The 72,089-nt window shown below is 27.8% G+C and overlaps 1 protein-coding gene and 3 long non-coding RNA genes across 6 annotated transcripts in view; 1 reads left to right on the plus strand and 3 right to left on the minus strand.

Annotated features, from left to right (window-relative positions):
• The window catches only part of LOC136090398 (uncharacterized), a 4,573-nt gene extending 2,921 nt beyond the window's left edge, over positions 1–1,652 (minus strand). Inside the window, exon 1 of the long non-coding RNA XR_010643400.1 lies at positions 1–1,652. This exon is cut by the window's left edge and continues 2,244 nt beyond it. This is a non-coding gene — a long non-coding RNA (uncharacterized LOC136090398).
• A 10,557-nt stretch (positions 1,653–12,209) lies between these two features.
• Positions 12,210–16,259, plus strand: LOC105849107 (cysteinyl leukotriene receptor 1). Of its 3 annotated transcripts, XM_065817018.1 has the most exons (3): positions 12,258–12,390; positions 13,093–13,332; positions 14,752–16,259. In XM_065817018.1, the coding sequence occupies exon 3, from the start codon at positions 14,775–14,777 to the stop codon at positions 16,092–16,094; it is 1,320 nt and encodes a 439-aa protein (XP_065673090.1). In that variant the 5' UTR covers positions 12,258–12,390; positions 13,093–13,332; positions 14,752–14,774; the 3' UTR covers positions 16,095–16,259. The 3 variants fall into 3 exon arrangements, with proteins under 3 accessions (XP_065673091.1, XP_065673090.1, XP_065673089.1); XM_065817019.1 differs by lacking the exon at positions 13,093–13,332 and having other exon boundaries at positions 12,210–12,390; XM_065817017.1 differs by lacking the exons at positions 12,258–12,390; positions 13,093–13,332 and adding an exon at positions 13,624–13,710.
• A 1,535-nt stretch (positions 16,260–17,794) lies between these two features.
• LOC136090399 (uncharacterized) lies at positions 17,795–20,175 on the minus strand. The gene is made up of 3 exons (XR_010643401.1): positions 20,024–20,175; positions 19,265–19,903; positions 17,795–19,178 (listed from the first exon to the last, which is right to left on the minus strand). It is a non-coding gene; the product is annotated as an uncharacterized LOC136090399 (long non-coding RNA).
• Positions 20,176–27,806: 7,631 nt separating this feature from the next.
• On the minus strand, positions 27,807–32,956 carry LOC136089380 (uncharacterized). The gene is made up of 3 exons (XR_010643000.1): positions 32,552–32,956; positions 29,462–29,651; positions 27,807–29,353 (listed from the first exon to the last, which is right to left on the minus strand). It is a non-coding gene; the product is annotated as an uncharacterized LOC136089380 (long non-coding RNA).
• Between the last annotated feature and the right edge of the window lie 39,133 nt (positions 32,957–72,089).

Consider the following 72,089-nt stretch of genomic DNA (forward strand, 5'->3'; position numbering starts at 1 on the left):
TGTAGTATATAAAACTTCACCAACTTTAACTTTTCTCATAGCATTAAGGTGTTCGAATAGAATATTTGACTGAAGCGAACTTTCTTTATTTTTTAAAAATCTAACTGCTTCAAATAAAGCTGATTTTGTTTTTATTAACTTTAATTTGTTTACAGCTAAAGATGAAATATTAAAAGTTGTGCCATTATGGTTAGCTACAAATGAATAATCATTGAAAATTACTAAAATAAATAATGGAATTCGTACATTTTTGATTGTATGTGTAAACTTTTTTTATTAAGCTGGAAAACAATAACACCGTTATTATCACTTAACAAAGATTGAATATTGTCAAATATAAGTTCATCCTCTTTTAGAAAATCATTTAACTCATCTGGTAAAATGCTTCGAAAACCGCTTGAAGTTACAGTTTTTCTAACTTTACTTGCTGGTGTGGCTAAACAACTAGGCGAATATTTTTAAAAACACAGATGGTAGGTTTAAAGGTCGTTGCTTCCCATATTTGCTTTCAAAAGGTGCTTCATTTGGCCAATGCAGTTGACATACTGCTGTATAGTCTGTAACAATAAAACCAGTTCTTAGGATAGCTTCACTACATCTTTTTCTCTCATCTAGATTCTTCGGGAATTTATAAATTGATATTTTTGTTGTAGTTGAGTATTGATATTTTTGTTGTAGTTGTATAAATTGATATTTTTGTTGTAGTTGTAATTGATATTGTAGTTGTAGTTGTATAAATTGATATTTTTGTTGCAGTTGAGATAGTTCGACTTGCAAAGAGATACACAGCATTTTAAAGGCATTTTTAAGGCATTTAAATTATTAAAAAAACTTATCGTTAGTTTGACAATATTATTACCTTACAATGTTAACGCCTTGAACCTTACAACGTTACAGTCTTGATGTTGCGCTATCTAATTTATAAACCAATCAAATTTTAAAGATTTATTAAAAAAGCGCAAACACAAACTTTCGCCTAATGTTAAAAGATGAAAATGTAAACAGAGTATTAGGACAGTTTAACAACTTTGTTGCACGATGTCAAGGCCTGTTATTATAGAAGGCCGCGTTCACACATAATATAATACTCTGAAACTAATAAACAAACATCTAAATTTCTATAAGTAAATTTATTCTTTGATCATTGCCTTCATATCCTATCTTATTTTCATATCATAATCTATTATGGTATTATTTATATAACATATCACAACAATATTATTAAATTTGTGATGTTCAAATATCATATAAACATTCTCAAACATGTTTATATGATATTTGAATATAGTTCTTAAGTATATTATCTGCAAACAATTGACTTATGCAAGTTCAAATATTGTCAAAAACCAAGCATGCATGCTTGGTTTTTGCATTTCTTTGTGAGACACTGCAGTGAGACCAGCATTTCTTTGTGAGACACTGCAGTGAGACCAGCATTTCTTTTTGAGACACTGCAGTGTCTCACAAAGAAATGCTGGTTTGAAAGCCAAATTTTCTTTACTAAAAAAAAAAATTAAAATAGGGGGAAGATAGGGAGGTTTCTGTAACTTTTTTTTAGGCTCCAAAACTTTTTACTTTATATATAAGAAGGTTCATAAAACTTAAGGGACTTACTAAGTACATTAGGAACAAAAACAGGATATTTACAGAAACTTTTCAATTTTTAATCTGGAGTACCACAGTGTAATTGGGAATAAAGTCTCTGGGTCCGGTATTTAAAGTAATATGATCTAAAGTAATATATAAATTAAATAAAATGCTTTAAAATGCATGCAGTTATACATATAATTCCTGATAGTTAACTATATGTATAACAAGTTATACATAAAATTTATTATATAAACTTATTTTTTAAGGTTATGCTTGAACAAATTAGTACCAATTAATTCAAATTCAAGATTTAGTTCAAGTTCAAGTTATTTGTTCATTGTTTTTTCACTATTTTATATTTATTTGTTCAAATTTGTTAACTAGTACTAATTCTTACTACAGTAAGAATATTTATCATTGTTAAACGTGATTTTATTAGTAACTTAATTTTACTATCAACATATTTTGACAACACCCTTTACATTTTAAATGATGACAGCTTTACATTTCTATTGATGTTAAATTTATTACGTTTCAATAACTCAGATTGAATTTTAACTAAATTATTGTAAGCTTTGTAAGGGTTTGTTGTATATCAAATGGTGTTGTAAATAAAGTAAAAATAATATATATATATATATATATATATATATATATATATATATATATATATATATATATATATATATATATATATATATATATATATATATATTATTTATGCTATGGGATCATCCATAAATGATGCCAGTAGATAGAGGGGCAGTGTGAGTTTAACAATAATTGACAATGGGGAGGGGATGTTGAGACCAAAATAATGTCAATTAAAAAATTGGATTAAAAAAAAAGTAAAATATTTTATTTAAAAAAAAAGTAAAACAATTTATGCTAGGTATGAGCAGGTTTTAGAGGTATTTACACCAACAATGTGGTCTAAAAACTTCTTGCTTTTGTTGCTTGAAACTGTAGAGGATCATAGGAAAAACAATTTAAATTCAGAAATTAGCTTGCTTATCTGAAAGAACAATTTATGTTTGTTTTCTTTACATTTAGTACTGTTGAGAATAAATGTATAATTGAACCAGAAAAAAATTGATGGCATATGCATTTTTTATATTATATTAACAATTCAGATATACCATCATAATATGATAACAAAAACTGACATCATTTTCAATGGGAGATGGCAAAAAATTGACTGAGTTTGATTAAGGGTGAAGGTGTTCAATAAACCGGGTCATCATTATGCATAGATGACCCTATGATTTAGGTAAAATAAGTAATCAATTTGCCATATTTCTCTTTAGAAAGTGTAAGAAAAAAGCATTGTTATGCTGAGAACCTACCTATTGAGCAAGCTTTGACTATCTATTTTATAAATTTGAGAGACAGAAGTGGATATGCGAATCGCAAAAGAACTAATAACAATGCTCTAAATTGATTTTAACTTTGTAGACTAACATTAATATAGTATTTAGTAATAATAAATGAAGTTTACAAGATTTTATAATTTGTATTTATTTCCATTAATTATCAGTTGTCAGTCTCTATTTTATAAAATGAATTAAAAAACTATTTATCTATAGTATAATAATAATACATAAATACTAGTTTCCTAATGCTATTATCATCACAATGTTAATGGTATTCGTTTTAAAGTGAAATTTTGTATCAATTTTATTGTTTTAATGTTATATATATATATATATATATATATATATATATATATATATATATATATATATATATATATATATATATATATATATATATATATATATATATATATATTATTTTTACTTTATTTACAACACCATTTGATATACAACAAACCTCTACAAAGCTTACAATAATTCAGTTAAGATTCATCTGAGTTATTGAAACGTAATAAATTTAACATCAATAGAAAAGTAAAGCTGTCATCATTTAAAATATAAAGGGTGTTGTCAAAATATGTTGAAAATAAAATTAAGTTACTAACAAAATCACATTCAACAATGATAAACATTCTTACTGTAGTAAAAAACAGTACTAACTGATAAATTTGAACAAATAAATATAAAATTAACAAAAACAATGAATAAATAAGAACTTTAACTTGAACTTAACCTAAATCTTGAATTTGAATTAATTGGTACTAATTTGTTCAAGCATAACCTTAAAAAAATAAGTTTTTATAACAAATTACATGTATAACTAGTTATACATATAGTTAACTATCAGGAGTTATATGTATAACTATATGCATTTTAAAGCATATTATTTTATTTAAACATTACTTTAGATCATATTAGTTTAAAAACTGGACCCAGAGGCTTTATTCACAACAACACTGTGGTAGTCCAGATTAAAAATTGAAAAGTTTCTGTAAATATCCTGCTTTTGCTCCTCAATGTAGTTCGTAAGTCCCTTAAGTCTTAAGGACCTTATTATATCTAAAGTTAAAAGTTTTGAAGCATAAAAAAAGTTACAGAAACCCATCTCCATCCTATTTTTTTCTTTTTTAAATAAAGAAAATTGGGAATTCTTTGACTTTCAAACCTGCATTTCTTTGTGGGACACTGCAGTGTCCCATGCATGCAAGATTGGTTTTTGACAACATTTCAATTTGTATCAGTTAATTGTTTGCAAATAATTTACTCAAGATCTATATTCAAACAACTATTATATTATCCTAATAATACGTCTATTTGCACAAATCTTAATCTTATTTCTATAAAGAAAGATAAACATTATTCGTGGTACTTACATACTTGCTTGCCATTCTCTATATTAATATAAAATATTTTCACACAATATAAACGTAACGCAATGCAATGTCGATTTAAAAATTTTTTTTTAGTTTTTTTTTTAGTTTCCAGCTTTTAAATTAATTCCCATGCAAATCCCACAGGAAACCCACGTGGGATTTCACATGTGTGTTTCCTGTGGGAACCACGTGGGATAAATACCGTATGGTTCCCACATGTAACCCATGTGGTATTACTCACATGGGTTTAAGGTGACAAATTTCCATACGGATACCACATGGGAAAATCTGTCCCACGTAAATCCCATCAATCCCACACGGAACCCGCGCGGAACCCATGTGGGACGCAGTTTTATTTTTCACTGGGGTAATGTTTTAGTTGTTCTGCAATTGTGGGACATAAAATATGAAGCTTTTGGCTTGAGCAATGTCAGACCTGTCTCAATATAATAAATTCCACTTGAAGTAAAGCAAACTTTTTGAGAGAATACAGTGATCAACAGTGTCAAATGTCTTAGATAAACTAATATATGCTCCATAAGTAATTATTTTTTGTCAAAAAAATAAGGTATTCATTTGACTAATTCAGTAATTGCATGTTTAGTAAAATAATTTTTATGAAATCCAAATCTCTTTTGGATAAAAAAAATAATTGTTTTTTGTAAAACAATCTTTTAATGACATGCTCGTAACGTGATTATAAATGACACGCTCAAACATTTTTGAAAATACAAAAAGTATCGATGTTGGCCTATAATTTGATATTTCTGAGCAATCATTATTTTTATAAAGTGGGTATTTTTTTGCGAGTTAAAGTACATCAGAAAATATTCCTTGATTTAATAAAAGTTTTATCATTAGAAACAAAAGTTCTTAACAAACGTATTACAAATGAATACCATAATTTGAATAATATAAAATGATACACATTTTTATCATATATTTATTATCGTCACATTATGAGAACTACGTGAAAATTAACACGTACAAGTATAAATATTGATTCACCATATGAAAATAATGCATGCCCTCTTGCGTTACTTTTTTTTTTTACTTTCTTAAGAATTTCTGTGTTCCATTCTTCCATCATCCTGTTTTCCATTCTTCCATTATCCTGTGTTCCATTCTTCCATCATCCTGTGTTCCATTCTTCCATCATCCTGAGCTCAATTAGCTGCTCATTAGTCGAAATTAACATATTAAGAGAAGTTTTTTGTTTAAAAAAAAATTGAAGGTCCAAGAAAAGCAAACATTTTATCAAACTTACGGTAGTCACTTTGAAATTGTTCTTGCCCGAATCAGCTGCTTTAGATTACTACTTTTTTTTTGGACTACTACTTACTTTTTGCATTGGCAAATTACGGCTTGAATCGGGCTTTGCATACACCACTTTCTTTTTGACGAGGAGATTTGACTTCTTTGCCATCACAGATGCCAAGTGTTTGTTTCTATCCTATGAAAATAATATAAAATTCATAGTCAAATAAAATTAAAAATTGATCACGAGTAACCGACAACTTTTTTCAGCAAACGAAACCACTCATGGTTGATCATGACAGGACTAATAGTGAACCTCTTTTGTTTAAAAGCTACCACAGAAAAAGGAGACATCATGTTTGTTATTGAATTATCATAAGATGAATAATGGTAAAAAGTTCAACTAATCGAAGGTTTGCCCCTTGGAGAATTTGGATTTGTTTATGTACTGATTTGTGTCTCCCATCACTTGTTTTGTTCAAACACAAAATCAAACCAGCTACTTTGTTTTCTTGTTTTAAGCCCATCAAACGTGGGACAATCCAACACATTGTTATTGAAGTTTTTTAAAATTCTATAAAAATATTTTAAACATGTTTAGCAAAGACTATAGATATTCCAAAGTGTTGCAAAAATTAATTGTTTAAAATTTAACTACGTATCTAATTTGTCTCAATCATTTGCAAAATGTATTTATCACGTACAGATTTTTATGTGACACAGTTGTCTGTGCATCAGTGAAACCTAATTCAATAGTCTTACTTGACTTAATCTTAGGTGTTTGCATTCAAATACAGCTTTTTTTCTACTTCTGTTTAAGCTTTTCTACTTCTGTTTAAGCTTCTGTTTAAGCTCAAAAAAGCCATCTTGATTGACTTCCTCAAAAAGGCGCTTATCCACAACGTGGTTCTCTTGTAAGGTTAACATTGCGTGAAAACACTTCCTCAAGAAGCTGAATGATATAGGTTCAGTTATGGGGATCTAAGTCAACATGATGTTGAGACAAGCTAACTTCTTGGTATGATAAAATTAAATGCAATATTTATGTTTATTAGACATACAATTACCGGTTTTTTTTAATATTTGAAGATGTAAACGATTGGTCAAATGCGTTACAAAGATACTCGTATAACACCTCGTGGTTTATAAAACCGCTTTTATATTTTTCAAATGTTGCCAGCGTAGCGGTTAAATATACATAAACATTCAAAGTTTTTAATGTAGTTGAATGAACTTTAAAGTAGATATTTGGAATATGTCTAATTGGAGTACGCACATTAAGATATGTGGTGGTGGCAATGTTCTATTTGCATTTACATTTGCTGTAAAAAAAGTGTGAAAAGAAAAATGTGTAGAAATATTATCATGCCAAACTAGCATGCTATAAAACCAAAAACAAGTTAGAGTAAAGCATTTCACAAAGATTTACTAGCATTAACAACGATTTATTAGCAAAGAACTGTACTAGTACTGTATAGGTTTTGCTTACTTAAAACAGTACTACTTTCCTTATATTTGAGAAGATGCCGTAAGAGACGTTTTTGAGCCTTTTTCCTCCAAGACTTTGGGTTTCTTTGGAGAAACACAAAGCCAGAATAATAGATGTTTAAGTTCTAATTGGCTCATTTAGAATAAAAAGCACTGTTTGATATACTGTTGTGAAATGTTTTACCAATTTAGGCCCATTCAACTATCAGTTTGTATATGTTTACTTTTAAGGCAATAACTTATTTAGTTTTTAAAACTATAGACTATTGTCTATACTATTAAACATGTCAATATAGGCTAAACGTAAAATATTAGTATAGTAACTGTTATAGTTATGAAACTCAGTTTTTACTAACCGCCAATCGCCAGGTTTAAAGTGCCAGCTTTGCCAAGTTTATATGTTATTTATTTCTCCAATTAATCTCTCACCCGCTAAAAGACTGGAAACAAGAGTCGGAACAGTGTCTTTGGAGACATGAGTTTGCAGAATGTACTTTGTTGAACACTCATACTATAGTTCACCAGCACGTGTTCTTTAACCTTATTAAGAAAAATTGTTTGCTTTATCTATTTGGTGATCGGAGACTTTTCACTGAATTTGTCTCATAAAGTAATTCAAGGTGTTCCACGATGCTTTGCAGCCTCCAGGCCGGTTCTGAGCTACAAAAAAATGAAAAAAAAGAAAATGATTACATTACATTAAAAACAATTTATTTAAACAACTTCATATACTATTCTAATAAAAACCAACATTATTTTAGGGAAGTGCGTAAATTCCGTCGAACCCGCAGTTATATTATGATTAAACTTATCCTTAGGAGTTTGATGCTACCTAACTCGTTGGCATCGTGTTCACTCTAATTGATATATATATATATATATATATATATATATATATATATATATATATATATATATACATATATATATATATATATATATATATATATATATATATATATATATATATATATATATATATATATATATATATATATATATATATATATACATATATATATACACTACCGTGCAAAAGTCTCCGCTCATGTGTAATATTTGCAAGGAACAGTAAATGCAATACATTTTAGGATGATTTTAAATATATAAAAAGAATAAAATGTTAATATAAAAAGTTGATGAGGCCAAATCATAATTTTGCATACTTTTTCCTTTTCTTTTTGTTTCAAATAATTTTGTTTACCTTTTGTTTTGTTGAGTTCTGCTGCTAAAAACATGGCAGAAATTTTTCTATATGAATAACCTTTTTCACGTAAAATACATATAAAGTTCTTCAGTATTCTTTATTAAATTTAAAACTGCACAAAAGTTTTAACCAAAATATTTTTTGTAAGCTTAGGTTTGACAGTAGCATGATACTTTCCGGCATGGTAAGGATGTTTTCAGTAATTTTAATTGGTTGCTTTTAATAGACTTATGTTTATATTTATACTTGAAAATGGCATTAGTGTGCGCATTTAATGTCTTGAATTTAATAAAGAATTTGAGAAATGGTGAAAGTAAAGAAAGAATATTGTGAAGAACTTCGTGGCAAAATATGTATTTTACGTGAAGAAGGTTATTCATATAGAAAAGTTGCTTCCAGGTTAAAAATATCCGAATCAGGTGTGAGATATGCTCTACAACGATTGCATGATATTGGTTCCAACAGTGACAGATCACGTTCTGGAAGACCAAGAGTTACATCACGGCAAGAAGATACGTTTATTGTTGTGTCCAGCAAAAGAAATAGAAAAATTCCAGCCACAATTTTAACAGCAGAACTCAACAAAACAAGGGTAAAGCCAGTATCAACTGATACTGTAAAAAGAAGACTAAGATCAGTCAACTTAATTGGACGCGTTGCTGCACGTAAACCTTTGTTGAGGGCAGTAAATAAGAAGAAAAGATTGGAATGGGCAAAAATGCATAAAAATTGGGGATTAGAAGATTGGAAGAAAGTTCTATGGACAGACGAGAGTAGGTTCGAACTTTTTGGTACCCGACGTCGCGTGCATGTTAGGCGTTTACCTAATGAAAGAGTGCTTCCTCAATGTATACAAAGTACTGTAAAACATGGAGGTGGTAATATTATGCTTTGGGGATGTTTTGGCAATGGGTTAACTGGAGATTTAGTTAAAATCACATCTACCATGGATAAACACATGTACCATAATATTTTGGTTAAGCACGCGATTCCATCTGGTATTCGTATAATTGGGAAAGGATTCATCATGCAGCAGGACAACGATCCAAAACATGCATCTGGATTATGCAAAAATTATTTGAAACTAAAAGAAAGGGGAAAATTTTGCAAAATTATGACTTGGCCTCCTCAATCACCAGATCTATCACCCATCGAAAAGTTGTGGGATGAACAGGATCGGAAGATCAGAGAAGCAGGTGAAACATCTTTTATTAATCAGCAAATGCTATGGGAACGTTTGCAAAAAGCTTGGAATGAGATAACAGCGGAAACCATGAATAAATTATTAGCCCGAATGCCAAGATTATGTGCGGCTGTTATACGCTCCAAGGGGTTTTATATTGATGAAAATAAAATTTAACATTTACAACTTTGTATATTAACATTTTATTGATTTTATATATTTAAAATCATCCTAAAATGTATTGTATTTACTGTCTAATTCATTGTTTAATAAACAATTAAAAATAAACGCAATTTTCTTGCAAACTTTTGTTACTTTATTGAAATATTACAAATGAGCGGAGACTTTTGCACGGTAGTGTATATATATATATATATATATATATATATATATATATATATATATATATATATATATATATATATATATATATAATTTTTACTTTAAATAACTATATATTTGTAACTTTTTGTGTTTGACCCTACCTTCTGTTTATTAGTTTGTTTATATACCTCTTAGTTTTTAGAGAAACCAAAAAAAAAAAAAAAAATTTTAAAACGCAAAATAGAAATTAATTTCGGGAAAAAAACTTTAAAATTTTTTAACTTTTTATTTCATTAACTTAATTTTTTTTTAACTAACGTGTCATTCTTAAAGTTATATAATGTAAAAATATTCAAAACTTTAAATGGCGCAACTTACACCGCCGCAACTAGCCCCGGTTTTCTTAGTATAAATGTCAAAAACGTATAATATGTGTGAAATAATTTTAGGATATTTAAAAAATTATATTGCTAAATACAATTAGAAAGAGCCAAAATTAGTGAAACAATTGCGCATAATAAATAATCCAGATCACAACGATAAGACGAACTCTCAATGAAACTGCTAGTTGTTGCAGAAATAACGAGGTTATTAGTTTCATTTCTTTTTAATTTTTGGTATTTTTATGTTTAAAGAAAAATTATTTGATATTGGAAATAATAAAACTAAAATTAAATTATGATGCCATAAAGAAGCATTTGAAAAAAAATTTACCTGAATAAGTTATTGACATCAGAAGAACGAAATATAAATTTATTGATTTTAATCGAACGAGGAATAAGCGTACTAACCTAAATAAATAATAATAATACCGATATTGAAAACACTTATAATCTAAAAACTCATGATCGAACACTGTCATTAATAAAGTCGATTTTAGTTGATAAAAGGTTTTAAACAAATAAAAAAATCAATAAGAAAAATAATAACAAATAGGAAACTAGAAACTTGTTTACCACAAATATTTAATTGACACAATATAACCTAACTATCATCATTAAAAAAACCCTGATAAATAGCCTAATGTAAATATATTAATGCGGAATTAATGAAAAGCAATTCAAACTTATGAAAAAAAACTGTCATAATCAGTATATTTAGAGCTAAGATTGTATAAAGAATGAAAAACAAATTACTCTTTGTTAAATTTAGTAAGGTAACGGGTAAACAGTAACACGCTATTTACCTTACTAAAATTAATCTTAGTAAGGTACACAACGTTACCTTACTAAAATTAATTTTCATTACTACTGAATTAGACTATAAACATTCTAGAAAAATTTACACTTTTTATAAATTTGCTGTTCTAAAAAGCAAATGAATTATAGGTAATTATATATTTTACAGGTATTTTTACTCAGATGTCGTTGATTCGATTAAAATGGCTTTTTTAATAACTTTTTCTAGTATGTTTAGTTTGAACCATCGGAGCTTTTAATATGCACTGTGTTAATATTTGATGCCATAGTTGTGTCATGTAGAAATCTTTGATGCTATTGTTGCGTCATGTATAAACCTTATAAACGTATTCTTTTTGAAGCAAAACATTAAGTCTAAATTGCTTATTAAGTTAAAAATTAAACTTATAAATTTATAATGAGTAAAATTGGTAATGAAAACTTTATACGTTTTTTTTTACCTTTTTTTTACATTATTTGTAAAGTACTAATATAATAAAAGGTGAAATTTTATCAGGAAACATCATTACTACTCCAGTTTTCATTGAAGTTTACAACAGTATCTCAAGCTTTTCCATTAATAAAGATTTAAGTTTTCTGCAGCATGGTACCGCTTAAGAAAGTAGCGGGCTCAGGGACACTCAGATTTTACTTTACACATATAACTTTACTACAATCTTTAATCAAAACTATTTTTAAGTTTAATTTGTACAACTAGAATCTCAATCCGGTTTCTCATTGAGAATTTCTTTGGTGCGTACAATTATACCTCATAATGTTGGAAGGACTCCAAAAATTTATTTCTTATAGATTTATAATATATGGTTTTGCTTTTTAAATAAAATTTGAATTAAAAATTAAATGTGTGGGAATTTGGAAAACATATATTTTAATGTAAGTTGATCTAATGTTTAGTTCATAGTTTTCTTTTTTGTTGAAAACATTTTTTTTAATGTATCTATGGCAACCAAAAATCTTATAATAACGCATAAATTATATTGGTCGACATTAAATTTTTTAAACATTTATTAATCAAAATTTTTCAACAAAGTTAAATATTTTGGAGTTTGTTACAGGAAACGCTTAATGCATTTGCAAATAGATTTAGCATTTTTTAAAAGTTCACAAAAGCAATATCAGCCAAACTCTATATCTTCTCTAAATGATCATGATAAGAATCTTTATTGATTTTTTTTATTGAATGACGTAATACAATATTACCTTTTTTTTACTAGAGCTAATCCTTTACAGTGATGGTATCGTAAATTTTTTTTTACAAAAATGATGAACCTCATTCAACAGATATGAAGCAGAATTAGAGGAAACAAAATGATCTTGTAATACGGACTATTTCACGTGAAGGTTTTATTTTCAGAAAAAAAGGTTCAAAGTTTCAAAGAAGGTCTGCTCTAAGGTTAGTGGCTTTAACAACTAGCTTTCCGTTATGTTTTTAATTTTTTTAATTTTTTATTTTTAATCAGCAGTATCATTTTTAAAACAACTATAGTTAAAAAAAAATCTTGGCAACAGTGCTTTTCAAAACCCAATTTCTATTACCCGGTTAATAACTTAAATAAATAGACATATATTTCTAAAAAGATGTATAGTTGTAAAGTAATTTTTTTTTATTACCTTCCAAGAACACAAATATTACTTGCTATTATTTTTAGCTAGAAAAACAATAAAATATTAAAAATAACAAATCAATGTGATAATATCTTCATTTTATCAATTTATGAAAAATAAAAAAAGTTGAAAGTAAAAATTCATAAAATTAAAAACTGCATTAAATTTTTTTTAATTTTTGTTACTTAGGTGCCTCAAGAAGACCTAACGGTCTTGTCACAGAGCACCACGGAAGTGCATTTAACCAAGAAGTTTACCTTCCTTAACGTGACGCAAAAAATAGTCCCGAGCTCGTTTCGAACCTGGATCTATTGCTTTTAAGCAAGCACTCTAACCACTGCGCCACGGCCCCACTAAATTAATGAATAAAATTAATGTATGCACCTTCAAATAAAGACCATTACAATAATTATAAATTTTAAGTTTTATCTTTCTATATCAATGACTTTTCATTTTAATAATTATATATTCAAGAAATTAAATTTTTTAGGTATTCTGGTAACAGCTTTGAATATATATTTGTAAGAAGACTTATCGGCTAAAATAGAAAGGAAACCATTTTTGTTAATTTACTGTCATACCGTTGTGGAAACATCTCGGATAGCAATATTATAACACTCAGATATTCAAAGCTGCCATACATCAAGTATAATCTAGATTTTGAAAACGTTTCATAGAAGGTGCGAAAAAAAAGGGGGTAAAAACAAGCATATATATTTTTGCTTTCAAGGTTGGTAACTTTCAAACATATCGCATACTTGAAATTTAAAAATATATTTAGTAGTGCCTAATAAAGACGTTTTAGAAAAAAATTACTGCAATCGGAGCTTGGCAATAATAATAAACCATTATTTTCAGTCCTTCTATCTCAAATGTGTTTTTAATCAAAACAATTTTGTTTTTTTCATAATATTTAAAAAGAGATCTAAATTAATCAAAACATTTAATTAAAAAGATATTTTCTTATTAAAATGTTAAAAGTATTTATAATTGTTATTCCCCATTATTTTTATCTTAATAAATTTTTATTTTAGCAAAGAATAAATAAAAACAACAAAATTGAGAAGTGATGCTCACTTTTGACGTATTTAAAACGTAAAACAAAAAAGTAAGATAAAATCAAGACTTTTTGCATTTTATTTATTTTAAGTACTTGTTTTAGAAATATTAAAAACCAATGTCTTCTTTAAAAAGAACACCTTAGATTCTTTTTCGAATTCTTTTAAAAAGAAATTCAAAATGTTTTTAACTTTGATAATATTTATTAAAAAGATTTAACATAAAAATGATCTACCATATCCAATTTGAAATAAACTGAGTTTTAAATTAGTTGATGGAAGAACAAAATTATCATTTGAAATGTTTGTAGGGTATTTAAGTGAAACTTTGCCATAGTATGTATTAAATATAATAGGAGATTTACTTCTTGCAATCGCAATCCAAGATTCCAATAAATTTTTTCAGATAAAAGATATCAAAATATAATTAAGAGTTTTCATTAATTTTCCGTATTAAGCTTGCAGGTTTTGAGACAGAATGATTAGGGGTTATGTTATTAGTTGTAATGAATAGTTGGAAAATGATTTGTTTTGTTGGAACTGGTTATTCCTAATTCTTAAAGAAAATTATAAAAATTATTTGTATATATTCTATTAAGTAATATTGAACAAGGTCATCTAAAAACATTGAACTTTTGCATTTAATATGTTTCAAAAAGTTAATGTTATTACAACCAGAAAAGTAGGAAACATGGTATAAAATTACCTCCATTTGATTAAAAACTACCTCTATCTAATTGCCAACTATTTTATTTTTAAATGTTTGACAACGAAATGTTCTTACTTCAATTCCCTGAGAGTGTGTTATTACAATGTTTAAAAATATTTAGGATAGTGGCATCTAATGTCTTTGAAAGATAATTACAGCAAAATATTAATAAAAAATGGTTTGTCAATCTTGCTCATAAATGGTTGCGAGACTACAGTCTGTGTCAACCCCAATATAATTTTCGGATTGGTTTACAACTTGGTTCACTTCTTAATAACTAGCGTTTCTTTATTATTTAAGTTGTTAATATGTTATTATTGTACTCAAATGTTTTTGTATTTTATAATTAGCTTTTATTATAATTTACTTTGCTTTTATTTAGCAAATGTAAATCAATGCATAAGAATGATTTGGGATTTGATTTTGAGAAGCAGTTTTTTGTCATTTATTTTTGTCTTTGGATTGATCGGTAACGTGTTTGTTATTTATTTCTTCTCTTTCAAAATGAGAAAAGCACCAAACTTCCGTTGGTTAATAGTGCATCTTGCTATTGCTGACGTAATTTACGGTATAATCACTCCGACCCAGTTTTTATATTTGCTTTATACAAATGGCGAATGGCGTTTGGGAGTTGCAACGTGTAAATTTGTGCTATTTGTAAGTCCATTAACTACAAACGTAAGTGCATGGATACTATGTTATATGGGTTATGAGCGACATAGAGCAATATGTTACCCGTTTTTGCCACGTTTATCAGTGCTCAATATAAATATTGGTGTATTCTTTATATGGCTAACTTGTATGCTTTTAAAATTACTTCATATTTTACGAGGCGATGTTCATATGAAAGAATGCGTCTTTTCTGCTTTAAGCTCAACAGAATATAACGCAAACGCAATCTTAACATTATTAGTTGATAGTTTGATTCCGATGGTTTTATTGATTTACTTCTTGTTACGAGTAAATGTGACGTTGCGGTTGCGTGCAAGATATTTAGACGACCTCAGAAGTAATGTTCCAAGTATTAACATGAATTCAATTTTTCTTGCACAAAGAAAAAATTTTTACAGAGGTGTAAAAAATTCAGAAAACGATCCTCTTGTAAAAATTAATGATCAACAAAGTAACCAATTTAGATTGTCAAGAGCTGTGTCATTTTGTGAAAAAAGACGAAATGCAATTTGCTTTGATCCAAGTTTGCAACGCGCTGCACGTATTGCACAAGCAGGTTATTGCACAGAAAACATAGAAGATTTGAACATATGTAGACCTTTATCAAGTAAGAATCAGTTACGGTGTCAGAATCACAGTATAAATACATTAGTAGCGACAATAAGTCGCAAACGAGCTTCATTAAAGGAACTGTCGAGAATAAGAATTAAAGAAGCAGGTGATCGAGCTATTATAAACGTGTTTTCACTGACAGTCATTGCCTTTTTTTTATCATCGCTTCCGTATAATATTTTTTATTTAGTAGTAATACTTTTGTACTCATCTTTTTTTACGGAAGACGATATTAAAAATCACAGATCTAAATTAATGATTGCAAATAACTGGCTTTCGCTTTTGGTTGTGTTTGGATGTGTAATTAATATTTTTATTTACAGTGGAATGTTTCCCGATTTTCGTCGCCAGATGCATGGATGGCTGCGTAGAAAAAGTAGAAGAACAGTTAGGTTATTTTTTGTTTCATGGAAGAATATTCTTATTGGAGTACGAAGCTAAAAAAATAAACAATTAAAGAGACGTTTTTCATAATATATTATTTTAAATTTTTGCATTTAAAAAAGTTGTAAATAAAAGTCAATAATTAAGTTATATAATTATTAGTAAAGTGCTTAATGTACGTGAAGGGTGTTTGAAAATCGGTTTTAAAAACTATTTTTAAAATTGTGTTTTATGTTTTTCTTAACAGTACCATTTTCAATTATTTGATTTTTAATTGTTTATTACAAATTTATTTTTCGGTTCAACAATAAAACTTTAATACATTTTAAAGCTTTGTTAGAAAAATGTATTTTTAGTTTTTCTAAAACTTTGTAAAATTTAATATCTTTATGTTAAAGTCAAGACTGCACAGTTTGGAAACCGTTTTTAAAAAATGTTTTAAAATCGTTTTTCATATTTTTTTTTTAACAGTACTATTTTCAATTATTTAATTTTTAATTGTTTATTACTAAGTTATTTTTCTGTTAAATAATACATTTTAGTTCATTTTACAGCATTGTTAAATAATAAAACTTTTAGACAGTGTTTTTCTAAAATTTAGTAAGTTTTGATATTTAAGAATATATTAAAACAGCTTCGTTTCAATTTCATAATATTAGGCATAAGTGAAAAATAAAACTTACATCGAATAAAAATTTATTTATGAGATTGTAAGGGCTGTTTTGGTTTTTGTTTATAAACTGCGTATTTGAAAAATCCTGGGTGCCAAAAAACCCTATTGTTTGTTTTCATACTGTATTTATAATAAATTAATCTTATCGGTAGTGTAAATATCAGTTGCTAAATAAAGAATAGCAAAAAAATGCAAAGGCATCACCCTCCCTTTCCTCTAAAATTATTTACGGCAAAGGAGGAAAGTATTTACTATCTTATTAAAAAATACGCGCTCTTATATATATTTGTGAAGTTATTTTTTTCACAGATTATTTATAAATACAATCAAGTGTTTATTAAATTTAATAATGCAATAAATTGCGTCAAAATTATCTCTTTTATTTACTGTGCATAAAACAAACGATATATCAATATAAAAGCTGTTTATTAGGGTGGGTCAAATGCCCCTTATTTTTAAAAACCAAAAGCCACTGTTTTCCATGTGCTGTGGGCGTACTCTAGGATCAATAAAAAACAAAATTTAACCTATTTGCTCAAATTTTAGACCCAGCTCAACGGGCTCGAAAGTTAAATTTTTGCACTAAAAAGTCATATTATGAGTAATATATTATTTAATTTACATATTAGTATACATGTTATTTATATATTAGTAATATATAGTACATATATATTAGTTAAACCCCCTTAATTAATTTTTTTGTTTTGTTTAAGTGAACATGAACATTAGTGTGATCAGTTAAAACAATAATTCAGCAAAATAGAGACAATTAAGACAACTTTAAGTGTTGTTTTGTAAGTTTTTTATGTTAAAACTTTGACCTGGTTTCTCAAAAAAACCCAGGTTTTTACTTAATATAAGACTTAATAACGAGCTATCGACAACAGAAGAAATATACAACTAGGCATAGTTTTTTTACTGTGTTATTCATAGTTATGCACATAACCACTGGTGACAAAAATTTAGCACAATCTTTGATAAGATAAAACTTATTGAATTTTTAGTTATCCAGTATTAATTTTTTATTTATTTTGTTTATAAAGTGTTGCTTATCTTTTACTGAAAGTTTTGTTTACTTAGATTAATTAATAAAAAAGTTATCCAAAAATGAAGTCGACTACATTAATTTAAACAAGTGTACAACTATTGTAATTTGCATCCTAACGCTAAAACGAAGAGCACCGTAGAGTATTTTGTTGCCTCTAATCACCCCGAAAGAACCATTAAACGTTATATGGCAAAGTGGAAGAACAATGAGCCAAAGTTTCGTGAGCCTGGATCAGGCAGAAAACCAAAAATTATGACTGCTGGGAACATCAATCGCCTGAAAGGTCTTTTGAACAACCGATCTGGAACTTCAACAAGAAAAATTGCAAATAAATTCAAGTGTGATCATTCCTACATTGTAAAAACAATAAAAAACAAAACAAACATTTGTTATTTTAAGAAAAAAAAAATCCCTGATTGCACTGAGAAACAGTTAAAGCAGTTGCAACTGAAGTGTGGAAGATTTTGTCGCAAATTCAGAAACCGCGACTTTGTCATTGACGATGAGTCTTATTTAACATTTAAACATACAAATAAAAATTCAAATGTTGGATTTTACTCAGATGACGCAATAAATTCACCAAAAAATGTAAAATATAAGCGCAAACGCAAATTTGAAAAAAAAATTCTTGTGTGGATTACCATATCCCCTCGTGGAATCTCGAAACCATTTATTGTTCCTGCGAGACTGGCAATTAACCAAACAGTGTACAAAAATGATTGCATCATCAAACGATTGAATCCTTTTAATAACAAATATCACAGTGATGGTAATTATGTATTCTGGCTTGACTTGGCCTTTTCACATTATGTTAGAAGTGTGACCAATTACCTCGATGAGAAAAATATCCGTTATGTAACAAAATTTGATAATCCAGCACGTGTCCCAGAATTACAACCAATTGAAGATTTCGTGTCAATCCTTAAAAGCTACGTGTATGAAAACAATTGGGAAGCTGAAAGTGAAGATCAGCTGCAAAAAAAATCCATTCTTGTTTAAAAAAAATTGATAAAAATCTTGTACAAGGCATGTGTGAACATGTATACAAAAATGTTGATGCCGTACGTCGTAATGGCGAGAAATCATTATTGCAGTCCCGAAAATAAAAAACTAATATACTGTTTAATATTCTGTACAATAATTTTTGATCATTAAACTTTTAGTTGTACTATTACAGTCTGCGTTTATTTTGTGCCAAATTTTTGTCACCAGGGGTTATGTGGGTTAAGAAAGCTTTTTTTTAGCATATTTATAAATAAAAATTACAATTTTTAAAAATTTTTTATTTTAAAATCTGGTTTTAAAAATAAATATTTTTAAAACCAGATTTTAGAACTCTCTCTCAGCACAATCATATATTACAGTTAACTTTTCTATGAATTTTTTTAGGACTCGATATCCTGAAAATATATTCCAATCTCTAAAATAAAATATATACAGGCATTTTTAAATATTCGATATGCTAAAAAGTTTAATAAAATTAAGTCAATTAAGAAAAAAACTTACTTTGAGCTAAGTTGCATCCATTCTGTTTCTATTGCAGCTAGATTTAGCTGTTGAATTAGACTCCAACTTGAGGTCCAACCAGTTCCCATAACTCTGGAGTTTTCGTTATGTTAATGTTTGGAAAAGGTGGTTTTCCCAATGTTAATTTTGAAGGTTTAGGGTACAAAAATAATTTTTTGGCAATTTTTTCTCTTGTGGTAATGTCTAGCGTTTCATCGCATATAGCAAGTACAACATTTCGTTCTGTAAGAAACTATAAATGATTTTTTAAACTTTTAATTACCGCAGTTGAAATTGTTTTATTAAATGATCCATACTTGATCATGTCCTTGATTGCACATAAATCTAAGCAAGGTGAAGAGGCTGCCAATGGTGCTTTCATAAACCATCTTGTATGAAATAGCCCAGTAAACTCAGCAACTTGATGAACTGTTGCTATTTATTATGCACTAGTTATATCAAATTGTTGCAAATTAAATGTAAGCAGTTCTATTGTCATCTAGTAGATAGCTTTTGATAAAAATCTTGCATGATGAAAAGCTATAGGTTTACTAAACTTAAAATTTGATAGTTTATCACTGCCTAGCCATACACGAGCAAGGTCTGCCAAATGCTTGTAGTCACCACGTGGAAAATTGTCTGTCAACAAGGAACATTCAAGATAAATTTAGGTTTCAAAAAATTTAAAAAAATGTAATTTAAATTTGTTAATATGATTTTTTTTTTTAATTTAGAAAAAAGAAATATACAAATCTCTACCTTTTCTTCTAAAAATGTTCCTTTTCGCTTGCTCCATTCAAACCTGTTAAGATTGTTCACATTTATGTGCAGCTTTATAGTTTCCAGAAATTTTGAATTTTTTTGAAAAGATAATCAACTGGTCCGTTTGAAACTATCCCAGAAACTGCAAGTGCTGCATGCTAGATAATGACAAATAAGAAAATAAAAAAGCCATTTGAACAGAACTAGAACAAAAGTATTTTATAAATAAACAATAAATAGTATGGTTCTAACCTTAATATAGTGCTCATATATGTGATGTCTGCAAGCAAACCATATTAACGGTCTGCACATCCACTTTTTTAGCATTACACATGCACCTTGCATCCAGCCTTAATTTGATTCATTTATTTTAAGAAAAAAATTAAAAAGTATAATGAAAATTATAAAAACAACAAATTACAAAAGTATCATCTATTATACTATTAGGTGCACAAATTTTTCTCACCTGTTTTTGAAGATGTAGTGTCAAAACATACAGTATGTATTAAATCCCAGAGATTCCAAGATTCCAATACTTCCTTAATAGCTTTGGCTTGTGTTATTTCACGACTATCTGTTATAAAAAGAACCCCAATAAGTTGTTCTTTATCAATACTAGGACTTTAAATCACTAGCGATAAGCGCTCAACATTTCTATTTTTACCATAAAAATACTCTTTTACTAATTTTGTATCAAAATGAACAACAAAGCCCTGAGCTTTGTTGTTCTTTTTTTCCCTGAGCTATTTTAATAAAATCATTATTTATTTTTAAACCATTATCACTAATTGCATCATTTTAATGGACCTTTGCTGACTTAAGAGAAATACCAAAGTCCTTTAGGTTTCCACCAGCTGAGTTAATGAAATTAGCCAAAGTAACTATATGCGCTGAACTCTAAATACCATATCTCTTTGCTGTAACAGGAGTAGACTTTAAGATTTTCCTAGGTAGCATAACTAAAAAGAAATCTGGTTTTCTTTTATAAGATCTTGGTTTTCTTTTCTTTTGATATTCAAAATTTTGTTTATCCTCTTTGTATTGTGATTCTTCACTGCTAACCTGATTTACACCTAAATTGCTTTTATATTCAGAAGCTAATATTTTACTTTTCGAAGTGATCTGTTTTTTGATAGCTTCTTTCTACGATTATCCAAGCACAAGATCTTACTTCTATATAAAGAAAACAATGTTGTAGTGTTATGGTAAGACTCATAGAATACCGTAATAAGATTCTTATATATTTATATATATATATATAAATATATGTATATATATAAATATTTATATATATATATATAAATATATATATATATATATAAATATGTATATATATATATAAATATATATATATATATATATATATATATATATATATATATATATGTATATATATATGTATATATATATATATATATATATATATATATATATATATATATATATATATATATATATATATATATATATATATATATATATATATATATATATATATGTATATATATATATGTATATGTGTATATATTTGTTTTAAGAAATTAAATTCACATAAATATATACTGTATCATTTACCTAATATCTTGGTCAGCTACTATTGGAAATAAAATTTTGTTCCAGATTTTCTTCAGTGACGAAACAACACAAGTGCTTTTAAGAAAATTACATTGCCCAGGGTTATTGCAACCAATTTCATAACTCCTATGGGGAAATTTGCAAGAAACTATATCACTAAGTTTATATTGTAATTTTTTTTGTTCTTGCTCTAATTAGTTTGCCATGTAAATATTGCAGAACTTGCTCTCCAGTAGGCAATTGAGATGATGGTAGTATCTCAACGGTACCATTGATCCAAAAAACTTTGTGTTTCGATCTTGTATCTTTTCCCATTTTATTTTAAATATGAAGTTATATTTGTTTCTACTGTTAATGTAGATATATTATTTTTTCCTCTAAAATAAAACATAAAACAGGAAAATAATAAAAGTTAAAATTATTTTTGATTTTTCTCTGCAAAAAAATCAATTTTTCTACTTTAATAAAGCTTAAAGCATCATAAATGTACGCGATCTTAATAAAATAAACAGACCGGCAAGTTGAAGGTAAAGTATAAACTGGTCAAATTTTTAAGAAACCGGTTCAAAACTCAGGGTGAAAAACGCTTGAGCACAATCTAAAATTTATTTAATTACCATAAGGTTAGGCTCAAAATGATCATATAGACCTACAAATACGAATAAAAAACAGTGCCTCAAAGGTATCTACTTTTAACCGGTTATAATATGTTTTTTGAGATAAAAATTTGATCTTTGAGCCCATTGAGCAGGGTCTAAATATTGTATAAATGAGTTAAATTATATTTTTAATTGATCACAGAGTCACCCACAGAACACGAAAAACAGCGTCTTTCAATTTTCGAAAATAAGGGGTGTTTGACCCACCTACTGTTTATAATATACATATATTTACATCCATATTATTTTTAAAGCATGGAGAATACAGTACATTGAGCATGCAAAGAGTTTACATACATTGAATGATTAATGGGAAGAACATGCAAGGAGTGGCTTTACATTGACTGAGGGTTTTGGTTTTGGTGGTTCAGTGCGCTGTCATTAGTGTCGTTTTGGGAGGTTTAAGACCTCCCCTTAACGTAATTAATTTTGAAAGTTTTACAATCCTAATTTATAGCAAAAAAATAATAATATAGCTAAAAAGATTTCTAATCGCCAAAATAAAATCTTACAGTTTTACAGACGTTTGTACGAAGCGCTATACAAATGGCATAAAGGGTTGTCCCATGGCATACTTTATAACCAACCTATTCATCGTGCGGATGACTTCAAAACTGGAGGCGAGTTTTTTTTACCAAAAAATGCAAAAAAATAAACTGAACTGAACATAAAAATTAACTTTTAAGGAAGTAATAAAAGAAAACAACAAAATACATTAAAAATGCATTAAAAAATAATACTACTTTTTTGTTTTATTCTAATACAGTTATTTACAGAATAGATATTTAAATTTAACAGTTCAATTTAACAAAAAAACAGTTGCTGTTGACCTTTGTTATTTAACGCTAAGTTTTAAAAGTTTTTGTTTTGGTTCTTTTTCAGACCTTGGAGAATATAAACTACAATAGTTCTTAAAGAAAATATTTGAAAGTGTATCACCATGGTTTCTGTTCATATTTATCATTATCAGCAATTCTTAAAACATATTATAGTAATATATTATCCATAGACAAACTAAATCATCAGGTATAGTTAATCCTCCACAATTAATTTCCTTAGTAAAATCTCTAAATTTCTCATAATAAAAATATGAATCATCTGAATCTTTGTCATTTCAACAATATAGCCAGCTGTGTAAATTAGAGTCATTTTGACATCGTTAGATAATATACTTTCTAAATCTGGCATATTATCAAATATCAAATGTTACACATTTTTATGATACACACTTTCTCTAGTATTTGTTAAACAGTGATAAAATATGTACCTCCTGATCCATGTCTCAGTTTTCCAACTGCTTTTCTAAAGGATCAGTTGTAAATGTTCCAAGTAAAACATACTTAAGACTTGTAGACAAGAGGAACTTTGATAACTCCACAAGACCATTACAAGTATGATAGATACATTTAGAAGTATCTTTAGTGAAGCTTTTAAAACGAACTGATTGATAGGAGCACATTTGGTTAGCCATGTTTCCAAATTCTAACAGCTTTTGAAGATTAAAATCATCAGAAGAGAAAATAGCAGCCCAATTAAGATCACGCATATACACATCTGCATAAAGGCTATGAACATTAACAATTCTCCAAAATTCAGTTATTATTGAAAGAAAAGAAATAGTATTATCATCATCTTTTAACTCCGGGTGACATTTTATAGCACAAACAACTCGCAAAATACTTTCGGACAAGTTTAAACTTTTTCCTTTCAATTGGTTTTGGGAACACAGCAACATCTTTAAGTTTAGACATTTTAATCATTTGATTTGGTTCTAATTTAAGCAATGCTACATTGCATAAATTAGAATCAAACGATTCAATTCAAATGAATCAAATCAAATGATTAAAATGTCTAAACTTATGAGACTTATGAGACCATTTGACTTTTTTTCTTTATTAACAAAAAATTTAAGTTCCTGTGACTTTTCAGGGATCCAATTATTGCGAATGTTTTTTAAAAGGTGCACAAAATCATACAGAAGATATATATTATCTTTTGTTCTTCAAGGTACGCCATCTGTCTCAAATTTCTTGAAAAAGGCTTGATTTACCCAGTTACCATCACAAACTATAGAAATAACATGACGACCAGCTGCTTTTATCGCAGATAAAAGAAAAATAGTTTGTTCAAAAAGAAAATTTGACTTAATGTCACGCGCAGAAAGCATTTTTCATAAAAATTTGGGTCCACCAAACAAAGTAATAACCATAAAACTTAAAACAGTATGTGCAAGAACCTTTAGATTATTAACTGCTTTTCCAAAAACTGTTCTACCATGGTACTGCAACATAGTCTTTACATAAAATTCATCTAATAGAAGAATGCAGTTTTTATGTCTAACGTCTGTTAAGTTTGAAAAAATCTTTTGTCGATAAATATTCTCATGAATAGATTTTACTTTTGATGTTAGTTTTGTTAATGTTGCAATGCTAGGAAGTTCAAAGTCTTCTTAAAGACAATGATATGTAGCACGTGACATTGCAAAGTACTCAAAAGCTCTAATCATTGTTTCAACAGGTTACTTTTTATTTGTAACAGGTTTGTCTCTCATTGAAAAAAGTGACAACTCGTACGGTGTTACTAAAGAGTTAAACGTTGTGACAAGGGGATAGAGAGATGTAAAAAATGGTCGAAAATTGCGTGACGCAGTTTATGAATGACCTCTAACTAAGAAGATCCTAGATCATTAAAAAACTAAAGACGCGGCCATAGCTATAATACGCTAATCTGTGGCAAAAAATACTTTTAATCATCAAGTTTGGTTTTGCATTTATCTTTTTTTGATTAATTTAACTTATAGTGCATACAATTGCACAAAATATATAACCCTAGAAAGCGGTTATATCTTTTCGTGATATGTCTGTGAAATGACATATTCGTACCACAATCCGTACAGATATATCATTTCACAAATAAGAGTTTGTATTTATTACATTAGTAATAAATAGTTTTAAAGAAATAACGTAAAAATTTATATATTTGTTCTTATTAGATTATATTCCATAAAAACATATTATATATATATATATATATATATATATATATATATATATATATATATATATATATATATATATATATATATATATATTATATAATTTTAATAAAACTTTTCAAAAAAATTTAAATAAATTTTTTTTCTCCCTTGTTGCTTCAAAGTGACGTCATATACGCAAAGTTTTTGACTTCAACCATTTACGAAAAAGCCGCAACTATCATTTTTAATGATCTAAGAAGAAGATGACGTAATTTTAACAATCAGAAATTGAAGGATCTATTTAAAAAAATGCCTAAGTCACACACAAATAAAAATGGTTCAGAATATATACTTTGATCAGTTATCTCAAGCCCTTGAATTAAAAAGTATTGGGTCTGTTCGAAGCAGATTTTATCAAAGCATGTATTTTATAACTTATTTATTATTTAACATATCGACTGTATAGAGCACAAACGTAGTATGTCCACATTTTTATGAAATCAGTGTTTTACTATATTCTTATTGGTAGTAACATAAGATTGTAGACGACATTTGTAATATGTCCACAAGTGATATCCATCATTAGATACACAAAACACATAATACTTTGCTATATTTTACAAATAGTTTTGAAAATTGAAATCCGTTTTTCTCCATATTTTGGTTTTTGGACATACTACGTTTGTGCTCTATACAGTCGATATAACTAAATAAACTCTTTAAAAATAAGTTAGAGAATAGTGATCAAAATATATTTTCTTAAACTTTTTTTTTGTGATTTAGGCATGTTTTGAAAACCCCTCAGTTATCTAGAAAAGGGCAAGTCTAAAATTGTAGTTTTAAATTAGGCATTTAGGTCAAATATCTAATTTCTTAGCTCCGAATATGTAAAGAATTATTTAAAACCGTTATACGGATTCCTAATTATCCCAGTAGGCATGCGTCGTCCAGAAGACGTCCGTCGGATGTCTTATTGATGTCTGGACGTCCGTGAGAAGTCTGAAGGACGTTTTCCAGATAATGCGTGCCCACTGAGATGTATTACATTATTGGGGTTCAGTAATTGGAAAAGGACTATATTGTAAATCCTCAATATACTCACTTTTAGGTTTTCTCCGGTAGGGGCGACAACATAGAGATACACAAAACTAATGCCCCACTCCTTGCAAGGTTTCTTTAATGTTCCTTACAATAAAAAATTAATTATTTACTGTGGATTAAGTTCTACATTTCGTTTCCAGATTATCTGAAACTAAGTTTTATATTATTTAAAAGTCTACTAAATAACTCATTGCAGCATTGAACTCAGGGTTCATAGCAACAACATATTATGCTGATGGTATTTCCAGCATATTATGCTGATGCTATATTTCCAGCTGCAAACAGTACATCTTTTACTGAAGATGAGCTGCAAGTTTATTAATTAATTCCTGCTTTAGCAGCTACAAATATTGGCTTTTTAGATACTATTTGTCATAGATGTAAACTTTAGTTAAATGAAAGCAATCTTTTTTCCCTTTTCCCAATTTTGATATCAACTTACTTGCTATGAATAACAATTGCTTTTTTTTTTTTTTTTTGCTTAAAGTTTATATTTCACAAACCATAAATTTTGGTATAATTTGGAGGTTTTTTTTGTTTGGTTTTTAATTATTTGTCATTTTATTTACGAGGGCTTATTTAAATATATTACTATTACTATTACTATCATAGCATGGGATGCGATGTCCCAAAAAGGACTTTGATTTGAAAATAACAAAACAATTGCTTCCTCTTAGTTTTTGGTATCCAGTAGATTTAAAAATATAAAAAAGCTTATGGAATATTAATGGGGAAAAAATAAAAACTTTTAGGTTAAAGAACAATAAATTTTTGAACTCGGAGTCCTTAGGTACAATGGCGGCATGGACTCTCGGAGTCCATGCCGCCATTGTACCTAAGGACTTCGAGACTTATTGCAGATCATAAATCAACCAATATATTTAGAGCTTCAGGGCACCAAAGACCATGAAAAAATAAAGATATAAGACAGGAATCCTTTGGGATTCGGCGTCCATAGCATTGCTGTGACCTAGAGTTTAACGTGACTTCTTAGTCACGTTCATTTGGTAGACAATGAATCAACGCGCGTGCAACCTGTAAAAACTAAATATAGTATTGTTTTTTTTATTCAATATTAGAATAAGATTTGTTAGTATTTTTATCAGTTAGAATCAAATATAAAAAATTATTAGCTAAAAAAAAATACGCTATATAAAATTTATTAATTACATGCAAAATAAATTACAAACAAAATAAAAATATATTTCTAAAATTTAACTCCCGCATAAAACCTAAAAAATTAATCAAAGTCAAGTAAAAATGTTTCTAAATAAAACACTTTACAATTTCTAAATTAAATATTTTACACTTTCTAAATAAAGTACAAACTTTCTATATAAATTACTTTATACTTTCTAAATAAAATACAAAACTTTCTAAATAAAATACAAAACTTTTAACTTCATGTAAATTTTTTTGGTTCAATATTAGTACCTAGAACAAAAATTTATATAATAAAACAACATACTTTATTGTAAAATGCACCTTTATTAAAAAATTTTTTAGGGATCATTATTAAAAAATTTCCACAAAACTCAATGTTTTTGCTTGTGACTTTCTTTTATATTTATATTTACTGTAACTAGCAGGGCCGTGGAGTTGGAGTCGGAGTCGTGGAGTCGGAAAAGCGACATTTTTAGCGGAGTCAGAGTTGCTAAACAAAATCGCGACACCGACACTAATAGTAAAACTTCTCGGTATTGCACGTGCATGTAAAAAATATTTAGCCTTCAAAGAATTTTTTATTTATTTAGCATAAACAATTTTTTTTAAATCATCGTGGAATATTTTTTAAAGAATTCAAAGAATTTTTCAAAAATTTTGCGATGGAGTCGGAGCTGGAGTTGGAGTCGGAGTCGCACTCTGAAAATTTCAACAATTGGAGTCGGAGTTGGTACATTTTTTTTTACGACTCAACACTCCTGGTAACTAGTAAAACAAAACGTTGCAAATGTAAAGTGTTAGGCTAAATCATCATTTCAACTTCTGAGACTAATCTCTTTCCAAAAAATCTATATGGTACCAAACAAAATAAATAGTTACTAATAAAACTCTAATTACATTCCTGGTACACATACCATCATCAAAATGATACATACAATTTCTATATGTTATTATTCGATGTAAAGCATCCGCAAAAAATAGGTAGAGATAAATTGATACTACATTAAAAAATAAGTCATTTGTCTAATCCACTATGCATTTTATAAAATAATTGATTAGGTGAGATATGGACATCTGAAACTAATCGATATGGTCATCTAAAACTACTTATAATTTTCAAAGTTGCAACATAGAAGCAGGTTATAAAAATGTTGGTATTATTTGCAGTGCTGTTACACAATTAAGATAAAAATTTAAATGCAATTTTAAGTACATAATATACTAGAGAGTATGTGGCTATACCCTTTACACTTTTGATGGTGGATAAATCTTGGTCTTGAAGATCAACATACCAAACAAGTTATCCTATTTGTTAAACACTAAAGTTTTACTAAATGTTGTTGAGATTATCTGAGTTTTTTTCAACTCAAGATCAAACAAAATTAAATTCTTTGGCTGATTTAATAGCATTCTTAAAACCATGAAATGCCTGACTTCTTGTAAGTGTTAAAGTCTTAGAATCCATATAATCGTTATATGCCGAGGCTGGTTTATATACAAGTGAAAGAAAAAATAAAATCAATATTGTTTGATATCTGGGTAATTGATAATTGACAGTTTTTTAAACTTCCAGAGAGTTTTATATTTCTAGCTTTACTATTAATAACCAATTTCAAAATTTAATTATTTCACACGTTTTTATACTATTAATATTGATGACGAAGCAATTTTTTTGACGTTTATAATAACTAGCTTTAAGGAGTACTTCTTTGTTTATTGTTTATTGTTTATTGTTTACAACGAACAGAATGTATTATTCAATTTCCTTCTTTATTCAGTCTATTAAGTTACATCTGTGACAGTATACATCGGTAAAGATCTAAGTTTATATAACAATTTTGATTTGCCAAACTAAAAAAAAATTTATACAAATGATACTCATCGGATAAACGAGTTGATCAACGTCCATCAAAAGTGAATTACAAATTTTCTAGACTGCATTTAAAAACAATTCCTAACCTTTTTACTAAAGTAAAAGTTTTAAACGAAATAATGTCTTCATCAAAACATAAACAAATCAAGCTTTAGCTTCTTTTGGTATAGCTTTTATTAAGTTTAAAAAATCGTTGTAATTGGTTAAATTGTTTTTCTTCTAAATTCGAAATATCTTTAAAACTGATTCCTTCTTTTTTGTCTTTTCAAAAAGTTCCTAAAATGTAAAATTAATAATGATAGTAGAAACAGTTAAAACATTAATTCGTTGTTTGAATTTAATTTTAATTTTAATTTTTTTTTAATTTATTCACCCTTGAAACTCTTTACTTAAGTTCAAATTATCTTTTCCCTAATACAGTTTTTAAAGGTGTATTTGTGTTTGCATTGCTGGGCAATATAATATTTTAAACGTGAAATAATTTGAATTAAACAAAAACTTTTGTTCTCACGATCTGGAAAAAATGTTAAGTTTTTACGGAATTATCATTGCGAATTTAACACTCAAATACAATGCAAACTTCTGCTGATGTTTTTAAAGCATATGACTATTTATTAGAAAAATGACAATTGCGCAAGTATTTCTAAAAGAGCAACAATTCCAACAAGCAAGAATTTCTACCATTAATTTCACCTTAGTTATTTGCATAAAGAGCATAATGTGCATAATGTTTGGTCTGCTTGTTACATGCTAATGAACTTCCATTTAGAAAATGTTTCTCCGTTCTGGATGGTGGACGTTCAACAGGCCTAGCTACATCAACAGGTAAAATAGAAATTGAGCTAGATTTTGATCCAAAAGAATTAGTTATTGTAAATTTTAAACGTATACCTGGTAAAGTTGAGGATGTAAGTGTTGATGTTAAGAAAGACTTGAGCTCTAATCTGATATGACTTCTCAAAGGTTGCTTAGCTTAGAGTAGGAATACGCTGCTTGGGATCAAATATTGTTCCCACAGACTGCTATGCCAGAAAATCTCCATCACGCAAGGTGGGTAGCAAAGGTTAATCGTATTTTAAGTTTTGACATGTCTAAGGAGAATCGTTCAAAACCATTGCATAGAATTACAAGAATGTAAATATTTATGCGCTATCGTGATTCAACTAAATGCGTCATTCTACCTACCTTGACGGAGCAAAAAAATATCTAGGAAGCAGTGCTATAAATTAGGAAAGGAAGTCTGGAAAATTATTGAACCAATGTTGCAAAATAACTGTTAATTTGTTCAGCCTGAGAAAATCTTTCTTGGAGGAGTTAGAGATGAAAATGTAGCAATTCGTCAGTTTTCGTATGCCGAAATAATTGACGCATGAGCTACATTACAAAGTAGTGAGAAACTTGTCTTTGATAAATCAAGCATCAAGCTTGTTCCGGAAGCTTCGTCATTTATAAAGATGATTGACTGGTCTGTTGCTATTGCAACACCATCACCACTTTTATCAATTGTTTTTTATTATGATCTTGATCATTTTCACTTAAATCTATCGTTTTTATCACGGAAAACTGCAGAAGCGCATTTAACCAGAAATTTCGTTTTCCTTCTACTTCGCAAATTTTGCTACTCTAGCCAGAGCCAGCATTGAGTCTTCTTGGATTTGATCTAGAACTCTAACCACTGCTCCACGGCTGCACTAACATTATGTAATCATTTGATTATATAAATGAATAACAATAAAATAATAATAAAATAATTAAAAAATAATAAAAGTTAGAGATTAAATCAACAATCACAGTAGTGATAAAGTAATTCAGAAGCACTAAAACAGTTGGGTTTCTGTTCAAAAAAGCATTTACTTTCTAAAGCATTACTAATTCTGTTTTTTTTATGTTTTTAAAGAGTTTGAGTTATTAATCACAGACAAGTTATTCCAAATCTGAGGTACAGTATCATACAGAAAGATTTTGATTACAAGAAAATTCTTCGTCGACAATGTATTAGTTTTTTTTACTTTTTATTTTTATGGTTATTAAGGTGCTCTCAGAAGTCCTTACGGTCTTCTAATCACAGAGCACCGTGGAAGAGTGTTAAACTAGGAAGCTAACGCCTCCTTCCTTACCAATATTATTTACTGGGCTAGAGCCGGTATTGAACTTCGGACCTTTTGATTATGAGCCAGCACACTAACCACTGTACCACGACTGCACAATTCTAGTTGGCAACCATCTGGCAATGCTTTGTCTTTGATTTTGTATTTCTAGTGTTTAAAAAAGATATGCAAAAATTTGTTTGATAAACTTTTGTATGCTATAATAGATATCGTATAGGTTATTCTTTGATAGACTGGTAACCAATGAAAAGATTTCAGCTATTTTTTTGATTTCAGACCAAAAAGAGCATTTCTCTTTTTCAAACCATTCAGGATAAGTTATTTTGATTTTGTTGAAGTTTTTTAAGAACTTTTTCCCTTAAAACAACCGTAATAATAGTCAATCCGCAAGTTAAGCATTTTAAAAGCGTTTGTGCTTGCGGCTTCTTTGGACGGATGCGTCAAAGACAATGATTGAAGTTGATGCAGGATTTAACGGTAATGTTTATAAGTCGGCTCATAGAGAGTATTGTTTCAGAGAAGATAGTTTTTTAATCATCTATAAGTTACAAATAAAATATATAAACGAAATACAAATGTAAATACCATGTATGACTGTTTGTAGTACAAACTGTTCAAAAAAAGAACATTTTTGTTATCTACAATGTAGCAATATATATATATATATATATATATATATATATATATATATATATATATATATATATATATATATATATATGTATTTAATATTATTCCAGTATATATTCCAGTAACAATATATATATATATATATATATATATATATATATATATATATATATATATATATATATATATATATATATATATATATATATATATATATATATATATATATATATATAAATATATATATATATATATATATATATATTTAATATTATTCAGTTTTTCTTAAAACGGTACAGTATAGTTTGGTAGAAATAATTATGCAAAACTTTAGTAAAAATAATTATGCAAAACATTTAAAAACTGAAGCTTTCAAAAGTAAGTTATAATTACTTATTGCCTAATAATAATTATTAACACGTGTTATTAAAAACTTACTATTAAATCCCAAAGTTTTTTTATGTCAAGCTTATGACGATTACTTGTATTGATATGGTTTAATACGTCTTGATGTTGTTAGTCTGTTTCGTCTCAGTATTAACCATTTCTTGTCGTGATACAATCTGTGACAATACTGTTTTAAGATCTGCTTGTTGTACTACAAAAGTATGGCTTTGTTATACTAACTTCTTGTCGTGATACAATCTGTTTTAATACTCTTGAATTAAATTCAAATTTGCGAAAACTATCCTCACATTATTGACTTTTGCTTTTTATATGTATGCCGTGTAATATATAAGAATTTTTTTTTTTTTTTTTTTTTTTTTTTTTTTTTACATTATTTCTTTTATAACTTCTTTTTTTAACGTTTTTATTTTTTCAATTATTTTTATTTTATTTTCTATTTTTATAATTTTAATATTCTGCTTACATACATACATATATTTGTAATATCATAATACTTTTAGAAATACATACAAAAATATTTTTTTATGTTTTTCTTGCGTTGAAAGTTTTGTTAAAAGAAATATATAATATAAAAAAATAAACTTACGTAATCAGTGTAAGTCTACATTAAAAAATATAGTAAAAAGTAAAGTAAATTAAAAAGTAAAGTAAAAAGTGCATAGTTTAGGTTAAAAACAGTTTAAAGTAAATATGTGTGTATATTTGTGTTTTTGTAGGGAGGAATGAGGGGAGGGGGGAAGGGTTTGGGGATAAAAAAGGTACATAGTTTAAAAAAAACACTGTGCTTTATATCATACTTAATAAACAGATTTTCGAAATATGAGAAAAGAATTGAGTTTAGAACAGGGATTGTTGACTGATTCAAAAATTTAAAAAAATTACAAACTCATTAATCAAGTTAATTCGATCGGAAATACTTTCACTTGTAAACGCCACATAATCTTTTTGGTAAATATTTGCAAACGTTTCACCATTTTTTAAACGTAAGCATTTGCGAAGAAAATTACTGTCTCAAGGTACTGTTTGTTAAAATATTTATTAAAAGAGTGTTTTCTGTGATTAACAAAAATTAAAAAACAAAAAAATCTTTATTAAAGAAATATGAAATAAAAAATATTTAAAAATAAAAATTTAAAAAAGTTTCTGACTAAACAATGAAACTTAGAGAAGCTTCAAGTGTATTTAATAGTAGTTAATAATTGTTTTATATATAATCCCACCAAAAATGTTTTGCATGTAGGTTTTAACATCTCGATGATTGCGTTTTGAGTTCTTTTAAACAGTAAATTTCTGTATTAAAAACGAATGGCTGCTAGATCACTCCAGAAAAACAAAAACAATTTATCATTAAGCTTTTATTTTTGATTTTTGCATATTATGGCTCATTTACTCAAAATTTACTCATATTTTGGCTCATTTACTCAAAGTTTTTGCGTAGTTCAAAAATTGTGCTGGTTTTTCCATTCAAGAAATCAATTCCATTCAAGAAATCAACAAATCAAAAAAAGAATTAAGAACAATAAAAATTCATGAATGATTACGAGTCTTCAGAAATACCTTTAATCAGATCACTTTCCAATATAGTAATGTACATCTCTTTTAAAAACAGTTATGAACTTAGCTAAATGGATTTTTATATACTGATGATCATTCTTTCGTAAAAACTGTTTTTAATGCTATCATGCCAAACAATGAATCACTTTAAACAAAAGCAAAACTGATAAACTTCCGGAAATAAAACTCTGTTATCTCTACCAGTTTTATCTCCTTAAATGATTAAAACCTACGCAGTACCAGCAACAAAAAAAAATAAACCTTAGAAAAAATGCACGACAATGATTTTTGAAAAAGATAACAGCAAGACCACAGCAAACACATCAATGTTGAAAAAAACGTTGAAATATTTTTAGAAGTCCTAGTTTACAAAAACAAAATAGAAAAAGAAAAGAAAATCTTGAACAGAGTAGAAACAAACAAAGAAAAAACACCAGAGGCGATTCTGCGAGAGAGGGGTTGTCATACCTTCCCTAAAGTAAGCAATTTTCAAGTTATAGTCGGTATTTTGAGGAATATAGTTGGCTAGTTTGGTATTTGACACATTTGAGTCGGGTAAATTTTAGTTTTAGGGATCATTTTTTTCTTCAGAAAGCAGTCGCTACTTTTTACGGTGTTTACCAGTGTTGGTTAGCAATCAGGAGTGAGAAGATTAATAAGGGTTCATCTTATTTTTGTATGAAATCTGTATTACCTGTTGCTATACTTAACAGATCTTTCGAAAAAATCAATTAAAATATCAAGAATATCTTGAAGGTGGAGATACATTATGTTTAAATGAGATTCAATGTAGCAAACCCCTATAAAGTGCATTTTGGTATATCATCTCTAAAACTGGAATATATTGAACATGTTCAATAACGGTTCGAAACACAAATTTATAAAAAAATACTTAAAATACAAATATAAGGCAGAGGTAAATTCACTAAAAACTATATTAGCTCTATGCAAATCTTCTACAACCTTGCAACTAGATCTAAATATGGGAATCTTTTTTTCAATGAAGAAAGCATTTTACGCCATACTCTTCTATTAACACTATCTTTACCTTCAAAATATTTGTCGCTTTTTTTGTTCAAAAAGCTTGTTGCTTTTTTTGTTCAAACAAAAAGTGTAGTTGGTGTAAGATACAGGATTCTAAATGAAAAGAAATCTTTTTATATTTAGTCTATCATTTTAATTACTTGATCAAAGTTCTTATTAAATGACTTTAGTATACGCAAGTTACCTAGTTTTAATATTTAATCCAAACACTTATTTTTTGGAACTTTTTTTCCACTAATACTGTTTTAAAGCTAATTTAAAAAACTTTCAAGCTTTTTCGTTGTTGAAACTTTCGGATTAGCCTATATTAGAAAACAGTACTATTTCGGAAAGCGGATAAGTTAAAACTTTTAATTTTTAATGTTTTTCTATTTTAATAACTTGTTTACTGATTTAAATTTAATGTAATAAATTTTTTTAATTGAAGACATTTTTTTAAAAAAAGAGTTTAAAACAAAATAAATGAGATAAAATTTATCAAAAATTTGAAGATTACAAACTTTATAGATTCTGTGTTCAATAAAAAAATTAGACATTCTGTTTAATAATAAAATAAATTTAAAATTTTTTTTATTATAAATAGTATATAAATGAAAAACTTATATTTAGAGTAGTGTATTAATAATCATTAGCTTAATAAATAAATATAACGCGTTAATAATCAAAAGATTATTTGCTGAGTTTTCCATCAATAAATCAAAAAAAAAAAAACGTTCTTTATAAATCGCAAGGTTTGAATTATCTTGTTTTATCTCCACATTTTTGAGCTTAAAGATAAAACTATTAAAAAAGAACAACCTCTAGGAGACATATGAAAAGGTTTTTATTGCTTATGTTTTCTCTGCAACTTTTATGAGCTTTAGTATAGTAAAAAAAGTTTTATTTTGAGGTACACGACACAACCAATAACTAAATTTTTTCAAAAAGTGGAGATAAAACAAAATAATTCTAACCTAGCAGTATACCATTTATATAGTTTACATGAATAAGGGCTGGCAATATTGCCTTTTGACGACTCGAATTTAACTGAAAGACGAATTTGGACTTTTAAACCGAATTTATCCGAAATCTCAACATAGACTGTTAAACCGCATTCAACTGAAAACAGATTTTGGACTTTAAAACTGCATTCAACTGAAAGTTAAAGTCAGACTTTCAAATCGAATTTAAATGTCTTATCACACATTTTGATTGATAATATATGCCATAATATAATCATTCTAATTAACTTAGCATAAACTAATGTTTATATTATATGTATTATGTTTACAATATTATTAATCAAAAAACTATGCTAAACATTTACCTGTTTTTACATTTAAGATTTCTTGAGAGCAACATACAAGATTTATTAAGTGATAAATAAAGTTTATTAGGCGATAAATAAATAAGATTTCGTACTTAACAAATACTTTTTTGTTTATGATTCTGTAAGAGACCTTTATTTATAATTTATCATATAATTTAAAATTGTTTTTTTCTTTTATTTGATAAAAGTCAGCAACTTTCAAATTTTACTGAGAGTTAAATGAAATTTTGCAATGAAATGTTATGCTAATGAAATGAAATGTTACCGAATTTACCCAAGGAAATCTTGAAAACATATGCGAAATCGTGAACGAATTTTTATTTCAAATTCGGCACCGAAATCAAAGCCAAAGTCAACTTCGCCTTTCAGTAAACAATCAGAGATTTAACAAATATTCTTCGGTCCTTATACATGAATGAAGTTATGATAGTTTAATTACTAACTTAAATTCATAGAAATTATTGCAAAAATATAAATAAACAACTATCGTTTGATGTCTTGACAAAGTGAAAAAAGCTACTATGTATTTGATCTACACGTGCCAAATAAACTCAGACAGTTAAATTTAAAACATAAAGAATAAATCTTCTTTCTTTGTCAAAACTAAATTATATCCAAAATTGGATTCGTTCTTGTTCCGGCATTTTTTCTTGCATTAACACAAATAATACCTTTTAAAAAAAGTACAAACATTTAATAATTACGCAAAGAATGTTGTATTTGCTTAAAAAACGTATTATACAAAAAAAAAAAAACACAAAAAAAAACAAACCGCACGCACAAAGAATAATTATAAATAGAATTTAAAATATATGTTTATATTATACTAACTGTTTATTTAAAGTTACTAAATTTCTAAAAATTTAAATAGTTTATTTAAAGTTACTAAATTTCTGAAGGATCTAAATTTGTTGAAGATCTAAATTAGTCTTTCGAAAGTTGGATTTTGAAAGCTTCAAAACTTAATAATCGAAAGTTTTTTGATATTATAACTAGCTTTTAGTAAAAAAGTAAATAACTTTTTAATTCTATTGAAGCATCATTAAGATAGCATCTTTATTTCCAATAATAGACTTAATTGTAAAGGCAATAAAAATAATAAATAAAAAAACAAATCTTAAAAGCATAAAACACATAATTAAATTGAATTTAAAGCGAAATTATGGAAATAATTAAAACTAACAAAAAAAAAATAAAAAAAAAATAAAGTTATGTTTGTGAGAAAATTACGCTACTAAAAGTTCCATAATAAGCAACCTAGAAATTAGTAAAAATTAAAAAATGGAACTTACTTCCATAAATCGCATCACGCAATATGTGGACGACCACTTAGTACAGAACACGGTAGAAAAACATTTTATTAGAAATTTCACGCCTCCTTATATACCAATTTTGCATCTCTAGCTAGAGCCAGCAGAGGCAATTTTATATTGAAAATGACCTTCTTTAGGGAGTATTCCACCCTTCCAAAGAAGGTGATTTTCAAGATATAGTCGGTTTTTGACGACTTATTAGCATCTTGAAAACATCGACTTATTAACATCTTAATAACGACTTATTAACATCTTGATTATTAACATCTTGAAAACCAACGAAACTTAGGAAAAGTTTGGAAAAAAATGAGTGAACTCAAGAAAATGCTACATTCATATGTAAATACATTCATATTTATATATTCATTTCTTACTCTCTCTCTCTTTATAGTTGGGTAGTAAGGTATTTTACACCATTTAGTTGGAATTTTAGTTTTGGAGACTTTTTATTTTTATTTTATACCAGTTGGTACTTTTTCAGGGTTCACCACCCCCTTATTTTATTCCTAGAATTGCCTCTGAGAGCCAGTATTAAACATCAGACTTCTTGGTTCTGAGCTAGAACTCTAACCACTGCGTTGCGGTTGCTCTAAACAATTATGTAAGCATTTGATTATATAAATGATAACAAGTAAGTAGATGGTTGTTTTATTGAAATTTAAGACAAAAAATATTTAATAGAAGTCAAAATTAACAAAAGTTATTCAAGTTCATTAAACATATATGTTATAAATAACTACGCACACAACTAACAAATATAAAGCGGGAACAAGATGATGCACTCATGTTGCTTATTAAGTTATTACTATCTAATATTTAAAGCTGTTATTCGAAACATCTTAAAAACCAACAAAACGTAGAAAAAGTTTGGAAATAAATGAATTCAAGAAAATCAACAAAAATTATTCAGATTAAGTAGCTATTTACTAAAAAAATGATGTACGCTTCGTTTTTTTTAAAAACTTTTAACTTGTTGATTTCTTGCACTCATAACTTAAATGCAAATAACTTTTTTAATTCTATTTTAATTTTTGAAGATTTTTTGCTATGTTTTACACCGTCAGGTTGCCATAGGGGTTATATTATGCATAGAAAGCGTGATAAAAATAACATTGTTAAACTTAAGTGTTAAAAAATAAGTGCACTTATTAAAGGATTATTCATAAAGCAGTATTTCAAAACAATAAAAAATATCAAGATATGTAATATGAAATACCTTACTTATGCAAGATCAAAGAAATCACGAAAATTGTGGTAAAAAATATGTGTGTAGATAAATAGTGAGCCCCATCATCTGTAAGACACAACTTGTTATAGAAAGGGTTTTTACAATTAGAGTTTTTAAATTAGAAAAATTAGAAAAAAATTGTGTTTTGACTTTGATTTGCATGATGATAATGCAAATAGAAGACCTGTGGCAGAGCTTCTGAATCCAAAAGTATACCATTAAAACAGTCAAACTTCTTTGTCCAGTAATGGTTTTGGGAGTAATCAAAGCACAAGGTCAATGTGGCACGTTTAAAAAAAAAAAAAAAGTCAATGCAGAAAAGTATTTATGCGTGTTGAAAGATGAAGTGAGACTACATATGATAATTACCGAAACCAATTTATTTCAGCAAGATTTAGTATTATGTCACACTGCTAAAATAGTTAAGAAGGGGGTTAATGTTAATAGTATTAAATTATTATCCAATTGGCCCTCAGTTTCACCCAATCCTAATGGTATTGAGAACTACTAAATAATATGAAGAAGAAAGTTGCAGCAGATCAGTCAAAATCAGAAGAACATCTCCAAAAAGTTCTAAAAATTACACTAGAAATTTGTAAAACATCAAAGAGAATACAAGAATTGCTTGATATTACGTGACATCTGACCAAGTAATAAAATATATTATTCGAGTCATTTAAAATGTATTTATGCTATAATTTGGTGTTTTAACTATTATTATATTGAGATTTAACAACTACAAATAATTTTTAACAATTGTTTATCGTTTATTTCACATTTTCATTGCATTTTTTTTATAAGCAATTTACACTGCAAAATTTAAGTTAATTTTTTTGACTTTCTCTTAGTTTTTCAGACACTACTGTATGTTATAAAAGACTATACACACAACCAACAAATATGGAGCGAAGCAAAATTATATTTTAATATTATTATTATTATTTAATATTTAAAGGTGTTATTATTAACATCTTGAAAACCAACGAAACTTAGGAAAAGTTTGGAAAAAAATGAGTGAACTCAAGAAAATGCTACATTCATATGTAAATACATTCATATTTATATATTCATCTCTTACTCTCTCTCTCTTTCTCTTGACTTTCTCTTAGTTTTTCGGACACTACTGTATGTTATAAAAAACTATACACACAACCAACAAATATGGAGCGAAGCAAAATTATATTTTAATATTATTATTATTTAATATTTAAAGGTGTTATTATTAACATCTTGAAAACCAACGAAACTTAGGAAAAGTTTGGAAAAAAATGAGTGAACTCAAGAAAATGCTACATTCATATGTAAATACATTCATATTTATATATTCATCTCTTACTCTCTCTCTCTTTCTCTTGACTTTCTCTTAGTTTTTCGGACACTACTGTATGTTATAAAAAACTATACACACAACCAACAAATATGCAGCGGAGCAAAATTATATTTTAATATTATTACTATTTAATATTCAAAGGTGTTATTATTAACATCTTGAAAACCAACGAAACTTAGGAAAAGTTTGGAAAAAAATGAGTGAACTCAAGAAAATGCTTCATTCATATGTAAATACATTCATACTTATATATTCATCTCTTACTCTCTCTCTCTTTCTCCCTTTATATATATATATATATATATATATATATATATATATATATATATATGTATATATATATGCACACACACACACACATATATATATATATGTATATATATATATATATATATATATATATATTATATATATATATATATATATATATATATATATATATATATATGTATATATATATGCACACACACACACACACATATATATATATGTATATATATATATATATATATATATATATATATATATATATATATATATATACATATATAATTAACATATACATTTATGCATCATTACTAATTGTATTAGAAGATAGTAATTATTAAATGTATAATGAATTCTTGTACAAAAAAAAAATATAGAAAAAACTTGTTCTTGGACTTTATAACTTTTGAAGTTTATATTTTCAGTTGTGCTATTAATATCCAATAATAGATATTTCTAATTTAATTAATACATTAGCATTATATAATACCTTTTATAAAAGTTATAAATTTAAAAGAAAAAAAAGATTAGGCTGTTAAGTAAAATAAATAAATTTATGAGTACAAGTCATATAAAACAATAAGCATTGTTATTATTCATTAGTTTTTTTAAATATATTTTGTATTTTTTTTTCAATAATTTAGAAAGCTTAAATACAAAAGGCAAATTATATTAGTAGGGAGGAGCGGGATATTTAACCCCATAAGGCAATAGGCCCTAAGTACACTAAAAACATGCTAAAATAAACTAAATTGTTTTTTTAATTTTCTTTGAAGTACTTTGGTTAAGTTTTATTGTTTAAAGTCAGATGTAATAGTTTTGTTGTTTAAAGACAGACATAATGGTTTTATTGTTTAAAGACAGATGCTATAGTGCTGTCTTTTTTAGGCTGAGAAGAAACAAAACTCTACTATAATAAGTTTACAAATGACATGTTAAGTTTCTGTTGAACTAATTTTTCTTAATAAAAATGGTTGGTAAACATGGGATTTATGCAAAAAAATTAGAGTTTGACTCGACAGGTAATAAAACTTTAAAAATGAGTGGAGCCTAATGCCCCATTAAAGATATTTTCTGCTGTAAATTTTATTTTTCTATTCTAGAAATTGAAATAAACAGTTCGTAAAAAAAAGAAAGCTTATACTTTACATGAAATATGAAAATGTGTCATTAAATAGGTTAAGATATCCATATGTATTATGCTCCTAATATTCTATTTTAGATGGCGAGACATTACAGAAAAAAGGAAGTGGGTGGTAGGAAAAATTATGCCAAGTCTGAGCTAATGGATAATGCCTCCAACTCTGAAATACTGAGATGATATGGCCAATTACCACATTTCTTCCGATGAGATAAATTTTCCTTCAACGCCTAACACCACGGCTGAGCAATACTGGTAGAGGCGGTCTTTCATCAAGACTGCAACAATTTTGGAAGGGTGAGAGCTTCACCTGTGAAGAATGTCTTGCAAGAATGCAAGAATTAACTTCAAACAAAACAAGTTTTAGAGACCGCGATCGAGGACTAGGCGGGACCTTGGCAAGAAGCAGAACAAGGATCCCCTCGTCACCAGTTTTCTCTAAAGATAACAAAACTCCATGTAATAATTGTTAAAGATCAGGCCAAAAAAACTGAATTTTTTGTGATCTCTGCGAAGCATGGTATCGCATGGCTCTTTGTGGTACTGCTCTCCCCAAGACACGCGGGAGGAGTATTGGTTTTGTATTGATAGTGTGCACTAAGTGCTTTAAGTGTCAATTATTATAAAATTTTTATTTTAAAATGATTTATATTGAATGAACATTTTTTTGCTTATTGTATCTTGATATTATACGGTGCATGTCGAATAAAAGTATTTAAAATTAATTTACGATTTAATAAGAACTCTCCAGTTTTTTGTCTATTGTATGAACCATGTAAATATACGTATGTACCAAAAAATATTAAAAATTATATAAAGATCTCATTAGAACTGTGCAGTAATAAGACCTAAGAGTATTTTTTTAATTTTTTTATAGTAGTTTAGTAACGTAGATTTAATAAAATTTTAATTAGATTAGTTGACTTTAAGAAATCTCATGACAAATGTATTACAGAAGAGTTATACTAATGCTTTGTAAAAAAAAAAATATTTTTATACCGTTTAAGTTATGAAATCTTTTTAGAGTTTTTTCCTTTTTGTTTTATTTCCATGCTAAAAAGATTTGTTTTTCAGATGCTGAACGATATATTCTGCAAAAAACAATGTTTCGCTAAATAAAGGAAATGATGACAATGATGACAAATCTGTGAGTCGAAATAGAACAACATCATAGTTATAACAAATAACATTAAATCTATTTTACATTTTACCTTTATTCAACCCTAATGTGTGTTATAACTGTTATGTACCAGCTTGAACAACTTCTTTATGAATTTTTCTAGAATTTTTGTAAAGGTTGCTACATCAAGTACGACAATTTAAATCAGTTAAAGTGTTATTTTATCAGCTTATTTTTATTAGTGAAAATGAGAAAAGATTGTCGAGTGAAGCAACGTACACAAACCCATCGTAAAAGGAAAGGATTTATTGGAAATCTTAATAAATCTGTTAACATTGATAGCGTTTCTGATAATGTTAGTATTGAGTTGCCAACAATTAATTTAAATGCTGCTAACAGCACTTGTGTTTTGGAACAAAATAATGAAAACTCACTTAATTTGTCAGCTTCGTCTCGAAAAGTTGAAGATACACTTGTTTTGAAACCTTGTATATCTGGTTATCGTATCATTGATGTTGCTGTTTTGGTTTCTATTTTTAGTTCTTTTCTGTGTCCAGAATGTGGTAGTCCCACACTCTCATTAGGCGAGAGATATAATAAACGGCATGGTTTATCTTCCTTGTTATATCTTAAGTGTCAAAAAAAAGATTGCAACTATCTTCATCAGTTCTACACCTCTATCAATGATAATAATAAAAAAGGATTTGATATTAATAAGCGAATAATTTATTGCATGCGACTATTGGGCCATGGGTATGCAGGCATAAAAAAGTTTTGCACTTTTATGAATTTACCTTAGCCTATGACCAAAAACAACTTTCAAAAACTACTGAAAATAATTGCAACAGCTGTTAAAACTGTAGCAGAACAAACAATGATAAATGCTGCAAATAAATTGCCAAAAATATCTTTGGCACCAACTGATATTTGTGTATCTTGCGATGGTACATGACACAAACGAGGATATTCATCGCTGAATGGAGTCTTTTCTGTTATCTCTACTGTTAGTGGCAAAGTGTTAGATGTTGAAGTCATGTCTAGATATTGTAAAGGTTGTAGTATTAATCAAGACCTTCAAAAGTCTAATCCAAATGCTTCTGCACAATGGAGAAATTCCCATGTTTGTAAGTATAATTACCAAGGTTCTGCTGGTGGTATGGAGCCAGAAGGAGCAAAACGTGTTTTTCAGCGTTCTATTGATAATCGCCAGTTAAGATATATTCAATATTTAGGTGATGGAGACAGTAAAAGTTACATGAATGTTAAAAATACATACCCTGATATAGAAGTTGAAAAGCTGGAATGCGTTGGACATTATCAAAAGAGAGTTGGAACACGGCTGCGGAATTTAAAGAAAAGAGAAAAAGGCCTTGGTGGTAAAGGGCGTCTTACAGATGCGATAATCGATCGCTTACAAAATTTTGTTGGAGTTGCAATCAGACAAAATGTAGGTAACCTAAAGGAAATGAAGGCAGGAGTGTTAGCATCGCTATTTCATGTGGCTTCATCGAAAAATAATAGTTTACATTTTCCACACTGCCCTACTGGTTCAGACAGCTGGTGCAAATACAATGCTGATAAAATAAATAAAACAACAACCAGGACCGGGTTTACCAATGGACGTTATTATGAAAGTGAGATATATATTTGAAGAGTTAAGTAAAGACAGTGAGTTACAAAAATGTTTGCACAGCAAAACACAAAATGCTAATGAATCGTTTAATAGAATGATTTGGGATCGTATACCAAAACAAACATTTGTCTTGCTTACCCAATTAGAAATTGGTGTATATGATGCTGTTGCTTACTTTAATATTGGAGCAAAAGCATCATTTGATATTTTTAAAGAACTGAACATGGAACCAGGCTTTCATATGATTGCAGGATGCAAAGTATTAAATAATGAAAGAAAAAGAAATGCTGAATATCGAATAAACCCTGATAATAAGTCAAGACGGCAATTTTTACGTGCCAAAAAGTTGAAAAAAATGACAAAATAATTGAAAAAGATGGTGACTTGTATGTTCCTGATGGATTTTTATAACTTGGATTATTATTTTTTACCTATTTTATGAATAAAATATTACTGTATTTAATGTTTTTACTTTAATCGAGTTTTTCTCAGAATAGCAATTTGTGGACGCCGGCCAATATATTTGGAGAACGGTATGATATTTTTTAATGAAATTTTCATGATGTGTTGTCCATATTATACTCTATGATATGAATGGAATGGATTTTATTTAAATTTAAAAAAAAAAGTTTTGGGTCAATAAAATGATAAAAAATTTGACCTTAAACTTCGGTCGTCCTGTTGTGGTGATGAGAAAAAGTTATGAAAAATCTGTTCCTCTCATATCATAGACCTGCCTTATAACAACACTATGGTTCAGTATGGAAAGGTGGAAATGACTCAATTTCTTTGTATTTTGGCCGGCGTAAAGTCATTTTTTGGTCATTTTAGGGGTATTTTGTGGTTACCATGGCAACAATATGAATTAAAAAAAAAAGTTAGTTTATTATTCTTAATTTAATATAAGCATGTTACCAATAATCATTTTTTGTAAAAATGCTTAGATTTAAAATCAGAGGGGACCCCCTTAAATTTCGAGTAATTTTTAAATCAAGCGTTAAAAGCTAAAAACATTTGTATTCCTTTTCGCAGCTGTAGATTTTTTAAGATAATCAGCAATTTATTGAGATAAATTTTTAAAATAAATAAGTCACTTTTAAATCTAATGTACCATTATGCACAAGCAACGTGAAACTTACAACCGTGTCATTTACGTAACTTTACAACTGTCATATGGAGTTTAAGCTTATTATAGGAAAAATTAACAAAAATGATATAAACAAGCTGTCCGGACGCGTAAAATACGGGCTCTAATCCACACAATCTAAACCACACTATACTTATCCCTTACATAAATATTTTGAAGTAATATGCATTAGTTGTATACATGAGACAATATATATATATATATATATATATATATATATATATATATATATATATATATATATATATATATATATATATATATATATATATATATATATATATATATATATGCATTTAGACAATATAAATAAATTATACATAATACCTTTAAAAGTTTTGAAAAAGAATACTAATATATCCATATTAATAACCACCATTTATCAGCGGTTTGGATATTAGTTCCTTTTTAAATAATATTCAAAATACCTGCTTGAAATGTGTTGAATTATTAAAGTTGGTATAAAAAGTTTAACAAGCATGTTGACATGAACTTAAAAACATGTGGAATAATAAAATTACCCTTATAATACGGGTCATGGCAGACTTAGCTAATTACCTAAGCACATTAACAACACAACTCTAAGTTGAAACATTTACAAATAAATTTCACCGGCTGTTTTAAAATTTATAGAAACTTAAAGCTTGTATGAAAGTTCCCTTCCTTTCGTTTGTTATAGTATATAGTACCTTTATAAATGTTACGTTTATAACATCTATAGACTTTAAAAATGTTTTATTTTGTATTTAAGAAAATTGAAAAAGATTAAAAAAAATAAATAGAATAAAGGTGGTAGCTAAATAGTTTGAATCCCTACGATGCACTTCGGAGGAGCAGCGAGCTAACTACTTCAGCCACTAAGGTACCCTAATCTAATAATTTTTAACAATATGTTATAGACAATATATTGTATAACTTTAGGAAACGGTAAATAAATGCTTTAATTCAAATTAAAAAATATATTTTTGCAATGCCAGTTTCAACTAAAAGCTAAACTTGTTTTTAACATTATATAATTTAAAGTTTACATAAGTTAGACATTTGCATTCACTTTTGTTCAAATTTTCTCATAAAAAAAGTTATATTTGAGCATTAATAAATTGCTTAATACTATATTATATATAATAAAAAAATTGTTAAATTATATGTTTTTGTTTCTGACATTTAAGTCTTATTCTTTTTTGGAGTTATTGTATATCTGACATTTTTAAATTCGTTTTGAGTTATAGAAAATAAATCATAAATATCATAAATAGCCATCCAAAGTTTATTAAGTTCATCATTATTTATTAATTGTTCGTTTATTTATTTTCATTATTTTCATTCATACATTTGTAAAATTTAATAATTACAAATCACTTTCTTCGCCTACAATAATCAGAAGTTGTAAATAAAACAAATATTTTCATAAAACAAATTTCATCAATTTAAATCTAAATAAATTTCAATTTGCAAGAAGAACTTTTTTTTTAGGTATTATTTGTTTTCTTAAACTTTGATTTTAAAACTTTTGTTCAGTTTTTAATATATTAGTTATTGTTTTTATAACTTCCAATGCAACTATAATTATTATAATAACTATAATTATAGCATTGATAAATTTGCAACGTTTGAAGTTTAAAACAATTTATTTGATTTCAAAAAAAAAAAAAATGATTGCGAATATAAAATATAACATTTTGTTTTGATTTTTCGATATTAAAATATAAAAAAGTTTGCTGCAGAAAATCCCGACATTAAGAACATTAGCAATAAAGACTAAAAAAACGTTTTCAATAAGGATACAGTAAAGTAAAAACAAAGTTATTTTTAATTCTGCATATTTTGGAGAATTCTTTTTAACACTTTAAATAGATTTTTGAAATATATAATCCATTTATTTAACCATAAAAATATGAAAATTTACAATAATATTTATAAACTCACATAAATAAAGTTAGGTGTCACTCATATAGTTAAAAACTAGTCAATGGAGTGACACCTGAAAAAAAACAAAAAACAAATAAAACGCAGAAAGAATTATAAATAAGAAAAAAATAAAAATAAAAAATAAAAAAAAAAGAAAGAAAGGAAAATAAAGCACTAATAAATAAAGATGATATTATGATGATATGAAAACTTCTAATATTCATTAATAAGTATACATTTTTTATACAAATTTTAAAAATTCCTATAACAAAAAAAGTGCGAAACAAGACAAAGATTTGAAATTTCGACGTATTTAAAGATATCAACAAAAAACTAAAAATCTATTTTGAATTAACAAAAAAGTATAAAAAATTTTTAAATTGAAAAAACGAATATGTATGTATGTATGTATGTATGTATGTATGTATGTATGTATGTATGTATGTATGTATGTATGTATGTATGTATGTATGTATGTATGTATGTATGTATGTATGTATGTATGTATGTATGTATGTATGTATGTATGTATGTATGTATGTATGTATGTATGTATGTATGTATGTATGTATGTATGTATGTATGTATGTATGTATGTATGTGTGCGAGTACGTACGTATGTATGCATGTGTGTATGTATGTATATATGTAAGTAAAAGGGGGTTATTAAAGTGAAAATATTTTTGAAACTACTTGAAATATAAAACGACTTTTTGATTTCAAATAAAAGCCATAAAAATATTTGATTGAAAAATTAAATAAATGAACAGAAATAAGTTCATATAACAATTTCCGACATTAATAAAAAAAGAAATAAAGAGGTTTTTCAATTGTTTTCTTGCAAAATAGAAAGCAAAGTTATTTTTAAATAAGTTCTATAATTATATAGGTAAAACATAAGACCATTACCCGAACTACTATTTGACTTTCAGAGTTTTATAAAATAAATTTAAATAATAAATAACGATGAATATATATAATTATAATAAAACTAAAAATCAAGTTAAAAAAAAATTGGAAAAAGTCAAGAAATATAAAAGCAAAATTATTTATACTAGTTGTCCCGACGGGTAATATACGGGTCTTGGTCTGCACCGACCATTTCTATACTTATTCCTTACATCAAAATGTTTTAGAAAAACATATTGTCAACCTTTTAAAGTTAGGAATAAAAAAATAAATTATGACATAATTAGCTTTAAAATCTTTTAAACGCTTAAGTTTTCGTTACGCCAACTGTTATTTGTCGGCGGTTCGGATATGAGTACTTAAAGCAAGTATTTTCTAAATGCCATTTAGAAAACCCGCTTGATATGTGTTGATTAATTGCAATCGGCATAAAAAGTTAAAAAAAATTTGGAATTAGAAGTAAAAATATGCGGAACAATGAACCATGACCCATATAATACGGGTCTTATTAAGTCTACTCTACACCTAACATTTTACACCTACACCTAACATTTCTGAACTTATTCTTTATATAGTCGTTTTATTTCATTAATTTTCAGCCAGTGGTTGAAAATAAAAATCTACCAAATCTTTATTTTTTGAGTTAACGATTAGTGTTCTTTTTGTAGTAACTTTTTATAAACTTTTTATAATAATTTTTAATGGTAAAATTGTAAACTTCTATATAAAAAAAATGGGTATAGACTTATAAACTGTTTTATTTATTAAGTTTCTATTAAATTTTTGTTAAATATTTCCCCAGAAACATCTGTTGGTTAAAAGAATCCTCGCCAAGATAATTTTAAATAAAATAAAAGTTTGAATGTCAATTCTTTTTTCCAATTAGAAAAAAGTTGTCTCTTTAATGTGTTTTGAACTCCTAAACTTAACTGATTACAAAAGGTATCGTCCGTAAATTACGCAACGCTAAACTTATTTTAAAAAATGTAAGTAGGAGATCATTTTGTTCTATATCGCGGGGGTTTTCGCTGGACTTTAAAGTTTGTTTGTATACTTGGTTTAATTAATGACTCTGCGAGGGAAAACTTGTTACCCTTTGTCTTTTGTCTGTAAGTTTAATTTCGAGTTACGTAATTTATGGACGATCCCTAAGCACATTAATAGCTTAAGTATTCCTATTTGTGACATATGCGCAAAAAAATCCTAGCACTGTTTTGATGTTTATTGATATTTTTAGCTTTTTTAAAAAGTTACTCACTTTTGTTTATTATAGTACATAATATCTTATATATGTTATGAATATAACATCAATAGAACATTAAAAACGTTTAGCTTTAAAAAAAACTAATGAACAAGCAACGGGATTTAAACCCTCGTGTTGTTCTTCGAAAATGCAGCTAGCTAACCATCGCGGCCATTTAAGGCACGCTAATCTGCCAATTTTCAACACTATTTAATAAACAAGACGAAATAACTTTGTAAAACGGCATATAAATAATGTAAATCAAAATTAAGGTAAGTTTTGCCGCAATGCAACTTTTAAATAAAAGTAAAATTATTTATAAAATTCCAAAATTTTTGAAATTTTATCTATAAAATTTCTGTTTTGAAATTTTATCTATAAAATTTCTGTTTTGAAATTTTATCTATAAAATTTCTGTTTTGAAATTTTATAGATAAAATTTCAAAACAGTTTTGTATTTAAAAAAATTGAAAAAGATTGAAAAAAAATGTAGAAGCGCAAGAACTTGAACCACGACATTTCTCTTCAGAACACAGCGAGCCTACCACCTCGGCCACTAAAGCGTATTGTTCAAGGAATGTTTTAACACTATTTAATAAACAAAAGACTTTATAAATCGGCAAGTACACTACAAAGCAAAATTAAAAGATGTTTGCATTTTAAAGTAAAAGTAAAACTGTAAAACTTAATCTATGTTTTAACATAACATAATTTGACGCTTACATAAGTAAGATATTTGCATACACTTTCTTACACATTTTCTCATACAAAAAGTGCTGCGACTCTTTCTTGCCATTAACTTGGGTGTGTAAGCTTTGTGCAAATACGCACCAATCAATAACGGCAGCAGCAGGAGCAACAGCATTAAATTCGATAATAAAATAGTATAAAATTTTTGCTTTAGGGATCGTCCATAAATTACGTAACGCAAAATTTCACAATAAACAAAACAAAAAAATTTTAAAAGTTTTCCCTCGCAGAGTCTTAATCTAAATAAAAAATCAAAAAAGTCGATTAAGGGTAATGAAAATCGCCGCGCAAAAGAGCCTAATATCTCTTACTTACGTTTTTAAAACATATTTTTGCGTTGCGTAATTTAAGGACGATTCCTTAAAAGGTTTTCGACCTTTTTTTTTTTTTTTTTATTCAAATCGATTTTTAAAATTTTTATTTGTATTTAATTAATTACGCAAATTTTACAAAAGTCTCCATTATTACAGCTTTGTATTAAAACTACTTAAATCATTAAAACCTAAAATTACAGATGAGCCTTAAAACTATGTTTAAAAAATAATGTTTGTTTTTATAATTTTTTTAAACTTAATTTAAATAAAGAATCGCCAACATTTTAAATTGCTAAGTATTTCATTAACTTAAATAGAGAATTATAAAAGTGATTTAATATCATATAAAAGTGTAATAAACTATTTTTAATTTTGAAAAAATGACTAGTAATATGTTCTCTGCAGAAAATCCAAACAATAACAACAAAAAAGTAGATGATTTTCTCGATTTTCAGGCAAAGAAAGAATGCGAAATTATTTTTAATTTTGCATAAAAATATTTTTCGGATTTTTTATTTTTCTTATAATGTAAAATCGTCTAAGTTCGGTTACTTAAGCTTTGAACATTTATTTATCACTCATAAATAAAAAAATTTCAATTTTTTTTCCTAAAACATACAGAAAATTATGTTGATAATTGATATTGTAAAAATAAAATAATAAAAAATAAAAACTAGTATTCAATATTTAATTTAAATTGAAAACATTTACTTTGACCGAACGTTCAATACCATCTCATAAGTTCGGCCGCTATATAAATACTAATAACGTATCACTAACTTAACGTCACAAATAATGAAAACTAATTTTTAAATGTTGTTTTATTGTAAAATTATGATATAAGTTCAGGTAATACCAGTAACTAAGGAGGGCCTCACCCCGGGCTCAAAAACAAAAGTCTTTTGGGGCACCAAAGAAAACAAGAAGGAGCATATAAAAAAGGCCTCTTTAAATATAAGTAGTAGTATTTTTAATTTTTGTTGATTCGCAATGTATCCATATTGTCGTTGAGCTAAAATCTTCAAAAAAAATGTCACAAGTTTGATATTTTTCCAAAAAACCATCCATTATTTTTAAAATTATGAACAAATTTTTTAATTCTAATAGAATACCATGGTGTGTATTAATTATAAATATTTAAAAATTTACTGGTAAATTTACAGGTAAGGGTACCGGTAAGTTTTACATTCGCAACACTTATCAAAATTTCACAATATAACTGCTAATTGTCTCCTTCGTTGTTTACTGTGATGACCAAAGTTAGAGTATTTCAAAATTTCACTAATTTTTATAAAAAAAATAGTTAATTTTAAAAAAATAATAATTTTTTTTTGTAGATATAATTACTAATTACAAATACTATTTGAGAAAAAAAAGTTTGTAAAATTTGAGTTTTGCAAGCTTTTTTTATATTTTTTCTTAAATGACTGAAGTTACGCGGTGACCGAACTTATGCGATTTTACATATAGAATATATAGGTTATAGGTATAGGTATATAGGTATAGGTATCTATAGGTATATAGGTTATAGGTATATAAGTATATAGGTTACAGATACAGAGGTGTGAAAATTATTAGACTCAACTAGGTTTTTTTCGGTAAAAATAGTTTTTATATTCTAAAATTTATTGAATAATTTAAAGTTACATTAATAATTTGTATGCATGCCTTTAGCCTTTAGTAACTTGGTAACCACGCATAAGCTTGGTGGGTTGTCAACACTGCTATAAACATAAAGGTGGTCAATCAGCTGTTGTAAGGAGAATTTTTACTGTAAATACATTCATCAATGTACATTCATCAAAATAAAAGCTGAAGGTGAGATTAATTAAATCATTATGGTTAACCATTAACATATTAATGTTTATTTTCTATAACTTCCTTTTTAAAATGTATAAATAGTCTGATTACAAATTTTTTTGCTTTTTTCTACAGATTTTGGGGTTATGGGGAGAACCAAAGATCTTTCGCCTAGAAAAGTTGCTGTTACTAAAACATAGCTTGAAGAAAAAACGTATTCACAACGAGAAATAATAGACTACAAATTTCACAGAAATCTGTAAGCCGTATCAGCCAGGCAATTAAAAATGGGCAAGATTACAATTCTGCACGACTAGGAAATTGTGGACGCAAGTCCAAGGTGAGCCTAGGAACCCAACGCAAACTTATCCATATGGCTAAAGTGAATAGAAGAGCCACTAGTGAAGACTTAAAAAAGTCCTTGGAGAAGTATGGTGTTGGTATTTGCAGTTCTACGATTAGGAGAAGGCTTATAAATGCAGGTCTTCCAGCACATAGGGCAAGAAAGAAAGCCAAAATAGGCAATGGCTAAAAAAAGGGTTAGCTGGGCCCATAAGGTTAAATCTCGCTTTGGAAGTGATTGGAGTAAGGTGAGTAACTTAAACATTTCAATAGTTTTTCTTACACATGCTTTTTTAAACAAAAATTTTCAACCTAACACCAGCCAACCCATGTTCCTTTTTCTTTCACACTTAACCGTCAATTTTCAAGATCTTTTCATTACTCATCTGCCAATTCCGGTCAATAATCAGCTGTATTATTGCAGTCTGTTATATTATCTGATTATAGATCTGCTTCTCTGATGAATCCATGTTTTCAATACGTGATGAAAGCAGTCAATATGTGAGGAGATCTTCAAACGAAGAGTTTTCTGAGACTTGTGTTGCTCTGACTGTGAAGCATCCTACCACAGTTATGGTGTGGAGTATCATCTCAGCCAAAGGCACAGGGCGTTTATATATTGTTGAAGGCACAATGAATCAGCACCAGTATAAGAAAGTTTTGGAAACAAGATTGCTGTCCCAATTGAGAGACTGGTTTCCTGATGGAGACTTTACATGCATGATGGTACACCATGCCATAAAGCCAAGTCAGTGACAAAGTTTTTGACAGAAAACCATGTACAAACATTGCCATGGCCAGGAAACAGCCCAGATATGAACCCCATAGAGAATTTATGGGCGGTTGTTAAGAAAAGGCTAAAGAAAACCAGCATTACAACAAAAGTTCAATTGATTAAACAACTTATCAAAATATGACACCATAATGAAGAAATAAAAAATAAATGTCCAGTTCTTGTAGAAAGCATGCCAAAGCGTATAGAAATGTTACTTAAAGCTAAAGGCATGCATACAAAGTATTAATGTAATTTTAAACTGTTCAATAAATTTCCTTTTAGAATATAAAAACTATTTTTACTGAAAAAAAAAAGTTAAGTCTAATAATTTTCACACCTCTGTACCTATAACCTATATACTTATAAATATAATTTATATTTGTGATTCCTAAATTAGATAAATATATTAAACTACTTATATTAAATAAGATAGTAAGTAAAAAATATACAATTAATATTGTTTTAATTAGTAATTTAACTTTCTTATAGCATCATGTTTGAGAAAAAGAAACGAAAAACTCAATAAAGTGACAAATATGCAACTGAATTTGAATTTATTAAAAAGTGGTCGGAAATGACAGTAAAGCGTGTTGCAATTTATGTTCAGCAGATTTTTCAGTTGAATTTGGAGGTCGAAGTGATATTGTTCAACATATTTATACTAAAAAGGATAAGTCGTCAATTGCTGCTAGATCATCAAACAGGAAAGTAAATGAATTCTTCAAAAAATAGATGCATCAAATAATGATTTTGATATTGCTGCTAAGGAAGCAACATTTGCGAATCATACTACTGAGCATTATTTGTCATTTTGTTCTAATAATTGTACTTCAGAATTAGTACGAAATTTTTTTGAAAAAAAGTTTACTCTTGGAGAAACTAAAACAGTTGCTGTCATAACACATGTAATTGCACCGTTTATTGAAGTGACAACAAAAAGTGATCTAGAAAAGGCTAATTTTATAGCTCTCGCAACAGATACTTCCAATTATAGGAGCATCAAAATGTTGCCTGAAATTGCAAGATTCTTTAATCCAGTTATTGGTATTCTTAACAAAAAAATTTTACTCCAAACAATTCCTAATGAACAGTCAACAACAATTTCTAATTTAATTTTAGAAATAATTGGAAAATAAAATTTAAAGGAAAATGTAGTCAATGCAAATTTGAATTTTGATGGAGTCAATCGTGATGGTGTCAATAATGTTTGGTGTAAGCTTCAAAACGATTTAAAATGAGAAGTTGTTGGAAATGGATGTAAAGCTGATATAGCACATAATGCTTCAAATGCAGGATGTGATACGCTTGATGTTAATATTTTAGCAATTGTTGTTAAATTTTATAAACATTTTAATATTTACACTGTGAGAACAGAAAAATTCAAACAGTTTTGTGATGAAGTTGATTCATATGATAAACCTTTGTTAAACATTTCAAGCACACACTTTTTAACACTTCAAACTGCAATTTTTTGTTTAATTGAGTTTTACAATCCTTTGAAGGATTACTTTGCATCGTTAACAAAGTGTCCACCAGTTATCAAATCTTTTTTTGACAAACAGTGAAAATAAATTTTGGATGTTATTTATTGCACATCAGCTTTAAAATTTCAATGATTCAATAAAACTTATTGGATCATCATCTACAACAAGTTTTGAAGAATCAAATCAAATGAAAATATTGAAAGGAAAAATAATAAATTGAAAAGCATTTAGATTTCTACCTACTGATTCCAAACCTGAATTTCAAAATCTAAGTAAATCTACAAAAATCATGCAATGATCAAAGTGAATGATTTTTATGAAACTATAATCAACTTTATTCAGTTATGGGAAAGTTCAATAGACGGTTCGCAAGTTTTTATATGGATGATAATGAATAAATATCCTGATTGAAATGATGTCGAATTATCAACTCAATATGTTAAGAAAAGATATGGAGAGAAGTTTAATAATATTATTAATGTTGATTTACTATTTGATGAATATGGATTAATGCGTGATTATGTTTTACAAAATTTATCAAACTGGTCAAACTTAAAACTTCCACCAGAAAGCATTTGGGTAAAAATTTTCATAAATTTAAGAGAAAATTCAACACCTTTAACTAATTCAGAAAAATTAGCAGAGTTTGCATTTTGTTTGGCTGGCTCATCAGCAGAAGTTGAGAGATTGTTTTTGATAATTAATTAGATCTTGGGTGATAACAAAAATCGACTTGATATTGAGACAATTAATTCATTGACAACGATTAAATTCAATTCTAACTAAAATGCTTACATTTTAATAGTCTAATTAAGGATAATGTTTCTTTTCTTAATAATGTTATTTCAAAAGAAAAATATTCAAAATAAAAGTAAATTTATTATTAAAACTTGATTTAAAAAAAAAAATATCTCACAGTTATTACTGAATTTCTCAGCCATTAAATTAAATTTTAAACTTAAAATAAACAAAAAAAAAATTTGTTTGCAGTACAATAAGGTTATTCAATCTCAATTTTTTTACTTAAATGCACTTTTTTTATTCATTAAGAAATAATTTATATCTGAAAATGTTGAGCAAAAAAAAATAACAATCAAATTTAAAACATTTCGAAAAATAAATTTAAAAATATTTTTTGCTTCAATATATTTACAAAAAATTTTTTTAGCAAATATCCCATATTTTTAGCAAAAAATTCCGTATTTTTTGCAAATTTTCCCGTTTTTTGAAAAAAATCGATGGCCACCCTAATTATAATATATTTTAAGATACATGACACAAACAAAAACTCAAATTTTTAATAAAGTGGAGATAGAAAAAGATAATTCTCGCCTAGTAGTTTGTTAAATGAGTTTTTAACGTTTTGTTTATAACTTTTAGTGATCCTCAAGGGAATTCCGGGAACGATAATTCCCGGGAATCTCGTTAGTCAATTCCCGTTCTCGTTTTTTTTTGGAGAAATTCCTGGGAATTTTTTTAAATACAAATATGTAGATTATCATTTTTTTAAAGGTATATTTAAAGTTTATAGTTGTAATTGCAGGTATAATTAAAGTTTAAAACTTTTTTTATACCTGGAAATACACTTTACAGGTGTTAAAAAAGTTTTAATCTTTAAATATACCTGCAATTCTTTGTATCAAAATGAATCTTCATAAATTTTACTCTAAAGTCTACCTGTAGTTGGTGGTGCAATTATTGCAATATAAAAACGCGTAAAATTAGTTAGTAATTAGTTATTCAATACTTTTTAAAGTGTAAAGTGCATTGTGCAAGTTTTTTTAAAAGAAAGTGAAAAAGTTATTTTCGACAAATTATCAAAGGTAAATATAGTACATTTTATGTTATTTCATTTTCTAAATGTTTTTCTTTTTTTTTTATTTCTTTTCTTATTTCTTCATTTCTTTTTCAGATACTTGATCCATTGAAATCTGGACTGACAACTGGCAACCAAGCTCAACCAAGCACAAGCATCACTGAAAGTCCTCCAGTAAAGAGGCAAAAGCTGATTACAGATTTTACTAGAGTATCGTTTGAGGAAACTATTTCTAAAGAAGTTTCTTTAAATGGATTGAACTTCGAACAGATCTTCAACTCAGATATAATAGCAGAGCATGTGAAAGAGAAGTTTCCAACGAAAAACTTCTCAAAGAATGGATCTGGTGTTGCAAAGATTGTTCGAGGTTTTCATGAAGACATCAAGGCTAAAATGAAATCGTGGATTCAAACTCATCTAGCTGAAGGACATTTCTTTTCAACAACCCTTGATGAATGGACTTCTACTGCAGAGCGACGTTTCTTGAACAATAATATTCATTATTTTGAAAATGGTATTGATAAAGAAATCAATTTGGGCATGGTTCCAATTTATGGAAATGCAACTGCTCTTAACATCAAAAAATTAGTAAGTTGATATTATAATCTTTTTCTTTTTTTAGGTTTCTAATCATTTTATTTTTTTATTTTTCTATTAACAGTTCGAAGCAAGATTGATGGAATTTGGCTTGGATCCAGAGTTACACATTGTTGGCACTTCTGGTGATGGTGCGAGCACTATGGTATCATTTGGTTCTATGATCGCATCAGAATACGTCCAGTGCAGCGATCATGGAATTTATCTGGGTGTTACTAAAGTTCTTCATCTAAAGAAACAGTCAGCAGATGCTCCAGTAGATGACGACGACAATGATGTCTTTTTCGTTGAGTGTGGAAATGAAGAAGAACCTGATAAAGATGTACCGATTCCGATGTAAGATGAGGCCGATTCACTTCAAATGGTTTTCGCTTATCAATCAACGATCACCAAATTGAGAAAAATTGTGAGCCTCTTCCATCAATCATCGGTCTCTTCCATCAATCAAAATCTACTTATGGGTAGATATCGACTTAAAAAGATTGGTGGAGCTGGTAGAAGTTCTGAGTCCAGCGAAGTTGGCAATTCAATTCTTGTCAAAGAAATCAGTAAATCTCATCGATTGCAACACAACTATCAAGTTTCTTTTGGACAAATTAGAAATGCATGATCATCAGCTCTCGCAGGACATCTTCTTAGCTATCAAAGAGAAAATCAACAAACGCAGACATGACGTTTTTCAATCACTCATCCTTTACTTGCACGACATCAACAACATGAATGGCCCGAATCACTTTGCTACATCGACTGTTGCAGCTATGAGCAAACTTGCAGTGAAACTCATGGAAAGACTCTTTAGTACTGAAAATGATGATTGTGTGGACCAACCTGAACAGCAAGAAGGATCATCAGCATCAACATCAAAGCAGGTTCAAAGAAGTTTAGCTGAGCAGCTGACACTTGCATTGAAAGCATCAAGAGAGGTCACCAACAAGCAGGCGGGCAAAGTTATTGACTGCAAAAAGGAGATGCAGGTGTATGCGAAGAAAAAATTTCGCTCACCAACTCTGGATAGACTTTTCGAGGGACTGAAGACAATACAAGCAACATTAGTAGCTGCAGAACGTCTTTTTCCGGAAGCAAATATTCTTGTCAGCTTGTGATTCTTTGTGATGAGAATATCGATGCTATTTCTTTTCTTAAATGTTATTTCCGAAATAAATTAATAGAGTAGTTTTAAACATTAATTTTGAGTTCTTTGTATTGTTTGTTGTACTTTTTGATTAAAAATTTTCAGGATTTAGAAAGAAATTTTTTTTTCAAAGCTCATTCCCGGTAACGGTAATTCCCGGGAATGAGCTTTTTTATTCCCGATATTCCCAAAATTGAAATTCCCGGGAATTTGAGGATCACTAATAACTTTCAATATTTACCTTTATTATAATTTTAAAACTAAAACAATTTGTAATAATTTCAAGATGAAACTATGAGAATTACTTAGTTTGTAAAAGAATTAAAAATCCTTCCCCTCATTACCCCGCTGCTCCGGGCCTGTAATTATTGTATATAGTTTAATAATTTATATGTTATTTTATTGTTATCTACATTTCTTATAATTATAAACCCGCTAAATAAAAACAATCCTTAAAATTAAATATGTAAATACTTTTAAAAGAAATTTATGTAAATATTTTGAATCGACAAAGAAGAATAAAATATTATTCTTGATATGAAATTATCACTAAAAATATGCTTAAGAATGTGCCAACGCTTACTAATAAGAAAATAAAGAACTTTATCAAAAAGTTTCTGGCGCAGTTAAAAGATATACAAAAGATTGTTTTCAATTTTTAAAAGAACCGCAAGAAAAGTATTTTCTAAAGAAAATTCTAACAATAATAAAGAAAAAAATTTGAGAACTCAATCAAAATGATAATAAATAAAAGACTATCTATTTTAAGTTATTTTAAGTTTTGTATGATATTTTTTTTGGTAGTTATTTTTCTAAATTTTTAAATAAATTTTAATAAAGGATAATAATTATAAAAACTTTTAAGTAATATGTATACATACATACATAAATACATACACAAATGCATACATACATACATAAATACATACATACATACATACATACACACATACATACATACATACATACATACATACATACATACATACATACATACATACATACATACATACATACATACATACATACATACATACATACATACATACATACATACATACATGCATGCATTCACCTACATACATACATACATACATACATACATACATACATACATACATACATACATACATACATACATACATACATACATACATACATACATACATACATACATACATACATACATACATACATACACATATACAAACAAACACACATACATGCATACACACATACATACAAACATACATACACACATACATACACACATACATACATACGTACATACATACATACATACATACATACATTCATACATACATACATACATACATACATACAAAAGAAAATTTAATTTAACACATACATACATACATACATGCATGCATGCATTCACACACATACATACATACATACATACATACATACATACATACATACATACATACATACATACATACATACAAACACACATACATGCGTACATACATACATACATGCATGCATGCATTCACACGCATACATACATACATACATACATACATACATACATACATACATACATACATACATACATACATACATACATACATACATACATACATACATACATACATACATACATACATACATACATACATACATACATACATAAATACATACATACAAACACACATACACACATACATACACACATACATACACACATACATACATACATACATACATACATACAAAAGAAAATTTAATTTAACACATACATACATACAATTTAAAAGAAAACCTTTGTAATATAATGGCAGTCAAAGATACTATAAAAGCATTAAAGGGAGAAAATGGTATAACCACTCAAAATTCAAAAGATGTTGCTGATATCTTGAACAAAAATTTTCAAGCTGCATTTGTGAAAGAAAATGAGGTTCCACTGCCTTTTTTTGATTTAAGAACTACTGAAACATTCATTATGATAAATGAAGATTTTACATATGAAGATGTCTATCTAAGATTTAAAAACTTAAAAGATAACAAATCAAGTGGTGTTGATAATTTACATTCATCTATTTTAAAGAATTGTGCATCAGTCTTTGCTATTCCACTTACGTATATTTTTAAAAAATCGTTTAAAACCAGCAAACTGCCAGTGCAATTTAGACCAGCAAATATCAATCCTCTGTACAAAAAAGGCAAAAAAACCTTAGCAGGAAACTACCGACCGGTATCACTCACCTCAAGTGCATGTAAAATAATGGAAGGTATAATCAGATGTAAACTTGAAACTTTTCTATATAAGTTCAAACTAATAGTCAAGCAACAGCACGGTTTTGTTAAAAATAAATCATGCTTAACGAATCTACTTGAAACACTTGATTTTATTTCAACCGCCTTAGGGAATGGTAAACCTGTTGATGTTATCTTTTTGGATTTTGCGAGGGGATTTGACACAGTGCCGCATAAAAGATTGTTGCTTAAACATATAGCTTATGGAATATCTGGTCTGACAATACAATGGATTGAAGCATTTTTAAAAGAAAGAAAACAAAGAGTTGTGATAGGCGAAAATGTATCCTCTTGGGCAGAAATTAACAGTGGTGTGCCACAAGGGTCAGTAATTGGACCACTCTTGTTTGTACTATTTATAAACGATTTGCCTGAAACTCCAAAAAATCTAACCAAGCTGTATGCAGATGACACACAAATTTTAAATGAAATGCTTTCCAGTAAATCAACTCTTTCTTTGCAATCAGATCTTGATTTAGCTTTTAAGTGGACTTAAGACTGGGTTGTGAAATTTAATATTTCAAAATGTATGGTCATGCACTTTGGCTGGAATAACAAAAAATCACCCCTTTATATCAATGAACAAAAGTTAAACATAACAGAATCTGAAAGTGATCTTGGAGTAATCTTCTCAAGCAATCTGAAATGGAAAAATCATGTTATAAAATGCGTAGGCAAAGCCAACCAAATGTTGGGTTGGTTTAGAAAATGCTTCGTTTGCTTAGATATTAGACTGCTGAAAATACTTTATGTTTCTTTTGTGCGGCCACTGTTAGAGTTTGCAGTACAATTTTGGTCACCTATTCGAAAGGGAGAAATTGAGTTATTAGAAAGAGTCCAACATCGTGCAACTCGATTAATACCATCACTTAAAATAATCAACTATGAGTATCGTCTAAAAGCTCTTGACTTGACTACCTTGACAAAAAGGAGGCAACGAGGAGATATGATTCAACTTTTTAAATTCTTCAATGGTTTTAACGATTTGGAAACAATCAAAAAAATTTGTATTCAACAAACTCAAACGAGAGGTCACAGCTTTAAATATGTCAAAGAAATCACTAAGCAAGCCTGTAGTGAAAACTTTTTATTTAATCGATCGGTTAATTTGTGGAAAAGCTTGCCAAGTGAGTTGGTTAAAACACAATCAGTTAACAGTTTTAAAGCAGGTCTTGATTACTGGATGAGCAGCAATCAAGCAAATCGGCTGTCATAGTGTGTTAATACCACATTCACTGGCTCGCACCAGTTACAGCAACTCTTAATACAAATACTAATACTAATACTAATTTTATACGAAAATTATATTAATGTTTTAAATCGACAAAGACGTATAAAATATTATTTTTTTTATTTAAAAAAAAACACTAAAAATTGTTTGCAATAGCGTATTCCTACATTTACAAAGAAGAAAATAAAGAACTTTTAAAAAAAGTGTTAAGCATAGGTTAAAACAATGTAATTTTTAAGTTTACGTAAAAGTATTTTTATTTTATTTTAAATTATATACTGATTATCAAGTTTCAACTTTTTTAAACTAAATATTGCCTATCAAAGTGCAAAACAAGAAAAATATTTAAAATTTAAATCTTTGTTTTTAAAATTGAATTTTTAAAAAACCACAAGAACAGTATTTGCTTAAGAAAATCCAAACAATAACAAGAAAGAAATTTAGGAACATTTTAAAAATGTTTCTAAATTTGAAGATGAAAATTGAAAAATTAGGATGAAAATTGGAAGGTTAAGATGAAAATTGGAAAGTTAAGATAAAAAAAAGTTTTTTTATATTTTGTATAATACATTTTTGTAGTATCTTTTTTTTCTTAAATTTTTTCAACATTTGATTATTTAATAAATTATAATAAATTAAAATAGTTATAAAAATTGTCATAATCATACCTTCATAATTACAAAAATCTTCATAATCATCCCTATTTATTAATTATAATAGTTATGATAATAGAAAGAATAAATTTTTTACTCTGCATTTTTAAAAACCTTTATAAGGAAATGAAGTTAAAGGCTCATCGATCATACTTCTTTTTAATTTCAGAACTGATACCAAAACAAGAATAGTTTGGATATAGGATATGTCACTGCATTACTTTCAAAAGTTTCCTGAAAGCATGTCAAGACATATTATAAAAATACTTAAAAGCAACATGCTGATGGCTAAATATTAAACTTATTTTAAAAATAGTATTTTGTACTTTATTACCAGTTAAATACCGGTTTTAAAAAAATTATAAAGAGTCAGATGTCTTGCTGTATAATCATAGTGGTACTAAGTAAGAGTAACGTCCAAAACTTGAAACTATGTAAATTTACAAAAAAAAAGATAAGGTATTACGTTTAACAATAAAATATAAAATAATGTTTTCATTATAAAAAAAGTGACTAATACATCCCTTAATATTGCTGTGGAGTTGATTTATTTTGAGAAAGATATAAGTTTTAGATAACGAAAGTGTTATCATTTTATTAACAGATAGAGACCCAAAATAAGCATTAGAGCTGCAAGCAACATATAAGCAGCGAGATATAAGCAGCATCTTGCACTAAAGAAATTGTATCAAAATATTTCCCAACATGCGAGAAGCAATTTCTTGAAGCTAATAATAATAAAAATAGTTGCGATTTATAGAATTTCTACGAGATTAGGTTTTCTGTTGATCAAGGCAGGCAATCAATAATTTACAGACGTGGTGCTAAACACCCATTAAAATTGGCTATTAATAATGAAAAATAAATTTTACAGTTGGTAATTGCATCAATGCAGCTGGAACCGCATTTCCACCATTTATAATATTTAAGTCAAAACAGCGTCCATAAAGCAGTTGGTGTTTAAGTTGTCCTTCAATCGTTGAATATACATCTTCACCATCAGGATGAATGGATGATAAACTATTTATGCAATTACTGAATAAACTATTTACACCAACAATAAAAAAAAATTCAGGTACACATGTGTTAGTAGGGGATATCATATCACACATGTAACAAAGTAAGTTGCACTAAAATGAATTAAGAATAATTTCAATTAATAGGTTTACCAGCTCACTCTTCTAATTTACTTCAACCACTAGATGTGGGAGTATACTTCTTATCATAAAGGTTTGGCGAAAGATATTACAGTAGCATTATGCAGGCGCATTATGCAGCAATTTATCAAAAGAAAGTTTTTTTCAGCTTCAAGCCAAACTTTTTAACAATGGTGAAGTATTTGCACGAATTCAAGTAATTGGAGGACTTTAAAATACTAGTTTATTTTTCACTTGATATAAACAAAATTGTTAAGTTGCAAATTGCTAAAAAATGTGAACCACCACAAACTCAACGTCAATACAAAAAAATACAATGTTGACATAAAAAGAGTGGAATGTAAATACCTAAATGAAGCTGAAGTTCTAGCAAGGCTACGACAAGCTGAAGAATTAAAACAAAAACTTAAAAAGTGCAAACTTGACTTTATTATTGATAATAAAGTTGGTAAGTCAATTTAAGTCAACCATTAAAGAAGCATAAAGTAAACAATTCTGGACAACAAAAAAATGCAAAAAATGCTTAAAAATTGTGGAAGAAAATGTAGAAAATAAAAACTTTAAATGGTTTACATGTGAAAGTAAATGTAAATGGTTTACATTTCAAAAGCTTAGTTTGTTAAAAAAGTATAAAACTGATGAAGAACTTTGTTGTACAAAAAAAAATGTTGAAACTAATCAAATCTCTTTTTCTTGTAAATTAATCCTATAACTTTGTAAGTTAATCCTATCTTTTTGTAAATTTATACATAAGTAACATAAAAATTTGAGATTTCTTAATTTCTTTAATTTATAAAAGTTATAAAATAAAATGATACATACATTATTGTTTTTTTAATTTTTTTACAAATTACTTGATTTGTGCCATTGATTTGTGATTGTCAAAATTTCATGGGCTCTTTTTTATTACCATAATCAATAAATAAAACTACTGTCTTTATTTTCTGTATGATTTCAAAAATAGTTCCATAGTAATCCAGTAGTAAATAATTATGTTGATCCTGTAAATAAAAAGCTAATAATTTAACTATGAATTAAATCTAATGAGATTTAAAAGGGTATAAATAAAGAATACGTCAAACGATTGGTTTAATGGTTGTTTTTACTTATGTTTTATTTTTATTAAAATATTGTCAGTAAAGTCTTTTATCAAAAAAAAATATTAAAATAGGAAACTTTACTTATTTTTCTTTAAATAATTGCCATTAAATTATTTGATGTTAACAAACATTTAAATGGACTAAGGTATATGCTTTATAGAATTAAATTTGTTTTTTTTATTATTGTGAGTCTATTCGCTCGTACTTACGAATTTTTTTTTGTCTATTCGCACGTTTTTTACGTGCGAATAACCTATATCTAATTATGGTCTATTCGCACGTTAGAAAAGAAAACTTAAACATAAATTTTTTTATTGATAAAAATTCTATAATGATAATTTAAATTTTGAATTAAGAATTTCAATTTAATGGAATGAATTTTTTTTTTTAATTTTTAAAAAAAGCTAACATGCGAATAGACAAGCGTATTCATTAATATCTATCTTTGTCTATTTGCGCGTCAGTATAAAAAGATACACACTTGCAATAAGACTATATATCATTATATTGTATTTGCACGTTTTGCATTCCGCATTTCTTCAAACAATTAAAAGTTTATGAAGCGAATCGCTATTTAAGTTAGAGTGCTTCTAAAAATTTAGTTTTTGAAACGTAATTAATAATTGAGTATTCAAATAATATTTAACAAATTGATGTCAAATTTTTACATATTAAAATTTGTTTAAACACGGAACAACAAAATAAAAATAAAACAATTCAATTGAACAAAGAATTCAATTTGTATGAAGAATTCAAACAAACTTTACAGCAATATTGCTATGACAATATCCAAGTTCTGAAAGTCATCAAATCTCATAGAATAAAGATCGCACATCGTGATCAAGTTCATTTGTTTGCTCGTTTCATGTATCGGAGAATTAAGTTTGGGTGTATTCACTACGGTTTTCCGAGAAAAAAAAATTAAATAAGAATAGTGGCAAGCGTAAGACATTTTCAATGAAAATCAACTGTCTATGCGAATTTCAACTGTCTTTCGCAACCAAACCAAAAGACATTTACAACTCAACAACAGCAACAAAACATCATACAAAATGTTCGAAGAGTTGATAAAAAAACTGGCAAGTGATCCAATGAATACAATAAAAAGCAGGATCAACGAGAAGGTCGTGTGTGAAGCTCATTATGCTCAAAACGCAGAAAGATTGGTATAATAAGTATTCAGAAATTACGCGCCTCAATGGTGCGTATGGTTGTAATGGTGAAGACTACGTCCTTTTTTCGATGGTCGCTTAAAATGATTCTATGCAAGGCTTGCCAATATTTTTTGCGCTGCTTAGAAATGAATCAATTGAAAATGTTGATTTTGTTTATGAATTATTTAATTCAGCGGTCTTTACAAAAAATCCAATGTATTTTAGCAGACAAGGGATTTTCAAAGCATTGAGCTGATAGGCTCTCACTTCAAAGCAACCAAAATTTAACTTTGCACATTTCATGTGATAAAGTGGTTCAGAATTATTTACAAAACAAATATATCAGCTGAGAAAAAATAAGAGCTTCAGTCAATATGCAGCAATCTAGTTTACGCTGATAACGAGTACGCGTATGTTTAAAAATTACAACAGTTGCTTCTGAGCGCGCAAAAATCTTTTCAAAAATCTTTTCTCGACAATTGGAATAATTGCATGGAACTTTTGGTTGATTTTCTTTCGCAAGGCATAGGTTTTTTATTATTGTTATCTTTTTAGTTATAAACGACGTTTTTCTACGCTAGTACAAGTCCACGAAAACCATGTCACGTGCGTCTGCGACGAGTTTTATTGCTATAGTTTGTTTTGTCGTCACATTCTTGCTGTGTTTGATGCTAATTACGATTGTTACGAAAAACGACTAGCTGAAAATTTGTTGCAGGAATTAATTCTCGTTGGAAAAAAGAAGCTAATAAATGTATCGAGAGATTGTCCATAGACAAAAACTTACAAAATATAGACGTCAAAAATATTAAAACGTCTGTATTATTAAAAAAACTGAGTGTCATCTGTATTGCTCCATTATTCCATGAAGAAAAATTCAAAAGGTATAAGCCTGTATTTAATAATATAGAGGCTGAATTCAGGCAATGTCTTTTCCATATTTTAAATTTTATTTGACGAAACTAAAAGGGCTCAGGGTAGACATAAAAACTCGAGACGCCGATTTCCTACTGCCTCAATCTGCCAAAAACCCACCTAATACCAACGTGCAACTTTATACGAACGAACTAATTGATGCTAAGGAGCTAATTCATGCCAAATAACCAATTGATGCCAAAAAATTATCAGAAGGCGTCTAAAAGGTTTCTTATTTTGGTCAGGTTACACGCTTGAATAATCCAAAAGGTCGTCCTCGAGAAAGAGGAGATCTGTCAGCAAATTCCAATTTAAAAATAAAAAGAAAGATGCTAATATAAGTGTGGCAAAACTGATCAGTTCATCAGTAAGTACCGTTAGGAAGACTAATAAAAAAAAATTTGATCACTACAAATTCAGATGATTCTTGTATGAAATCAAAACAACCAAAAATCGAGTCGGAGTACATCAATAAATGAGAGTTAATCAATAGAATATTCGAACACAGTTCATTTTGATAAACCAATAAAACTCAACGAAAAACTCATACTTGATCTATCTTCTGATATTTGGCTTGGCTCACAATATATTCAATATGGTATACATCTAATTCAGAAAAACTTTTGGAATTTTAACATACCAATTCTAGTTCCTTGCATTCGGCATCATGATATAACTATAGCGGCTCTTTGCGACAAAAATGGCAAGTCACTAATTCAAGATAATACGTTTTTTATTTTACACGTTCAGAACCATTGGGTACTTCTCACTAATTACAAATGTGCGCCAAACACTTGGTATTTTTATGATAGTTTAATGTTGGACGCATATTTGGACAAGTTGAAAGAAAATTTAAGTTGCATCGATGAATAATCGAAAGTTTTAGCAAATATTGTAATAGAATGACGTACTATTCAAACACAGGATGATAGTTCAAATTGTAGTGTCTTTGTGCAGCTAATCTTTTTACACTGTACACTGTTTACAGGTGGCGATCCAGTAGCGACTAAATATGATCAGGGGAAAATGCGGGATCACTATAATAAATGTATAACAGCAAAAATATTTCCAGCTTTCCGAAATTGAAATCTAGACCACAACGAGAAGTATCTACAACAAATTTGTCATACTTATTTAATTTAGAAACCAACATTTTTGAATGTATCTAATTACGTCTTTTATTAAGATAACAAAGGTCTTGTTTAACAAATTTTATTAAGATAAAAATTGTCTTGATAAACAAAAACCAATCAAGTAATTTTTTGCGTTTGCGACGTGCAAATAGACTATTTATAATATAATCTATTCGCACGCGTTATTTTTTCCTATGCAAAACACATGTTAATATAAAATGTGCGAATAGACTATATCTTTATATTGTCTATTTGCACGTTAAATATAAAAAATATTTTTATATTCTGATAATTATTCTTGGAATATTTTTGACTTCAAAACTTAATAAAAATTTTTTTTCAGCTTTTTTAATTTTTAATAAAAATAGTTGAAAATTTTATCTTTTTTTTAAAACGTGCGAATACACTATAATTAGATATAGTCTACTCGCTAGAGAAAAACGTGCGAATAGACAAAATGTTTTTTGCACGAAACGTGCGAATAGACACTCCGTTTTTATTAATGCTGGAAAAGTTATTTAAGGAAAATTTTCTTATTTATTTTAGCGATATAAAAATGACAATTCGCACCATGTTTAATATTGTATTCTATATTTTACGGACTGACAGCAAAGCTGTAAGTCCGCAAAACGTTCACTTTTAAGAAAACGTGAACGAAAGCGTATGCAAATATCTAACGTATGTAAACTTTAAATTATGTAATAGTAAAACATACTACAACATTTATCAAGTTTTACAGTTATTTCACTTAAAAATTGCATTGTGACAACATCTCCTTAATCTGCTTATTTTATTTCCTTAATTTTGATCTTTTGTATTTATTTCCGTTAAAAAAAAAATTATTTCATATGTTTAAAATTTTCGTCAGCGTGGCCGAGTGGTTAGCACTGAACAAAAAAAGCCGTAGTTCGGTTCTTATCATTGATGACCTTTTTTTTTTATTTTTTTCGATCATTTAAAAAAACAAAATACTTTTAAAGTTTTATAGAGATTATAAACAAACATATGTAACGATATTATACACTTTAGAAAGCAAAAAGGTTTTTAAAAACGGTGAAAGTTCTAAACGCATTAAAAAATGGGGGCGAATTTGTTGCGTATGTGTCATGATAAGGGATGTACCGGATATACGGCTGGAATTCCGGCCGGAATTCAAAATTAAGGAAATATAGAAAAAAAATCGAAAATTAAGGAGATATATATACATATAAAAAAAAATAGCTGATATTAATACTTCAGAACCATTCTCTTTTGCTAATAATAATGTCTAAGGTTAGAGAGTTTATATCTATACTAAACCTATACTATACTCTCTCTCTCTTTCTCTCTCTCTCTCTCTCTCTTGTATCTAAAATATATATACATATTGTATATATATATATATATATATATATATATATATATATATATATATATATATATATATATATATATATATATATATATATATATATATATATATATATATATACATATATGTATATAGATATAGATATAGATATATAGATACATATTGTATATTTATATATTGTTATTATATTTTTTCTTTGATAGAGAAAAAGTTATTATTTTTGTGCATACAGTTACCTAATATGGTTAGAAAATACAAACGTCTAACTAATCGACAATCGTGGGAAGAAAATTCAATGAAAGCAGCTATTGAATCAGTAATGAAGAAGGAGATGGGGTATAAGAAGGCATCGTTAATGTTTTGTATCCCAACAACAACACTGCAAGATAGAATAAAAAGACTTCAGCAAGGGAGTTTAGAACTAAGTAGTTGTGCAGTAAAAAAAATTGGGAATTTTAAATCAGTTTTTAACCTTGAACAAGAGCAAGAGTTAGCTAAACACCTAATTTTTCTTGAGAGTCGCTTGTTTCAATAAAAAGTTTGAGAGAATTGGCATTTCAGCTAGGTGAAAAGAACAAGATGCCACATAGCTTTAAAAAAAAAACAGGAATGGCAGGCTACCAGTGGGCAGAAAGCTTTTTAAAACGCAATCCTGTTATTTCTTTGCATATGTTAGAGGGAACTTCTGGAGCTAAAGCAATGGGACTTAACCGAACTGCTGTGAAATAATTTTTTGAACTATTGACTAAAAGCATAGATATAAATAGCATAACTCCAAATAATACATATATATATATATATATATATATAAATAATGTTGAAAAAACAGGAATTTCTCAGTACCAAAAAAAGTGTGAAAAGTAATTGCTAAGAGGGGTAAAAAACAAGTTGGAACTCTAAAATCAGCTGAACAAGGAAAAATCATAACAATCAAAATGTGTATGAGTGCCTCTAATATATACGTGCCCTCCTTGATTATTTTCCGCCGTGTTAGAGCTGCCAAGAAAGTTAATGTTTCTAAAAAAGCTTCTCCGGGTACTATTGCATCATATCACCCTAGTGGTTGGATGCAAACAGATATATTTTTGAAGTGGTTTGACCATTTTCTGTCCTTTGTATTGCCATCCAAAAAAAGACCTGTACTGCTATTATTAGATGGTCATGCATCACATACAAAAATATGGAGTTCATAATGAAAGCACGTGAAAATTGTATTACTGTTATTTGCTTTCCACCACATTTTTCACACCATCTGCAGCCACTAGATGTCTCCTTCATGGCACCATTTAGTAGCAACTATTCGAAAGAAGTTCGTATTTGGCTGCGTACAAATTATTCTAGAGTTGTGAAGGAATATCAGATTCCAAAGCTATTTAGAATAGCTTATATGAAATTTGCAAACATGTTGACAGCTGTAAATTGTTTTAGAAAGACTGGAATAAGTCCACTTAATCCTGAAGTTTTTGATGATTGGATGTTTGAGCCTTCAGAAACAACCAACAGGTCGTTTCCTGAGATGGATTTAGCAACACCAAATCTAACTACCAAACCTCAAACACAAACTATTTCACTGCAAGAATTATCCCTGACATCTTGCTCTGAATCAGAAACTTTGTCTTCGACATCTATGGCTACTTTCACAACTGCTTCACCTGCAGAAATTGTATTTCGAATGAGAAAACTCAGCAAACTCGCAAACGATGCCAAAAGGGCAAAACAGCTATACTCACCAGTTCACCATATAAAGCGGAACAGGCAAAAAAGATGGTTATAAAAACTAAAAAAAAAGAAAAAGCGCTCAAACAGTTGACAAGACTGTAAAAAAAAAAAATGATACACCTGCAGAAGTTGTACCACGAAAAGTATACCCCAGCGATTTTTGTTTAATAACATTTTCAAAAACTGTTGCATTTTTTTCTACATTGCTAAAATTAAAAGCTTTTTTTTGTTGTTGTTGGTTGTTGAAATACACTGATAAAAAAACACAGGTCGTTTTTATTTTCATGTTTTATTATTCTAAACCTTACGGGGGCTGTTATGACCCCACTTCCCTATATATATATATATATATATATATATATATATATATATATATATATATATATATATATATATATATATATATATATATATATATATATATATAGATATATATATACATATATATATACATATATATATATATATATATATATATATATATATATATATATATATATATATATATATATATATATATATATATATATATATATATGTTGCCACTATTAATATATGATATAATAATAGTAGAAATATAATTAAATAAGATTTAAAAACAACACATTTGGAAAACATCAGGTTAAAGCACTTTTTTGTAATTCGTATAAGTTGTTCCAAGTGAGTTAAAATTTTATGGGGAGATGATTTGTTTCGCCGACAGTTAATTTATTTCAAGG

Source organism: Hydra vulgaris, chromosome 13, assembly GCF_038396675.1.
Source record: "Hydra vulgaris chromosome 13, alternate assembly HydraT2T_AEP".
Classification (NCBI taxonomy): Eukaryota; Metazoa; Cnidaria; class Hydrozoa; order Anthoathecata; family Hydridae; genus Hydra; species Hydra vulgaris.

What these genes read in the sequence shown, in the direction of transcription:
- LOC105849107 (XM_065817019.1), top strand. Translation starts at nt 14,775, where the DNA reads ATGATTTGGGATTTGATTTTGAGAAGCAGTTTTTTGTCATTTATTTTT.